General features: G+C 52.7%; 5 protein-coding genes and 1 non-coding gene across 72 annotated transcripts; 4 read left to right on the forward strand and 2 right to left on the reverse strand.

The window, feature by feature from the left end:
• Nucleotides 1-6,353: 6,353 nt before the first annotated feature.
• Nucleotides 6,354-18,937, forward strand: VWA5B2 (von Willebrand factor A domain containing 5B2). Of its 47 annotated transcripts, none has more exons than XR_014824465.1 (22): nt 6,354-6,482; nt 6,733-6,955; nt 7,029-7,137; nt 7,355-7,500; nt 7,586-7,756; nt 9,674-9,893; nt 10,074-10,231; nt 10,751-10,882; nt 11,119-11,243; nt 11,639-11,794; nt 12,211-12,321; nt 12,402-12,610; nt 12,698-12,809; nt 13,259-13,444; nt 14,247-14,418; nt 14,503-14,816; nt 15,742-15,931; nt 16,035-16,213; nt 17,390-17,527; nt 17,610-17,693; nt 17,797-18,017; nt 18,104-18,937. XR_014824465.1 is itself a non-coding variant. In XM_084990526.1 (22 exons), exons 7-22 carry the CDS (start codon nt 10,201-10,203, stop codon nt 18,650-18,652), a joined length of 3,099 nt encoding a protein of 1,032 aa, XP_084846652.1. In that variant the 5' UTR covers nt 6,354-6,482; nt 6,733-6,955; nt 7,029-7,137; nt 7,355-7,500; nt 7,586-7,756; nt 9,674-9,950; nt 10,074-10,200; the 3' UTR covers nt 18,653-18,937. The 47 variants fall into 47 exon arrangements, 37 of the variants coding, with proteins under 37 accessions (XP_084846652.1, XP_084846654.1, XP_084846660.1 ...); XM_084990526.1 differs by having other exon boundaries at nt 9,674-9,950; nt 14,247-14,430; nt 16,035-16,391; XM_084990528.1 differs by having other exon boundaries at nt 9,674-9,950; nt 16,035-16,391.
• Nucleotides 18,008-18,115, forward strand: MIR1224 (microRNA mir-1224). Its single transcript, NR_049179.1, has one exon. It is a non-coding gene; the product is annotated as a microRNA mir-1224 (primary transcript).
• A 72-nt stretch (nt 18,938-19,009) lies between the features above and the next one.
• Nucleotides 19,010-25,320, reverse strand: ALG3 (ALG3 alpha-1,3- mannosyltransferase). Of its 3 annotated transcripts, none has more exons than XM_084990538.1 (9): nt 25,003-25,320; nt 22,548-22,647; nt 22,302-22,449; nt 22,032-22,192; nt 21,445-21,565; nt 20,594-20,799; nt 20,361-20,438; nt 19,399-19,542; nt 19,010-19,258 (listed from the first exon to the last, which is right to left on the reverse strand). In XM_084990538.1, the coding sequence occupies exons 1-9, from the start codon at nt 25,241-25,243 to the stop codon at nt 19,096-19,098; spliced, it is 1,362 nt and encodes a 453-aa protein (XP_084846664.1). In that variant the 5' UTR covers nt 25,244-25,320; the 3' UTR covers nt 19,010-19,095. The 3 variants fall into 3 exon arrangements, 2 of the variants coding, with proteins under 2 accessions (XP_084846664.1, XP_084846665.1); XM_084990539.1 differs by having other exon boundaries at nt 24,966-25,175; XR_014824471.1 differs by lacking the exons at nt 19,010-19,258; nt 19,399-19,542 and having other exon boundaries at nt 20,402-20,438; nt 20,594-20,859; nt 24,966-25,175.
• Nucleotides 25,321-25,908: 588 nt separating this feature from the next.
• Nucleotides 25,909-33,448, forward strand: EEF1AKMT4 (EEF1A lysine methyltransferase 4). The gene is made up of 3 exons (XM_003358718.5): nt 25,909-26,143; nt 31,313-31,596; nt 32,115-33,448. The coding sequence occupies exons 1-3, from the start codon at nt 25,948-25,950 to the stop codon at nt 32,400-32,402; spliced, it is 768 nt and encodes a 255-aa protein (XP_003358766.1). The 5' UTR covers nt 25,909-25,947; the 3' UTR covers nt 32,403-33,448.
• Nucleotides 33,449-33,644: 196 nt separating this feature from the next.
• On the reverse strand, nt 33,645-35,349 carry CAMK2N2 (calcium/calmodulin dependent protein kinase II inhibitor 2). Its single transcript, XM_084990556.1, has 3 exons — nt 34,966-35,349; nt 34,006-34,078; nt 33,645-33,776 (listed from the first exon to the last, which is right to left on the reverse strand). Exons 1-2 carry the CDS (start codon nt 35,132-35,134, stop codon nt 34,008-34,010), a joined length of 240 nt encoding a protein of 79 aa, XP_084846682.1. The 5' UTR covers nt 35,135-35,349; the 3' UTR covers nt 33,645-33,776; nt 34,006-34,007.
• ECE2 (endothelin converting enzyme 2) lies at nt 34,966-56,468 on the forward strand. 19 transcript variants are annotated; one of them, XM_084990544.1, is made up of 19 exons: nt 35,495-35,546; nt 42,539-42,625; nt 42,973-43,108; nt 43,316-43,531; nt 43,973-44,097; nt 44,214-44,360; nt 44,509-44,574; nt 48,785-48,973; nt 49,675-49,817; nt 50,103-50,217; nt 51,561-51,671; nt 52,631-52,729; nt 52,827-52,904; nt 53,698-53,801; nt 53,977-54,087; nt 54,213-54,280; nt 54,462-54,652; nt 54,760-54,855; nt 55,502-56,468. In XM_084990544.1, the coding sequence occupies exons 2-19, from the start codon at nt 42,539-42,541 to the stop codon at nt 55,676-55,678; spliced, it is 2,259 nt and encodes a 752-aa protein (XP_084846670.1). In that variant the 5' UTR covers nt 35,495-35,546; the 3' UTR covers nt 55,679-56,468. The 19 variants fall into 19 exon arrangements, with proteins under 19 accessions (XP_084846679.1, XP_084846674.1, XP_084846670.1 ...); XM_084990541.1 differs by lacking the exon at nt 35,495-35,546 and adding an exon at nt 41,607-41,733 and having other exon boundaries at nt 42,539-42,763; XM_084990550.1 differs by lacking the exon at nt 35,495-35,546 and adding an exon at nt 41,607-41,733 and having other exon boundaries at nt 43,973-44,110.
• The last annotated feature ends 1,444 nt before the right edge of the window (nt 56,469-57,912 follow it).

Below are 57,912 nucleotides of genomic sequence, written 5' to 3' on the forward strand. Positions count from 1 at the left end.
GCCATATTTGTTGCATATTATATCCTCAATTATATCCCATCACACACACAGGGGTCTGATTCTCTACTGATCTACTTGTTCTTTTTTTTTTTTTTTTTTTCTTTTTGGGGCCACACTCACGGCATATGGAAATTCCCAGGCTAGGGGTCTAATTGGAGCTACAGCTGCCAGCCACAGACACAGCAATGCCAGATCCAAGCTGTGTTTATGACCTACACCATAGCTCAGAGCAATGCTGGATCCTCAACCCACTGAGCGAGGCCGGGAATCAAACCTGCATCCTCATGGATACTAGTTGGATTTGCTCTACCACAATAGGAACTCCTTGGCCTACTTGTTCTTGTAACACTACCATACTGTTTTGATTACTCTAGTCTTGTAGTGTATCTTTTTTCTTCTTTTTTTGCTTTTTAGGGCTGCATCTGTGGCATATGGAGTTTCCCAGGCTAACGGTCAAATTAGAGATACAGCTGCTGGCCACATCCACAGCCATAGCAAGGTGGGATCTGAGCCACATCTGTGACCTACACCACAGCTCATAGGAATACCAGATCCTTAACCCACTGAGCAGGGCCAGGGATCAAACCTGCATCCTCATGGATCTTAGTCGGGTTTGTTAACTGCTGAGCCACAAAGGGACATCTTGATGTAGTACATCTTGATGTCTGGTAGGGTAAGCCCCACTCTTTTTTCTTCTTTTTATTTTTATTTATTTTTTGGCCATGCCTGAGGCATGTGGAATTTCCTGAGCCAGGGATCAGACCTGCACCACAGCAGTGACTCGAGCCAGAGCAGTGACAACACTGGATCTTTAACCCACTGAGCTACAGAGGAACTCTGTTTTTATGCATTGACTTTGCTAATTTTGAAACTTTATTTCTCTGTATATGTACTGGAGTAAGTTTATTACAAAAATCCTCATGGATTTTAACTGGGATTTCATTGAAAGTATAGATTAACTGACTAACATTGTTAGTTTTTTAGCCATTTTACCCAAGACAGTGGAATGTCTTTCTAGTTATTTGCATCATCTTCTATGTCCTTTGACTTTCAAAGGTTTTTTTGGAGTTCCCTTTATTACTCAGTGGTAAAGAAAATAAACCTGACTAGTATCCATGAGGACTCGGGTTCTATCCCTGGCCTCACTCAGTGGGTTAAGGATCCAGCATTTAAGCCTCAGCATAGGTGGCAGATGTGGCTCAGATCTGGCTTTGCTGTGGCTGTGGCATAGGCCAGCAGCTACAGCTCTGATTTGACCTGATTCGACCCCTAGCCTGGGAACTTCCACATGCCATGGGGGCAGCCTAAAAAGACCAAAAAAAAAGGGGGGGGGGGAAGAAAAGGGTAGAACCTGTATAGGTAATTTACTTAACCAAAACTATATAAGACTTCTATGAAAAAAAAAATTTTTTTATATTTTGTCTTTTTAGCACCATACCCACAACATATGGAAGTAGGCTGGCAGCCACAGCTCCAATTGGAGCCCTAGCCTGGGAACTTCCATAGGCCACAGGTGCAGCCAAAAAAGAAGAAAAAAATTGTATTTTTCCCAACACCTACAGTCAATTAATCTTCAACAAGGAGGCAAGAATATAATAAAATGGGAAAAAGATAGTCTCTTCAGCAAATGCTGTTGGGAAAACTGGACCGCTGCATGTAAATCAATGAAACTAGAACACACCCTCACGCCATGCACAAAAATAAAATGGCTTAAAGACTTAAGTATAAGTCATGACAGCATAAAACTATAAGAGTACATAGGCAAAACATTCTCTGACATAAACCATACAAATGTTTTCTTAGGTCAGTCTCACAAGACAATAGAAATAAAAACAAAAATAAACCAATGGGGTCTAAGCAAACTTACAAGCTTTTGCACAGCAAGGGAAACCACTGGAAAAAAAAAAAACACACACACACATACAAAAAGACAACCTATGGAATGGGAGAAAATAGTGCAAATGATGCAACAGACAAGAGCTTAATCTCCAAAATATACAAACAACTCATCAACTCAATGACAGAAAAACAATCCAATTGAAAAATGGGCAGAAGACCTATATAGACATTTCTCCAAAGAAGACATACAGATGGCCAGTAGGCACATAAAAAGATGCTCAACATCACTAATTATTAGAGAAATGTAAATCAAAACTACAATGAAGTACCATTCACATCAGTAAGAATGGTGATCATTAATAAGCCTACAAACAGCAAATGCTGGAGAGGGTGTGGAGAAGAGGGACTCCTTCTACATTGTTGGTGGGAATGTAAATTGGTAAAACCACTATGGAAAACAGTATGGAAGTTCCTCAGAAAACTAAATATAGAACTACCATATGATCCAGCAGTTGCATTCCTAGGCATATATCTGGAAAAAAACTAGTATTCAAAAAGATACACGCACCCCATATTTATAGCCACACTACTCACAATAGCCAAGATATGGAAACAACCTAAATATCCATTGACAGATGAAGAGATTAAGAAGATATGGTACATATATACAATGCAATACTATTCAGTCATAAAAAGAACAAAATAATGTCATTTGCAGCAACATGGGTTCTCATACTAAGTGAAATAAGTCAGAAAGAGAAGGACAAATATCAGGATATCCCTTATATGTGGAATCTTTAGATGTGGCACAAATGAACCTATCTACAAAACAGAAACTGACTCGCAGACACAGAGAACAGATTTGTGGTTGCCAAGGGGGAGGGGGTAAGGAGTGGGATGGAAGGAGGGGTTTGGGGTTAGTAGATGCAAACTATTACATTTAGAATGGATAAGCACTGAGGTCCTACTGTACAGCCCAGGGAAATATATCCAATCTCCTGGAATACACTGATGGAAAATAATATTTTAAAAAAGAATATGTGTGTATGTGTGTGTGTGTGTGTGTGTGTGTGTGTGTATTTGACTGGGTCACTTTGCTGTACAGCACAAATAGGCACCACCTTGTAAATCAACTATACTTCATATAAAAAGTATAAAATAAAAAAGAACCAAAAACTCTTAAAAAAAGATAGATGATAGATAGATAGATAGAAAACTGACACAGAAATACAGACTTGTCAGTTGGGAGGAAAGAGCATGGAAGATTTCAGGTTTTAGGTTTCCACCAGGTACATGTCACTTTTGCTTCCTTACATTCTGTTGGCTAGAACAGTCACATGATCACAAACAACCACAAAGGTGGCTGAGAAATAGAGGTCCAGTTGTGTGACAAGGAGGAAGAGGCAGTTTGGTGATTAGTTAGCAATCTCTGCCATACAGGCAATCAATAGAAAGTGAATATGTATTTATGCAAAATTGTATGTATAACTTTTAGTTATTATATTTGCATGCAAATATGTGTCTATATATAGAAATGCCATAATTGAGTCATTTTTAAAATTTTGAATCATTTAAAATCAAACAAAATTAAAAAGAAAAAGAAAATCATATTGTCTATGATAGTAGTTTAAAAACAAAAATTCAAGGAGTTCCCATTGTGGCTCAGTGGGTTAAGAACCCCATATGGTGTCTGTGAGGATGAAGGTTCGATCCCTGGCCTTGCTCAGCGGGTTAAGGATCCAGTGTTGCCTCAAGCAGCGCGTGGGTCACAGATGTGGCTCAGATCTGTCATTGCTGTGGCCACAGTTGCAGCTCTGATTTGACCTCTGGCCCCAGGAACATCCATATGCCACAGGTAGGGCCATATAAAGGGAAAAAAAAAAAAAAAAAAAAGACAAAAATTCAAGTGTTCTGAGCCCTGACCATCTGAGTTCAACATCCTGGCTCTATCACTTTACTAGCTTACCATGAGCAAGTTACCTTGTCTGGGCTTTGGTTTTCTCACCTGTAAGATAATAATAGTGCTCATCTCTTGGGCTGTTTTAATCATTAAAGAAGGTGATCCATGTTTAGTGCAGTGCCTAGACTATAGTAAATGCTTGACAAATATTAGCGAAGAGAAAAAAAAAAAGCACCACACCTTCTTATCCTTTCCTTAGTCCCTCTGGCTCTTTCACTTTTTGACAAGCTAATCCCTCTGCTTGAAACTTCTCTTCACTGTTTAACTCCCATTTAGGACTCTGCTTAAATGGCATCCCACCACCACCACACCAGGTTGGGTGCCTCTCCTAAAAGCTCCAGGTTAACAGCTTTTATAATACCAATGATATCCCTGTAACACGGCCCTCATCTTTGTCTCCTGTACCTGTGTGTTTGCCTTCTTCACCAGAGTGTGAACCTTTCAAAACAGAGGCTAGGCCTTTCTAGCCCTGTATCCCGCACCCCCTCCCCTCTGCCTGGCATGCAGCAGAGCACCCAGGCTCTGGGCCATTCCTTAGCCCTGCCTAGGATCTCCTCTACTTCCTGGAACCTGGTTCTGGGATCCTTTGCGTCTGTGCTGCCCCTTCCTTCCTTCCCTCAGCTGCCTGCCATGCTGCAGCCCCAACACCAGAGCGCCACCCAGCTGGGCCTCAGAGCACCCCACCCCCACCCCCAGAGTTCCTCCTCCCCAGTGCCAGAGCCTGCACTGCTCTGCCCCATCCTGCAGGATGCTTTATACCTCTGGCCCCAGCTGCTGGCCTATCTCACTCTCCATTTGCTTCAGCTAAGACCAAAGCCTTCCCAGCAGGATCTCGGGGTTGGTCCAGCTTCCCAACCAAGCTTGGCTTTTACCAATGCATTGTCTAGTCTCTAACAGACACCATCCTCCTGGGACACTGTTTGAAAACCAAGCTCTCTTCAGGACCTAAGACAGGGACCTCTTTTTCCATATCCATGTGTAAGGCCCCTTAATGACTGCTCCCTGCTGCTTCGTGTTTGCTCTGAGGGCAATACATAGCTTTTGGTTCATTTGCAGGAGGGGCAGAGCACAAAACACCCCTGGGGAGGTGGTCACTTTCTGGACTTCCATGGAGCCCTGAGAGCCAGGGCTGGTCCTGTCTGGAGACCTGTGGCACCTGGAGGGCCCCTCTACCCATTCACCCTCTGTTTCTCCCCAAGTCTGTTAGGGGAATGTTTGCTCTGTATAAGACTTGGGGGAGGGTTCAGCAGAGAAGGGAGGAAAAGGGTGGATGGAACCATGGTTCAGATAGTGTGAAAAGAACAGGGCTGGGACCCAGCTGGAGCTCCCATGGGGTAGATCATTATAATGGTGTCTATGCCTCCTATAATCATCTTTGTGCATTTCTACCCATGAAGTTCTCCGGGAAAAGGCCAAGCTATTTCCACCATGCTAAGTGGTTTGAGCAAGGGAAAGTTTGCATTGGAGGATTCAGGTGCTCAAGGAGGCAGGGGATCCCTCCCTCTTTGCAGAATCTGAGTGTAGCCTCTGCAAAAAAGCTTACATGGTGACCCTCAATATGGCCATTTCCCCAGGGCTCCCAGACTACCCCTCAGGGATCCCGGGAGAAATTTTATGGATTTCCTAATCTTTTGTGGCATAACACTGTCAAGCGCATGAAATTCTGCCAATAACAAAGGAAACTGTTCACAAGCAGAAATGTTTTTCTTCTGCAGGTGCTGCAGTGATGCCATGGAGGGGAGCACTGCTATGATGGGGCAGTCTGGAGCCACCAGAAGGCTCTGCAGGCTGGAAGGTCTCACTTCCAAGGTGGTGCGCAACTGAAGATACCAGGAAGTTATAACATGAGGCGGTATCCTGCTACCCTCCCCACCCCCAGAAAAAGTGGGGAGAAGGCACTGCAGTGGTGGAAAGGCTGGCTATTTGAGGGGGGAAATCACTTCAGTGACAGGGATCCCTGGTAGGGGTGAATGGTCACTGAAGCGATCACACTAACTGAAGATATCTGCAGTGATGAAGGAGCACTTTGCAAAGGAAAGGGTCGGGCTTCTTGGAGGGAGGGAGGGCGGGAGGGGGTTTGTCCTACGGTGATGGGGCCCTGGGGTTCGCTGCAGCGATGAGGGAGGGTCATTGCAGTGACGAAAAGCTGAGCCATTGTGGGGGTGGGGGTGGGGTGGAGGGAGGAGGTGGGGTGGTGCCGGGATAGCTAGGGTTGCGGCAATGCTTGGGGGCGGTGGGCACGGCTGTAGACTGACCCCCTCTGCTACACTTGTAGGACGCCTCCCTTCCTGAAGGATGGAAAGGGTGGGGCTTCAAAGCCCTCGGCCCAGCTCTGATGGGGGGCTGTGCGGCCGCAGGGACGCAATCCCTGCACTGCGGTGCCCAGTCTGGCTCGAGCGGCCAGGGGTGGCGCGGAGGCGGTACCTCGCCCGAAGGGGGCGGGGAGCAGCAGCGGCGCCGCAGCACCAGGCGGGGCTGAGGCAAGCTGGAGGGGCGGCCCTTTGAGCGGGGGCGGGACCAGCACCCGCAGGGCCGACGCCCCGGCGCGGACTCAGAGCGACCGCAGCGGGAGTCAAGTGCAGGCGCCCTTCAAGTGCCTAGACTTCAGTGTGGCCCGGGGCGCAGAGGCGGCATCACCCTCTGGTGCCGTCGTGGCTCCCAGAACTCCGCAGAGGACAAGACGGTGAGGCTGGGGCTCCGGGTGGGGAGGAGGATGATCCCTAGACCCAGCCCACAGCATCCCCTTACAGTTCTGCTGTGGGGGGCGGCGGCGACCATTCCCAGACCAGTTCTGCCAGGATGAGGAGAGATGCCGTGGACCAATCCCACGGAATCCCCCTGCCCCAACACCTCTCTTCGTTTTGCCTCTGAAAGACTCCCTCCTATCTCTTCCCATTTCGTTCTTCCCAATGCAACCTCCTCCACTCCCCTAGACCCTCTATCAGCGTTCCTGTCAATTGAGGCGCCAGAGAGAAAAAGACTGCGGCCCTTCGACTCCCCATCCCACCCCGCCCCTGCTACCTTTTGCTGGGCTGGGGGCACCCAGAAGGATGCTGGCCCTTTAAACACTTGCTCCCCACCCAGAGCATCTTCCATCTCTCCACCCGCGCCACTTCCAACAGCTGGCAGCCGCGGGGAGCCCCGGGGGGCTGGCAGGTACGGGGGTGGCGGTGAGGCCCGGGAGGGGGTGATGGAACAGCTGTGACACCCCCCTCCCCTCCGCCCCTAGAGGAGCCGGCGGCAGGACTGCTGGGCGCTCGGAGCGCCAGTTAAACATTAACCCTCCGCTCCCCGGGTCCCCACGCTGCTTGGAGCCGCGCTCGGCCCTGGCTTCCCAGGTAACCAGGGAAGATGCCCATCTCATCACCACCCCCTGCCTCCCTCCCCTCGCCACCTGTTTGTCTGACCCAAGCCCTCGGCACGGCTCAGCCTCGCGCCCCCTGCAGGTCTGCGTCCCCGTGCCCGAGTTCTATTCTCCCCGTCGGCCTTCAGGAGAGTGGGGCGGGGCGCTCAGGACTCACTCTGCGCATCCCTCATTGAGCAACCCCTTTCCAGGGGCACCATGCCCGGCCTGTACTGCCCCTCCAGCTGGACGCCGCTGCCCCTCACGGACTCCTGGGTCCGGGCCTGCGCCAACGGACCCTGCCTCAGCCTGAGGGCCCGACTCACCTACCACAACCCGCAGCCGCAGCCGGTGGACGGTGAGGCCTGGGCGGGGTCGCGGGGTGGTGGGGTTGTGCTCGCCTGGAAAGATCTAACATCACCTGTGCTCCCATCCTGTCCCAGGTGTGTTCGTGTACCCGCTGGCCGAGGCTGAAGTGGTTTCCGGCTTCGAGGCGGAGGCGGCGGGACGGCGCGTCTCCTTCCAGTTGCAGAGCAGGCGCCGCACGCAGGCGGCCTGCTGCCGCGCGCTGGGTCCGGCGCTGGGGGCATTAACGCCCCGCCGCTGCGCGCAGGGTGAGTCCAGGGCGCCCCCCCGCCCTGTCTCTCTGAAAGCCAGCCGCACTCTAGTTCCTGCACTCGCTCTGCATCCCATCCCTCCCTGTCCCTGCTCCAGTCATTGTTTTTGTTTGTTTGTTTGTTTTCATTCATTGATTCATCCCTTTATTCAACAGTCCAGGACTGGGCCAATGATGCGCGCCAGGTGCTGGGGGAATGTGAGCCAGGTCTGATCCCAGGCTTGCGGTCAGGAAGACAGACACAGCAGGCGGGCCCCACATCCCTCTCCTCTCCTCTGGAGCTTTGGCTCTTGAGCCAGGGACAGGGTTTTGGTCATCTCTGAGTCTAGCATTTCCCACAGAACGGGTCACAAAGGGGCTCAGTGAGTGCTGGGTCAGGGGATGCAAGACTGCCTCTCTGCTAGGTTTCCTGGCTTGCACTTCATTCTTTCACTTATTTGTTTTATATATGTACTTGATTCCTGCACAGGAGATTTACCATCTAGGTAAGAAGAGGGACAGAATCCAGTGGTGTAGACAGTTGGCATAAGCCCAGCAGGTAGTGAGAGGCCAGAGGGAGCCAGAGCTCCCAGAGGCTGAAGCCCCAGGAATATTCCAGAAGGAAGTGGAGCCAACATTTGACTGAAAGGAAGGGTGGGACAGAACAACGTGGAGATGAGAGGAAAGACTCCCCAGGCAGGGGCAATGGTGTGGAAGCAAAGGTTTGGAAGTAAGTTATACTAGGTGATGGGTAATAAAATACCTCATGTTTATACTGATTCACAGTCGGCAAATCCCAGTCACTGGTGTCACCTCACTTGAATCCAGAGAGGTATGTAATGCAAATGTTGTTCTCCTTCCAGCTCTTAGAGGTGACGAAAATAACAGCAACAGCTTCTTATGTGTTGGATACTTTTCGTATATTATCTCATTCATTCCTCACCGATCTCAAAATATAGTTATGACCTGCACTTTCTGAACGAGGAAACTGAGGCACCTCTAAACAAGAGTTACCAAAGGACAGAATTAGAAGTTGTAGAACAGAGACTCAAAACCCGACTCAAAATCCCTGCCTGGGATGGAAGAGCTTGATGTGGGATCTCAGTTCCCAGACCAGGGATTGAACCCAGGCCACGGCAGTGAAAGTGCCAAGTCTTAACCACCAGACCACTAGGGAACTCCCCCCTTTATTCTTTCCTTTCTTCTTTGCTTCCATTTTTTTCTTCCCCTCATTTATTCAGAAAGTATTTTTCAAAAGAATGTGGGGCAGCGAGGTGAAGCAGGTAAAGGTAGGCGGGCCAGATCATGTAAGGCTTTGACCGCCACCATATACCCCTGGCCATTTTTCCTTTAGCAGCAGAGACACCCATGACTTCACCAGTCCTCAAACCAGCCTCCGATCTAAGTAAAATAGTGTACTGAGTATGCAAATGTCCTCTAACCAGCTTCCAAGTAGACTTCCTGAACTCCTCCTGGGTAGAAAATGCTGGAGCCACTCCTAGTGGGCAGTGAGCAGCCCTGACCATTCATGAGCAGGGGATTTGTCAGAAGGGTGGGTCCTAGGCTGTGGAAGGTGATGCCCACAGGTTGAACAGGCTGGAGCAGGTAAAGGAAGAGGGGCAGAAGGTGCGGTTCCCCCAGGACCTTGGGGGTGGCATGGACATGCCCCTTCTCCTCCTCAGCCCTCCCTTAGCAGTGATGTCACTGCTGTCCTTCCTGGTGACAGCCAAATCCTTCGACCATCACCTTGCCTCTCCTTCTCCTACCATTCATCTCACGTCTCCATCCTGCATCACAGTGCATTAGCCCAGCTTCCCTCCAGCCTCACAAAGTGTCCCCTGCCCAAGCTCCCCTGACTCAGTGCCTGCTCCCACCCCTACTGCCCTCATCTCCTCTGCTTCCAGCCCCCTCTGACCCCTTTCCTCACTCATAATAGGTCATCTTGTCTTGGATCTGGCCCAGGCCCGGTCCACGCTGGTGCTGCCCACAGGCCTCATCGCCGCGGCCGGCACCGTGACAGTGACCCTGCGCAGCAGCCGGGAGCTGCCCTCCAGGCCTGATGGGGTGCTGCATGTGGCTGTGCCCTCTGTGCTCACCCCTCTGGCCCCGCCAGGCCCGCCGGGGCCCCCCAGGCCTCCGGGGCTCTGTGACGACAGGTTGGGCCTATGGTGATTCTCTTCGTCCCTCCCTCGGCTTCTCTGGGTCTAGTGCGGGTGAGGGGGCTTTGGCAGGGTGCCCTGAGGGACGGGCAGGGTGGGTAAGGGCTGAGGCCAGACAGCCAGAGGGGCTAGGGACCTTGGTCGTGGCCCAGTGACTCTCCTCATGTTCCCTTTCAGCCCCACCAGCTGCTTCGGGGTGGGCAGCCCTGAGGGGGCAGGGCCAGCCTGGGAGGAGCCAGCTGCCCCACGGGATGTGTTCTCAGGCCCTGCCCGCTGCCCTGCCCCGTACACCTTCTCCTTCGAGATGCTGGTTACTGGGCCATGCCTGCTGGCAGGTGGGTGCCCCTCCCAGCAGAGCTGACTGGGAAATAACTCAAGGCTCAGGGATGAGACGCACACAAAAAGAAGATGGGGACCCAAGCCTTAGGAACCTTCAGTCTCACAGTGGGCGCACCCCCTGGCCACTTCTACAGAACACACACCCCCTAACTTTGACAGTATCATTTATTCATATCCCACTCCACCCACCCATGACAAGAGAGAGGCTTATAATGAGACCGGTCCAAGTGATGAAGTGGCATTTCCTTGCACAAGAGCTGGAGGAGGTTGTTAAATCAGTAGCTGGTTGACATAAAACTCTTTGGCCAACTGGGAATACGCACGGGAATTTACCTCCCAGTCCGTGAAAGCAGGCAGATCCCCCTTTGTCTACCTTGTAGGTGGGACTCTGAGAGCTGAGCTGAATCGGTCATGACTCTGGCCCCCACCACTTTGTCTGGGAAGTTGATATTTGTGTTCTTAGTCCTGGCTGGGAGGGGGCAATCATCCCCTCTCCCTGTCTCTCTGTCCCTCAGGCCTGGAGAGCCCCTCTCATGCTCTGCGGGCAGATGCCCCCCCTCACGCCAGCTCTGCAGCCACCATCTGTGTCACACTGGCGGAGGGCCACCGCTGTGACCGGGCCTTGGAGATCCTCCTGCACCCCAGTGGTGAGAGACTGGGGCACACAAGGGGCCAGCTCTGACCTGCTTCAGGATCATCTGGGTAGCATTTTTGGAGTATAGATTCTTGGGCCCCAAGCCAGATGGACTGAGTCGTTTGTGAGGGTGGGCCTGGGGGTGCAAGGAGGCCGGACCTACAAGGTTCCCCCAGGACAGTGGGACTGAGCCGTTGGGAATCTAGAGACAGGGGTGCCTCTGACAGAGCTATGTCCCCTCCCTCCCAGAGCCCCACCAGCCACACCTGATGCTGGAGGCCGGCAGCCTGAGCTCAGCAGAATATGAGGCCCAGGTGAGGGCCCGCCGGGATTTTCAGAGGCTGCAGCGAAGGGATAGTGATGGGGACCGACAGGTATGGCTGCCTGAGGGTCCCGGCCTGGCCTCTGGCCTCACTGCTGGCAGCATTAGTGCATGAGGAACAAGTGAGCAGGCTTATGTGGAGATGGGCAGGGGGCCTTTGCTCTCAGCAGGAGGAGCTGCTACCACCATGCCAGAGGGCTGATGAGTATTGTCACAGGAGGGCCCAGAAAATCTCCCTGGGATGTCTCAAAGGATGGGGGCTGGGACTGACATGGGCAGAGGACAGCCACTTGCCACCGCGCGCTTACCTTTATTCAGATGACTGCAGAAGGGTGGCCCCTCTAGGTGGATTGGATTGAAAAAGGCCTCAGGGCAAGGTCCTGCTGCCAGCCCAGGTCAGTGCTGTACTAAGCCTGGCCCAGGATAAGTCAGGGCTCCCGTGCTCAGGTGTGGTTCCTGCAGCGACGCTTCCACAAGGACATCCTGCTGAACCCCGTGCTGGTGCTGAGCTTCTGCCCGGACTTGAGCTCCAAGCCTGGACACCTGGGCACAGCTACGCGGGAGTTCCTCGTCCTGTTGGATGGCAGCAGTGTGGCACACAAGGCCTGTGGGGCATGGTGTGGGCAGGCCTGGGGTTGGGTGGGGCGGTAGGTCCGGGATGGGCTGGGGGCAGCCCCTCTCTCATTCTCATACTCACACATACGTGCGCTCCTCCCAGATTCCAAGAGCCTCTCTCATATATAGTTACGTTCAGCCACATCAAATCCCAAACCCAAGAATTCACATGCACTTCCAGGGTCACAAACATGAACGTCTCTCACACAAACTCAGAGTCTCCCTCACACTCCAGGGTCTCTCAGAGTCTTCATGCACAGTCCCACACACAGGGCCTCTCCCAGATGACCTCATCTGACTCCTCCTTTTACACGCGGCCTGGAGAAGGCGGGCAACCTGGTGTCTCCTGTTCTCTGCCTGTGCCCCTGGGCCCGCCTCACCCTGCCCTCACTGGCCCTCCCCAGGATGCCATCATTTTGGCTGTGAAGTCGCTCCCGCCCCAGACACTCATCAACCTGGCCATGTTTGGCACGTCGGTGCAGCCCCTCTTCCCAGAGAGCCGGCCTTGCAGTGATGTGAGTGTGGCCCTGGGATGTGGGGGCCTAGTAGAGGTGTTTCAGCCCAGCGTGGCCCACCCTGTGCCTTTTTCCTCCAGGACACCGTGCAGCTGATCTGTGAGAGCATTGAGATGCTGCAGTTTGCGGGTGGCCCGCCGGACGTGCGGGCTGCGCTGGACTGGGCCCTGGGGCAGCCCCAGCACAAGGCCCACCCTCGGCAGCTGTTCCTGCTCACTGCTGCCTCACCTGTGGCCACTGTTACCCACCAAACCCTGGAGCTCATGAGGTGGCACAGGGGGGCAGCCAGGTAGGATGGAGTGGGCAGAGCCAGGCTCCTGAGATAGCCCCCCAAAGAGGTTCCCGGAGGTCACAGCTGCTCCCCTTCTCTCATCAGGTGCTTTTCCTTTGGGCTCGGGCCTGCCTGCCGCCAGCTGATCCAGGGTCTGTCTGCCCTCAGCAGGGGCCAGGCCTACTTCCTGAGGCCTGGGGAAAGGCTGCAGCCCATGGTGAGCTGGAGCCCGGGCCCTGTCCCCTGTTCCTCAAAGTCCACCTCCCAAGTTGCACTGAGTCTGAAACAGAACCTGGTCTGGTCCTAGGGTCTCCAGGCACTCTGCTGTGGGGTGCCGCAGGAGGCCAAAGGTGTGGGGGTCACAGCCTCTGCCAATTCCCCAAATCTTGTTCTTGGTTTTGTCCTGGTACTGAGCCATAGCCTTGAAAAGTCTTGCCTCATCCACACGGCACGGCTCAGGCCAAGAAGCCCCACCAAGCCCTGAGGACCAAACCCTCAGTGCCCTTGCTTGTTCCCAGCCCCTGCCTTTCCCTGACCCTCGCCTGACCCCGCTCCCCTCAGCCCGGGGCTGGATGGATGGCATCTGTGGGAGAGCAGCCCTCCCACTATGTCGGCTGTGTGACCCCTCTTTCTCTCCCCTGGCCACCACCTGGCCACTCCTCCTAGCTGGTGCAGGCTCTGCGGAAGGCACTGGAGCCTGCGTTGAGCGACATCTCCGTGGACTGGTTTGTGCCCGATGCGGTGGAGGCACTGCTGACGCCCCGGGAGATCCCAGCGCTCTATCCTGGGGACCAGCTGCTTGGTTACTGCTCACTCTTCAGGGTGGACGGCTTCCGGTCCTGCCCCCCAGGGGTAGGCCTGGGCTGGGGTGCAGGAGCTGGGCCTGGGGTGACTGAAGCCCCTCATCTCCTCAAAACCGTTTCCTAGTCCCTGTGGCTTGCTCTGCTGAACTCTCCTCCTACCACCCCCAGACCTCCCCAGAGGCCGCGCTGGGCCCCCCTAAGGTGACCGCAGCCTGCCCCTCTCATGTGCTGCCCTTGGTCACTAAATGCACAGCCACAGAGAAGAGCGCCAGCATTTGCTGCCAGGTTTTTGTCAAAACTTGCTTATTACTTCACACAACACCCTACAAAAAGCACCATCCAGATAATTTCTTGTAACATTCAGGGGCAGACGGAGCATCATCTAGATGAAATCTCAGGTCCCCATTCTGCTGTGTACTAGCCATTTGAGGGCAAGTCACTTAACCTCTCTAAGCCCATCTCCTGGTACTGATTTTTTTCACAGGGTTGTAATTAGAGGTCATAACATGTGCACTCTTGGTAGGAGTTAGAGAAATGATTATAATTTTTATTATGAAAAGTTTTATCTCTAGAAGAACCAAACTCGCTTCCTCCTTTTTGATCAGGAGAGCTGTATAAGAGACTGCCTTTTTGCCTGGCTGCCAGGAAGCTCAAGGCCAAACCTGAGGCTCAGCCATAGTGGCTCTAGTAACCCCATTGTCAGCACGTATGCTTCCTCCTTCCTTTGTACTGGGCTTTCATTTCTGGTTTATTAACTTTATTGCCTCTTTCATGAGCCATCTTAAATCTTGTTTGGAAAGAGGTAGTGTATAACCACAATCAGTTTTTTTCCAATGTCTATGCCTCTCCAGGGCCAAGAGCCTGGCTGGCAGAGCCTGGGCGGCTCCGTGTTCCCATCTCCAGAGGAAGCACCATCTGCCACCAGCCCTGGCACTGAGCCCACCGGCACCTCGGAGCCACTGGGAACAGGCACTGTGTCGGCAGAGATGTCCAACCCATGGGCTGCTGGGGACTCAGAGCGGAGTGAGTGTCCAGGTGTGTGTGTTGGAGGAGGAGTGGGCAGTGGGAGAGGCCAGGGCTGGGATCTGTTCTCCTACCTCCCAATAGGTACTGATGCTCTGACAGACCCAGTCACGGACCCTGGACCTAACCCGTCCTCTGACACAGCCATATGGCGCCGCATCTTCCAGTCCTCATACATCCGGGAGCAATATGTGCTGACCCACTGCTCTGCCAGCCCAGAGCCAGGCCCAGGTTCCACAGGCAGCAGTGAGTCCCCCATCTCCCAGGGCCCTGGTTCGCCTGAAGGCAGTGCTCCCCTGGACCCCCCTTCTCAGCAGGGTTGCCGCAGCCTGGCCTGGGGAGAACCTGCAGGCTCCCGCTCCTGCCCCCTGCCTCCACCCCCACTGGCAACAGTCAAGGTGAGATTTAGTCCACATCCACCTACTATGTATCTAGCAAATGTTTATTGGCCACCTGCTACATGCCGTAAATTATGCAATGGTTACTAGTAAGTATAGTTTTAAAAAATATATGGAGAGTTCCCTGATTTCATAGTGGTTAGCATTTGGTGCTTTCACTGCTGTGGCCTGGGTTCGATTGCTGTCTGGGAACTGAGATCCCACATCAGGCTGCTGCACACTGTGGAAAGAAAGAAAGAAGGAAAGAAAAGAAAGGAAGGAAAGAAGAAAGAAGGAAAGAAAAGGAAGGAGGGAAGGAAGGGAGAAAGGAAGAAAGAAAAAGGAAGAAAAAGAAAAGAAAGGAAGAAAGGAGGGAGGGAAAGAGAGAAAGAAAGAGGAAGGAAGGAAGGAAAGGAGGGAGGGTGAGATGGGCAAATCTATAATCACGATACCATGCAACATACATTGATGGGCACAGGGACATGGTGTTATGGGAGTTCAGCGTTGAGGTGACTAACCCTGTCTGAGGGAGTAGGGAGAGCAAGAGCCATCTCTGGAAGAATAAAGACGTTTGCCTGGTAACATGGGAGAAGACATGATAAAAACAGAGATGAGTTCTCTTGTGGCTCAGCAGGTTGGGGATCTGGTGTTGTCATGGCAGCAGCTCAGGTTGCTGCTGTGGCACGGGTTCAGCCCCTGGCCTGGGAGCTTTCATGTGCCACAAGTGCGGCCAGGAAAAAAAAAAACAGATGAGTGAGAAATAGGGCATGGAGAGAGATGACACTGGGAAGGTGGCCAGGGGCCATAGGAGCCTGACCTCCTCTTAATGGTGGTGAGCAGTCATCCTGGGGCTCAGACAAAGGGGCATGTGGCCAGTTGTGTGTGTATGTCTGATGGCCAGGGGCTCTGCATTCCTTGGCCAGCGAACCCCACTTCTCGTGTGCAGACTGGGGCCTTGAGTGCTGAGGTGCTAGGCCGTCGACACAGAGTGGCTCTGGCTGGCCGAAGTCTCTCGTCTCCACCAGGCCGGGTGAATCCAGCCCCTGGCCACCCCCGCCACCCCTCTCTGGGTGTAGCACCAGATGGGCCAGGCCCTGAGCCAGGGCGGCAGCTGGGACAGGGCCTGGATGACTCAGGTAAGGGTTGGATGGGGAGCTGGCTTCTGATACTGAGGAGGCCTTGGGGAGGCGGAGCCCCAGGCGCCACACTGTCCCTGTCCCTACCATTGTCTCTCCCCAGGAAACCTGCTCTCCCCAGCCCCCATGGACTGGGACATGCTGATGGATCCACCCTTCTTATTCACGGCTGTTCCTCCCAATGGGGAGTTGGCCCCTCCGGCAATACCGCCGCCTCCCCAGGCTCCACGCTGCCATGTGGTGATCCGGGCCCTGTGTGGGGAGCAGCCTATGTGCTGGGAGGTGGGCATTGGGCTGGAGACATTATGGGGTCCTGGGGATATTGGCACACTGCCTCCGTCACCCCCTGAAAGAGAAAATGCTTGGGATCAAGCACTCCATCGACTGACAGCAGCTTCCGTGGTCCGGGACAATGAGCAGCTGGCTCTCCGGGGAGGGGGCGAGACCATGGCTGACCGGGGTGAGTTGCTGGTGGGCCCAGTCAGGGGTCAAGGGGCAGAGAGTGGCAGAGACACAGGTCTATGTGATCACTTTCTTTACCTCACCTTGCTCACAAAGGATGAGGCAGCTCACTCACATTGACAAGAAAAAAAAATTAAGCAGAGCGATGGGAAAAAAGGGGATAATCGAAGGAAGCAGAGAATGAGGTTATATCAAAGACATACACATGAGGTTATGTGCCCTTGCAAGCATGGGACCCCAAGTTGGCAAGCTTCCTAGTAGTCATCAGAGAGGGAACGTCATCTTGCAATGATTCACAGTGCCCATAACATAAAAACAAATCTGTCATTAAGATTATTAAAACGAGGAGTTCCCATTGGGGCTTAGTGGGTTAAGAACCTGACTAGTATCCATGAAGATATGGGTTTGATCTCTGGCCTTGTTCAGTGGGTTAAGAATCTGGCGTTGCCACAAGGTTGCAGATGCTGCTCTGATTTGACCCCTAGCCCAAGCACTTCCATATGCCACAGGTGCAGCCCTGAAAAAAAAAAAAAGCAAAGATTATTAAAATGAAATAAAGTTAAAATGTTAGTTCTTCAGTTGCACTAGTACACATCAGGTGCTTAAGTCACATGTGAGTAGTGGCTACCATATTGGATCGTGCAGATACAGAACACATCCATCATGGCATAAAGTTCTATTGGCCAGTGCTGAAATGAATGGATGGAAAAGGCACTGCAGTCAATGCTTTCTTCGTTTGCATACAGGATGTTGAATTCATGGGTGGCCAGGGGGCCTAGCCTTGTTACAAGGTAATTGAGGGTTCAGCCTAACATTTCTCATCAGAGCTGGGGAGGTGAGCTGGCCCCAGCAAGGAACTGCACTCTATTCAAAAGTGGACAGAGGGAGAAGCTAGGGGAGCAGTGATATTTTTTGCCGTAAAACCCTCTGTAGAGTAGAGGGTGGGTGGTGGGAATGCATGCCTCCTGTTCAGCATGCTGCTCCTTGGTTTCACAGGCCATGCCCGGAGGTCCTGGCTTCGAGCCCTTCAGACAAGCAAGGTCAGCTTTGCCCCCTCCTGCTTCACCTACCCTGTAGCTGTGGATGCTACCACTAGGGAGATCTTGCCATCAGCCCTGCAGGTGCGGAGCTCAGGTAAGGTCCATTCCAGGGGCTGGTTCTCACCTCATTGGCCACCCTTCCAGACACACCTGACCCCGTCTCTGTGCCCCTGCAGAGCCAGCAGAGCCCCCAGGCACCCCTCCTGCTTCTCAGGGCCATCCAAATGCTGCTCCTCTGCCCACAATCGTCCACTCTAAAGGTAATACTCAAATCCAGGGAAACGATAGGGAGCAACCTGGCTTAGGGACCACCCCTGGCACTGAATGGCTCTAGTGCCGAACTTCAGGGAGGCTCTCTGGCAGGCGGCTGGGACCTGGACCAAATAGGCAACTCCAATTCTGCTTTGGGGGGCCACGCAGCCCCCACCGGAGGGCCTCATCGCCTGAACCCCCAGCCTCCATCTCGACTCAGCCTGAGCCGTCGGAAGCCCCGAGGTCCAGACAGCCATAGACTCTGCAGCCCCAACGCGGGCCAGGCCGGTGACAGCAACAGTGAAGGCAGCGACCACGACTACCTACCCTTGGTGAGGACTCGGGAGGTGGAGGGTGGCGCTGCCAGGGCCAGGGCACTGTCTCAGCTCGCTTCTCCCCCCACCTCCTCTCTCCTCAGGTGCGGTTGCAGGAGGCACCTGGCTCCTTCCGCCTGGACGCGCCCTTCTGCGCGGCTGTGCGCATCTCGCAGGAGCGCCTATGCCGCGCCTCGCCCTTCGCTGCGCATCGCGCCAGCCTCAGCCCCACTTCGGCCTCCTCTCCCTGGGCACTTCTAGGGCACGGTGTTGGCCAGGGTGACAGTGCCACGGCCTCCTGCAGCCCGTCTCCCAGCTCAGGCTCCGAGGGTCCAGGCCAGGCGGACAGTGGGCGGGGCTCAGACACCGAGGCCTCAGAGGGGGCGGAAGGGCCTGGCGGTGCCGACCTGCGGGGTCGGACTTGGGCCACTGCCGTGGCGCTTGCGTGGCTGGAGCACCGCTGTGCGGCTGCCTTTGGGGAGTGGGAACTGGCGGCAGCAAAGGCTGACTGTTGGCTGCGAGCCCAGCACCTGCCAGAGGGCCTCGACCTGGCCAACCTCAAGGCTGCTGCCCGTGGTCTCTTCCTGCTGCTGCGCCACTGGGACCAGAACCTACAGCTGCACCTGCTGTGCTACAGCCCGGCAAACATGTGAGGGGTGCCCTTGCTCGGGCTGGCACCCCCCAACAAACTCAAGTCACTGCCACCCAGGGCTGGCTTCTCGGTGCTGTGAAGGGTAGGCTGGCGACAGCCTGCTCTCACTGCTTCTCATCCCCTTCACAGAATCCTCTTGCCCCCACAGAAAGTGCCTGCCTGTGCTCTCTCCTGCTCCTCCCTCCCCATGCCCCTTCCCCTCTGAGCTCTGTGCAGTGCAGTGGAAAGGGAGAGAGCCACAGTCCCCAAATCCTATGCAATAAAGTGCCTCTTAGGACTGCCCAAATGAGTTCTTTATCTGCCCCACACCTGCCCCTCTCAGCTTGGTCCAGGCACCTCCACGTAGGCTGCACAGAAGTGGACTTCGTAAGGTTTATTGGGAAGGGTACAGAGTCCATCCCCATCCAGGGTCCTGAGAATGGGCTGGAGAGGAAGAGGTGGATCTCAGTGGGCTTTCTTGCTGTGCTGGATGGTCTTGGGGAAAGGCTGGGGGCCCAGCCAGAGCTGCAGCAGGATGACAGCATGGCACACGTGCAGGGCAGCAGAGCTGCAGGACGTGGATGGGTATGTGTTCCAGGAGAGCTCAATGAGCCCCAGCACCAGCAACCTGGAGATGAGAAATAAGCTCCAGGTCGTGTCCAGTTTCTAGTGCAGCAGCCCTTCAGCTCACCCCCTGCCCCTTCAGGGTCAGTCATGGGGGGTGGAGCTCCCTAGCCCTTCCCACTCCCCAGATGTCCCAGCTGGTACCTGAGCAGATGTGTGAGCCAGCGTGCAGGCGTGGCCCACAGGAGGTAGGGCAGTGTGTGGAAATACCAGACGTAGAACTGGTAGTGAAGCGACCGGCTGAAGCAGATGCCAATGAAGTTGGAGGTGAAGAGGGTAGAAACAATCTGTATATGGTGGTCAAGGCCAAGAGCAGAAAGGGTAGGGAGGTTTCACAGCAGAGGGGCAAAAGTTTTGGGGTCAGCCCCTTGGCTCTGCTGTTCTGAGATGTATACTTTTGACAAGTTTCACACCTGTTCCTCAATCTGATGTGGAGGCAATAATACCTAGGACCGTAAGGCCTAATGAGTCTCACTTACTAGCTATGCGACCTTAGCAAATGACTTAACCTCTTAACGCCCTAATTTTACTGTGTGTAAAATAAGAATAAAAATAAAAATATCTCCCTATCTCAGGGTCTCTTGTGAACTTTAAATGTTAGGAATGCATGTAAATCTCCTAGAACAGCACCAGGCGCAGGGGGGCACTCATAATGCTAATTCAGTAACATTTAGAATTAAAGAATAAAGTAGGAGTTCCCGTCGTGGTGCAGCGGAAACAATCCGACTAGGAACCATGAGGTTTTGGGTTCAATCCCTGGCCTCAGCGGGTTGAGGATCCGGTGTTGCTGTGAGCTGTGGTGTAGGTCGCAGACGAGGCTCGGATCTGGCGTTGCTGTGGCTATGGTGGAGACCGGCAGCTACAGCTCCAATTAGACCCCTAGCCTGGGAACCTCCATGTGCCGCGGTACAGCCCTAAAGAGCTAAAAAAAAAAAAAAGAATAAAGTGCTCTGCAGTGTTTGATAGAGTAGGAGCTCTACACATGTGACCTGTAGCTATTACTGGTACCTTCTTTTCCCTTCCCCAGGTCACCAGCCTAGCTGACCAGGACCCCATCTGTACCTGGAGAGAGAGCAAGACTTACCTTCCCATTGACTTAAAGGATATGATTGGGAGTGAGGGGTTGGGGTGGAACCTTCCTTTTGGAGGGATCCTTCAGCAGCGACAGGATACTTTCCCCTGTCCTGGGGAGAAGCCATTGAGACATTAATCAAGCTCCCATCATGGGCCAGGTTCTAAACTCACCCCATGAGCTCAGCATCTCCTCAACATCTCCCAAAGGCCTAAGTCCTTCACGCCTTCCCCCACCTCTGCCCATGGCACTGCTCCCCCTTCTCACCTGTGCCACCTGCAGAGGGTAAAGAGCAACAGCAGGGTGAGGTGGGCAGTCAAAAGTGCCAGGTGGAAGGCACGATGCAGGAAAAGCGCTTCGGGGAGGAAACGCCAGTTCACGGTCCAGCGGAAGAGAAACTGGCGGCCAAGGTCAAACGAGCGGGACAGGTAGCCGATGGGGTTCTCCAGCAGGAAGGGTAGCCCCAGCACCACCTGAGGATGGTGTGATGTCAGCAGAGCTGCCCAGGCTCACCCTCAGCCTCATGTTAATCACTGAAGGAGTGGGAACAGGGTACAGGTCTCAGAGGTTTCCTAATTCCCATCAGGAATAGTAGGAAAGCCAGCCCACCCACAAAGCCAGAGCCTTGGGTCAAAGGAGTCAAGGAAGCAGGTAATGATAGTGCTTGAAGTTTGAATTCTCCAGGTTATAAATAGGCAGGGCTAGAAAGACCCTCACAGACCCTCTAGCTCAACACCCTTGTTTTACAGCTAATGAAACCAAAGCCCAGAGGTAGTGGCTGCCCAGCCCAGAATCAACCCTGTCTCTTGGCTTTGAGGAAAGCTCAAGGATGAAAGGAGGCCAGACAGAAGGGCCTCCCCTTCGTTAGAAAGGGGAAGAAGTGGAGTTCCCATCGTGGCACAGTGTAAATGAATCCGACTAGGAACCATGAGATTGTGGGTTCGATCTCCTGCCCTCGCTCAGTGGGTTAAGGATCTGGCGTTGCCATGAGCTGTGATGTAGGCTGGCAACTGTAGCTCCTATTAGACCCCTAGCCTGGGAACCTCCATATGTTGCTGGTGTGGCCCTAAAAAGACAAAAAGACAAAAAAAAGGGGGGGAGGGGTAAGGAGGGGATACCTGAAGGACAGCACAGATGCCCAGCTTGGGGAGGGCCCCACGGAGGCCGAATTGTGTGAGGAGAAGGAACAGTAACCCAGGGGCAAAGAGTAGCACGTTCATCTTCACAGACACCGCCAGGCTGGAGTGGATAAGGGAGAGGAAGAGTGGAGGTCAGCTCCAGGGCCATGTACCCTGCCCCAAAATGGACAACACCCCTATCACCATAGCACCTCCTCCCCTCCCCTGCTAGGAAGCTCCAGGGGAGCTCACACTCAGCACAGCCTGGCAGGAGGCTAGAGGGAGGGAGCCGATACCTTGTCTCGACACTCAGACGGAGTGAGCAAATATATGTGGAATATTTAGAATATGCAATGACCAACCCCAACAATAGATGCTGTCTGGAGGGAATGGAGGAAGGGAGGAATATGTGTGTGTTGGGGGCCTGGGGAGGGGGGTACTTTTTATAGATCCTGGACTCTCCTAGTGCGGCTCTAACTGACCCACACTGCGGGACCACTCCCTTAGGTCCTCTGCTGCAGAAATCTGGGGAGAAGGTGATGGAAACACAGAATGTGAGAGAGGGGCCAGAAGGGAGGGGTGTTGACCTGAAACAGCAGCAGCCCCAGCCCCAGCGCTGGGCCAGCAGGAGGTTGATACTGAGGAAGAGCAGTGCCATGGCCACTGGGTCGTTGAAGAGCCGCAGCACGAAGATGGAGTGGACACGGTAAGAGGCACAGCACATGAAGAAAAAGACGAAGGGAGGTACCTAAGAGGTAGGCACAGTGGGGAACAAGATCAGCTCACCAACCCTGAGCCAGTCCCATTCCCCCAGCCTTCCAGTTTGGGGTCCCCTGTTCCTGGTAGTGAGGACTCACCTTGCAGGTCTGGTGGTAAATCAAGAAGACAAGCAGCAAGGTGGCCAGGTAGAGCACAGCAAAGATGTGCTGGGCCGTGCGGATGTCAGTGCCCCGGCCCGTAGCATAGTATAGCCCCATAAAGATATACACAAAGCCGGCTGGGTACCTGGGAAGAGGAGAACGAACGTGAATCTGGGTGAAGCTAGCCAGCCCAGCATCCAATCAGCCCCTCACATCCTCGCTGAACCTCCTATCCCCACTCACACAAGAGGTCCAGTGTCGCCCTGCAGTTGAGTATAGTCATAGGTGCCATTGATGACGCCCTCCACCTCAGCCATGTAGGCCTTCCAGTCAATCTCTGTATCTGGAAAAGGACAGCATGGTGTGGTTACTTCAAGCTCAGAACTTGTCTGCCCCAGGCTATCAAAGCACCTGGTTCTGGCTCACTCTCAGGACTTCTATCACAACTCCTTCTCTTAACTGCCTATCTGACATTCTCTGGGTGAATGTCATTCACATTCTCAGGTCAAACTCTAACATGTCTGTAATGCAACTCGTAATCTTCCACTCCAAATCTGTTCCTTTTTCTGGGCTCAATGAATGGCACCATTAACCTCTCAGCTGCCCAGGTCACAAACCTGGGAAACGTCTTTGACACTTCCTTCTCTTTCATTTGCAACCCCCAGTCACCAAGTCCTGCCTATTCCTCATCCTAAATATTTCTACTATCACACACTCAAATTTGGGCCTAACATAATCTCTAGCCTCAGTGATGCAAAAGCTCCCTAATTAGGAGTTCCTGTTGTGGCGCAGTGGTTGATGAATCTGACTAGGAACCATGAGGTTGCGAGTTCGATCGATCCCTGGCCTTGCTCAGTGGGTTAACGATCCGGCATTGCCCTGAGCTGTGGTGTTGGTTGCAGACGCGGCTCGGATCCCGAGTTGCTGTGGCTCTGGCGTAGGCCGGCGGCTACAGCTCTGATTAGACCCCTAGCCTGGGAACCTCCATATGCCGTGGGAGCGGCCCAAGAAATGGCAAAAAGACAAAAAAAAAACAAAAAAAAAAACCTCCCTAATTAGGCTCCCAGCTTCCACTTTCACCCCACTGCAATACATTTTCCACCCCACAACCAGAGAGATCGTCCTATAATAGAAACCATATCATGTTTCCCTGCTTAAAACTCTTCAATGATTCCTTAAGATGAAGACCAAACCTTATTTTATTTTTCATTTTTGGCCGCCCCACGGCATATGGAGTTCCTGGGCCCAGAATCAGATCCAAGTGGCAGTCATGACCCAAGCCGAAGCTGCAGCAACCCTGGATCCTCAACCCACTGTGCAGGGCAGGATATCAAACCTTTGACTCAGCACTCCCAAGATGCCACCGATCCTGTTGCACCACAGCGGAAACCCCAAGACCAAATTTTATTATTCCCATTTTTAGAAGAGGAAATTATGAATTTATGAGGTTAAGTGACTAGCTCAAGATCAGTGAGCTAGGATGGGTAGACTTGAGACTGAAACTCATGGAGTCCTAAATTCTCAGCCATCTTGCTATCTATCTCCTTAACATGGGCTTACAGATTCCTACATGATCTGGCCTCAACTTTTGCAGTCTTATCTGTCTGTACTACTCTTACTTGATTTTACATTCCAGCTCTAAAAAAATTTTTTCAGTTCCTCAAACAAAGTAGACTTTCCCCCCCTTTCTGTTTTTTTTGGGCCGCACCCAAAACATATGGAAGTTCCCAGGCTAGCGGTTGAATTGGAGCTACAGGTACTGACCACAGCCACGGCAATGCCAGATAACAAGTCGAAACTTGGATCTACACCACAGCCCTCAGCGTTCCAGATCCTCAACCTACTGAGCAAGGCCAGGGATCAAACCCACATCCTCATGGATACTAGTCCAGTTCGTTGCTGCTGCGCCAGCACAGAACTCCAACTTTCTCTTTCAATTGAAGATTTTTGATACAGGATTCTCTCTTCCCCCCTCCTTTTCTCTTCTTCAACTAACTAGCTCTTATGTTTCAAGGAAGACTCTAGGAAGCCTTCTCTGACTCCTCAAGGCCTGGCTTAAGTGCCCTCTTGTGTCCTTTATAGCACTGTCTTACTATCATGATGAATATGACAGCATTGTAATTTTATACTAATACATCTCTGTCCAGGCCTACACAACCAAAAAATGTGTCTATCTTTTTCGAACTATACTCTTGGCACCTAGCATAGTGTTAGCCATATAATAAACACTCAACAAATATGTACTGAATTAACTATCTTAAGCAAGAAAGCTTTAAGTCCAATGTTTTCAGCCTGGAAAGCAGCCACCAATAATGCCAAATGACTCAAGCGATCACAAAACGCTATCGCTAAGAAGAGAGTTCGAGACCTCAGAACTGAACAGATGAGAAGCTTGAGACACAGCAAGAGAAGTGACGGGTCCAAATTCACAGAGACAAGCAGCAGCAGCAGTACATTAAATTGGACCCAAATTTTCTGGAAGGGATTAAGATCAGGTTTCGTTTTCAGTGGAGCAATCTTTAGTTTTTACTGGGGTAAAAAATAAAGGCCTGCATTGAAGATTGAGTGGATGAGGGGTCTAAGAGCTCTAAATCTAGGTCCCAGTTTGGGTCGGGGGTTCGGTCCCCTTCCCTACCCTCCCCTCCCCCTCGGCGCACTCACATGCCACCCTGTGAATGACCCAGAAGGTGATGCCCACCTCCGCCAAGCAGAGGCAGGCGGCCACCAGCAGCGTGTAGCGTGGCTCCAGCAGTAGTAGGCGCCGCTCTTGCCAGGCGCGCCGCAGCCATTGCCCGCACTGTCCCGCCGCCAGGGCTGCGGGACCTGCCCGGCCGCGTTTCCGCAGGCTCGCCGCCATCTTGATGGTGCACCGCTCCTGTGGGCCCGCTACCTCGGAAGCCCGATCCTTGGGTATTTGGGTTCCGCTTCCCGCGCTGCATGTCCCAACGGACTGAGCGTAGGCTGGAGTTGTCAGAGTCCTTATTTACTCCAAAATTCACTTCTTCTATATCTGTCTCCCCTATGGAGTGCACACTCTACAAGTAGAAATAATGTCACTCCTCAGTACATACTTAACCCTGGACCCACAGGGGCTAATGTGGATCGAAGTTTGCCCGGAAAGGAACATTCTTGTCTGTGCCCTGTCTCTCCCCTCCATCTCCCCGGCCCAGTATAACACTTAGCCTGTGTCGTTAATATCAGCGTACATGCCAGTCTTTCCTGGAGGATAAGACCTGTGCTACTCCCGCCATCCCTCAGAGTTCTCTGGGTGCTCAATACTGGGAAGAAATAAATTCCTCATTAATTTTCAGACTTCTTAATGGGAGGAGCCAATCAAACAAAGTATGAGAAGGGGAGTGACGAGCCCGAGTGAGTGCGACACCAGGACTGTGGCTCAGAAGTTAGCAATGCTGCCGGAGGACTCAGGGTCTGGACGATATGACTCCCCCATCCGGAGGATTCTTCCCAGCGCACTTAACAGAGAACGGAAGTTCCACGTGTTTATGTTGAGCAATTGCTGGTGCTGGGCGGAGACGTAAAGGCCACGCCTCCTACATGCCACCATTCCGATTGGTTACATAGGAGCGCCAAGCCCCGCCCAGATGTGAGAACCTGCAGCCCTGCGAACCCAGAAGCGGCAAGCATGGCCTCTCCAAGGGCCTCCACGCCCCTGCCGGAGTTACCAGAAAAGAACAGCGGGTACCGCGAAGTCCAGTACTGGGACCAGCGCTACCAAGGCGCTGCCGACTCTGCCCCCTACGAGTGGTTCGGGGACTTCTCCTCCTTCCGTGACCTCCTAGAGCCGGAGCTGCGGCCCGAGGACCGTATCCTTGTGTTAGGTGGGTAGTCTCGGGACTGCCCAGCCCAAGGGGACTGTTCCTGCTCCTCGCTTCTGCCTGCCCCTCTGAGAGGACGCCCTAGTCAGAAGTGAAGACCCAGAACCTTCAGAATCTCTGCAGTAGTTGCCAGGGCAAACAGGTGCCAAGAGATTCTTAGTCCGGGGACCGCCACCCCCTCCCCCGTAGAAAGTCTGAGTCTGAATGTAGTAAGTGGGTAGGTGACCCATAACTCGGTTCCGGCCCCTAGGGAGGCAGCCTCGAGCACTAAGAGAGCTCAGGGGACTTACTTCAATTCCCAGCGCTAGCTGACTGTAAGACAGGACGAATCGTGAACCTGTTCTGAGCCTTGGGTTCACTTCCAGAAATGGAACTGGGAATTCAAGTCGGGTAGGGCACGTGCAGGTACCTCGAGCGCAATGCCTAGCGCTTTTTATGTTTGCCCGGCTGGGCACCGGGAGCCATCGTCACTCAGAGACTGATCTTTTCACTCTAAACTCTAACAAACCTGGTCCTATGCATCCATATGCCCCATTCTCCGCCCCCCACTCCGCCCTGCGGTGTGCAGTGAGGACAGGGGCAGCACTCTCTGAGGGGAGATTGCTGCGGAGGATGGTGTGATTTTTTCCAAAGGAACAAATAATGGGTTGTAAGGTGGGGCTCTGAGAGGTCCACTTGCCCATACTGGGGTTCTCTTACTCTTCCAGCCTTGGGGACTCCAGTGAAATTTGATTAAGCAACAGATTTCCTTCTAATTATAGTTTTTATTTTGGTGTTTTTAAAAGCATGTATATGTTTAAGTGAAATATTTCCCATATATGAGACATTTATAATACATTATATATGTAAGGTATAAATAATAACTCGAATGTGTGTGTATAGCCTACTTGGTTTGAGAAATAGAACATTTCTAGGACTAGAAAGGAAGTATAATCTAGTGCTTAAGAACTTGGATGCTGGAGGCAGCTAATTATGTTGGGATCTTGGAACATGTAATCTTAGCTGCAGAATAATGGCAAAATCATAGAATCTTAAAAAGAGTTCCCATTGTGGCTCAGTGGGTTGAGAACCTGACTAATATCCATGAAGATGCAGGTTTTGGTTTTGTTTTTTTGTGTGTCTTTTTGCCTTTTCTAGGGCCTCTCCCGCGGCGTATGGAGATTCCCAGACTAGGGGTCTAATCAGAGCTGTAGCTACTGGCCTACGCAACAGCCACAGCAACTCGGGATCTGAGCCATGTCTGCAACCTACACCACAGCTCACGGCAACACCGGATCATTAACCCACTGAGCAAGGCCAGAGATTGAACCCACAACCTCATGGTTCCCACTCAGATTCGTTAACCACTGAGCCACGACGGGAACTCCAGAGGATGCCGGTTTGATCCCTCGTTCAGTGGGTTAAGGACAGTGTTGCCACAAGCTGTAGCATAAGTGCAGATGCTGATCAGATCTGGCTGTGCTGTAGGCCGGCAGCTGCAGCTCCAATTCAACCCCTAGCCTGGGAACTTCCATATGCTTCAGGCATGGCCCTAAAAAGAAATTAAAAAAAAAAAAAATCATAGACTCTTAGCTGTGGAATCCTTGACAAAGTAAATTTCTGTCTCAATTTTCTCAGCTTTTAGGAAAAAAAAGAGTATATACTTATTTATCAGGCTTTTTAGCTGATTGAATGAGTATGAAAGACTCCTACAAAAATTCCTGGCAAAATTAAATGCCTTGCATATTCAAGGTTTTTTCTGTGTAGTCCCTCAAGCCCTGTCACCCCAGAGGTAAAAACTCTTGAATTTTGTGGTTTTCAACCATAGCATTTATTCTTAGATTTACCATGGATCTCTGTTTTTCAAGTTTTAGTGTGCATCAGAATAACCTGGAAAAATGGACCCCACTGGACTTTCTAATTCCAAGAATGGTCTAAGGTATTACCCACGGGTCTGTATTTTGAACAAGCCTGTAGGCTGATTCTCATGCCAATAATTGGCAGGGTAACACTGCCTTAAAAATCTGTCTGGCTGGGAAGTATCCTTTTCTAGATAGAGGAGAGAAATGTCTAAAAATCAAAAAGGAAAACTTTCCAGGTGGGATTCCCAAGATCTAACAACAGGACCCACAGCTTGGGAGCATCTTATGTTGCATTACACCTGAACAAACTAATTAAACACCTGGTAGGTGCTAGGGAATGTGGTGGGCCCTTTCTAACTTACTTAATCCTCATGAAAACCCCCGACTAATCTTATCCACGTTAGTAATAAATATTATGAGACTTAGTCTAGGTTAGAGGTCAGTAATTTTTCTCTGAAAAAGGCTAAATAGTAAGTATTTTAGGCTTTGCAGGCTATACATTTTCTGTCACAACTAGAAAATGGCAATGGTTGTTATAATAGTATCTTCTGCATGAAACTACTTCAGAAGTAACTTGGAGTTCCCACTGGGGCACGGTGGGTTAAGAACCTGACTGCAGTGACTTGGGTCTCTGTGGAGGCATGGGTTCAGTCCCCAGCCCGTAACAGTGGGTTGTAGAATCCAGAGTTGCTACAGCTAGGGCATAGGTCACAGCTGTGGTTTGGATTCAACCCCTGGCCTGGGAACTTCCATATGCTGTGGTTTCGGCCATTTAAAATAAATAAATAAATAACCTGAGAGGAGTTCCTTAGTGGTTAAGGATCTGGCATTTTCACTGCTGTGGCCCAGGTCACTGCCATGGCACAGGTTCAATTCCTGGCCCAGAACTTCGGCATGCTGTGGGCACCGCCAAAAAAACCAAAAAACAAAACTTGAGACATCCTTATAAACTACTTAGCATAGGACCCAGTGTTCAACAACTGTTAGCTATCATTTTTATTATTGAAGATGGGAGTCAGAGAGGCACTTTCTTCAGGACTGCTCAGAGAAAGAGTGCCCTGCCTGAGGACCTGTGCGTCTGGTCCCTATGGGTAGATTCCTCCTGGTAGATAAATGCATGCGGCTGTTCCAGCTTTGTTGTCATAATTCTCTGGTTCTCTCTTCTTTCTTGACTCCATACTCTGTAGAACCTTGCAATTATAATTTGGTTTCAATATGTATTTCCTTTAGAGACAGAAGTGACTGACCAGAGGATTGGCTGTCCAGACCCCATGATGGCTATTTTTCCTGATATAAATTAGCGAATTGGTAGTCTAGCTTACACCTCAATCTCTTGGTGCTGAGATAGCATCCACCTAGCTCTGGACTCACATATGATGGGTTCTTGGATCTGGTTCAATTTTCCAGGGCCCTGCTTCCCTAAGAGTGGACCTAGGGAAGAAGTGACCTTTCCTAGGCTCATCTTAGTTGGTAGCCCCAAACCACTGAGGCAGCAGAGTCAGAAATCACTGCTTTGTAGACATAACTTGGCTCTGTGGTCAAGTCTGATTTTCTCTTTATCTTTAATAAAGTTGTCTTGGAAGATGCCATTCCTACCAAAGGAAACAAGGAAAGGAAATTGGGGTTGTCCACAATTAGGCAGAGCTCTGCAGACACATGAGGTTAGGTTGGGTGGTGAAGGAACTGTGGGTCCAGAAAACCCAGTGGGATTTCAGCCTGCACTAAGTTAGGGTTTCCTCTTCAGCCATCCTCACCTCTCATCCCAGAGCCTTTTGTGGTTCCACTGTTGGGAAGCACACATTGAATTCTCCCAGGCAAGATAGTACTCTTCCTGAGCTCCAGGTCCTGAGGAGGAACACAAGAAGGGGCAGCCTCTAGGTACCCTATCCAGGTGTCAAGCTCTGTTTGCTAGATTAGGGCTATCCCTACAGCTAAATCTGTGATCCTCTTAGGGAGGCAAATGGGGATTAAAGGCAATCTAAATCCCAAGAGCTGGGGATCCCCATGTGAGACCACCAGGAACTGTCCTCCAGAACTGTCCTCCGGCTGATGCTGACCTGGAAAAGGCCAACAGACCTTTGAAGGAAGCCATGCCCACTGGACAGTATGTCCATATCCACTCCTCTAATCTCCACTCCTTTGGGACTGCTTTCCAGGCACTTCCCACCAGAGTGTTAGGAGTCTTCAAGACTCTGGTGAGTTGTCAGTTCCCGTGAACCTGTTGGCTGAGCCACCTAAGGCGGGGACAGGGACTATCCTATGTGATCTTACAGCCTGCCCCTATTGAAACACTCATTGCCTTATGTGGCAGTTGCCTGATTACACATCTGTTCCTCTCACCAGAGCATGAGCTCCTTGAGGGCAGGGACTCTTTATTCATCAGCAGAACCCAGTATGTAGTGCTCAATTATACGTAAAGGAATAACAAGGAATCATCTCCACTGGGAGTCCCCAAATAATTTCCCCTTAACTTGTTAATTCTGCCTTGGAAACCAAAGTAAGGTAATAACACCTAATGCGAGGTCTTCCCCAGGCTGATATAGTCGAGGATCCCTAAGAAGTTAGGCATTGGGATAATACTAATATTATCCATTTGTTAATAATATTATGGCTCTAATGGTGCCAGTATTATCCCCATTTTGAGTTTGAGGAAACTGAGGCTGAGAGTTGAATAACTTTCCATGGCTGTATGACTAAGGCTATCAGAACCCAGATCTTTGTCTTTTTTTTTTTTTTTTCCAGCCTCATATGGAAGTTCCCAGGCTAGGGGTCAAATCAGAGCTACAGCTGCTGGCCTACATCACAGCCACAGCAACAGCAACACGGGATCTGAGCCGCGTCTGCAACCTACACCACAGCTCATGGCAACACCGGATCCTTAATTCACTGAGTGAGGCCAGGTATCGAACCCGCATCCTCATGAATCCTAGTCAGGTTCGTTAACTGCTGAGCCACGAAGGGAACTCCCAGATCCCAGATCTTTGAACTCCTAAGTGCAGAGCTCCTTCAGCTACTCTCCACCTGATTTAGTTTTTGGTTAGTGCATCATATCCTACATGTCAGCTAGGTATTGTTATCTTCATTTTTCTGACTAGGAAATCCAAATTCCTGGTATGTAACAACTTGCCTGAGTCCACACAGCTAGGAATGATGGAGCCAGGATGTGTGCCCAGGTCTGTATGACTCTAAGGCTCCTGCTCTTGTACCATGCTGTTCCTTCAGTACTGGAAGGTTTGGGCTGAGAGAAAATGGGCCAAGAGTGAATGCATAATTGGGGAGGTGAGAACCAAAGCTAACCTAGCCCTTTTGTCACCTACTCCTTCTCACCCAGGCTGTGGGAACAGTGCCCTGAGTTATGAGCTGTTCCTTGGGGGCTTCCCTGATGTGACCAGTGTGGACTACTCGTCAGTGGTGGTGGATGCCATGCGGGCTCGCTATGCCCATGTGCCCAAGCTGCGCTGGGAGACCATGGATGTTCGGGCACTGGGCTTTCCCAGTGAGTCCTTCAACGTGGTGCTTGAGAAGGGCACGCTGGATGCCCTGTTGACTGGAGAACAGGATCCCTGGATTGTGTCCTCTGAAGGTGTCCACACTGTGGACCAGGTGCTGAGTGAGGTGAGGAAGCAATGAGGGAAGAGGGCAGATCAAGAGGTGGGGAGGAGGGGTTGAGCTTTTGGGAAACTGGAAGAACTCAGAAGCCAGAAGGAGGCATGGTTTAGAGCAAGTAGTGGGTCACCTTTAGTACAGTGGTTACCTGGAAGAACGGAGGGGTTAGGCTGGGTCGAGATCATAGGGGGCTGGAGTGGCCAGGCTGATGTTTGACTACTGGGTTGCCACAGAGATGAGGTAGCAGACAGGTTCCAGCTAGAGAGGATGAGCAGTTGACAGGAAAGCAGTGCCCCCTGCCCCTGCACCTGACATCACTTCCATGCTCCTACCTGTCTAAAATATCCCTACCCCCACGGAACAACCAAGGGCAGAGAAGGAGCCTCACTCTTTTGCCATGGAAAGCCCTGAGCTACTGGATGTAGGGTAGTACCTGAGATTACACTGGGAAGGCATCTGGAGCAATACTGACCTTTGAGAACCTGGAGGTGGGCTTCTCACCAATGGCTTCTCTATCTGCTTTGCAGGTGAGCCGAGTGCTGGTCCCTGGGGGCCGGTTCATCTCAATGACCTCTGCTGCCCCTCACTTCCGGGCAAGACACTATGCCCAAACTCGTTATGGCTGGTCCTTGAGGCATGCAACCTATGGCAGTGGCTTCCATTTCCATTTCTACCTCATGCATAAGGGTGGAGAGCTCAGTGTGGCCCAGCTGGCTCTTGGAGCCCAGATCCTTTCACCCCCTAGACCTCCCACTCCACCCTGCTTCCTCTCAGACTCAGATCATGAGGAATTCCTTAGTGCCATTCAGCTGTGAGGCCAGTCCTTCCTGCCTTTATGCCTTGGACTCAACTATTCGGAATTCCTAACTCAGGGCTTAGGGTTGGGTCCAAGGTACTCACATCCCAGGGGCCTCATGCCTAAGATAGAGCTGACGGAAGTAACCTCACATGAAAAAAATTACAGGCCAGGCCACACTAGACCCAAATCCCAGATTTCTGACTTCCTTGGATCACTCATGGGTTCCCCAACTTTCTCCCCACCATACCAAATAACCAGTGTTCATCCTCAGGGGCAAGGCTCAGCACAACCCCTCTGCATGCCAGCCATGCTTGGAGACTTGCCTCCCTGGGGCCTTTTACTGAGTCCCATCCAACCTGGATTTATCCACAGGAGGCTGCAGATTTTGAATCTCGATTGCTTTATGCTTCTAAACCCCGCTGCAGCCTCAACTCTGGTGACTTATCCTGCTTGGGTTGTATTATTTACCCAAGGAGGCCGCCCTGTAATGATGTTCCTAGGCCAGGCTGGCCTGCTTTGTTTACTTGACAGCCTTTCTCTGCCAGTAACATGCACCTGAGATTCCCAAGCATCTGCTCCCCATCCCAGAAGGAATCAGAGCCATTTGGGCCTGGCTCCTGGCAAACCAAAGCAGCAGCTACACCACACACACACACACACACAGGGAGGTCTGTGTTTATTCACACACTCCTGGTACAGTGAGGATGGAGGAACATTTACAAAGGACACCCCTGGGTTGAGAACATCTCCAGGGCCACAGGTGTCATCCAAAGATGCAGAGCAGCCCCAGTTGGGTTCCCAGGGGCAGAATACAGGGGTCCAAGGTAAAATCAGACCTGGGCCCTTGGAAGGTGATACCTTGAGGGAAGGGGTCTGCCGGAGAGCCTCCTGGGGTCAGGCATGGGCAGACTGGCTCTGTGGTTGGTTACCATGTTGGGGGCTTGTCCCATCCCAGCCTCAACACCCATCCTATCTGCCAGGCGCAGAGGAGCGTGGCCGAGACTGTGGGGGGAGGGTACGAACCATGAGGGGAATCAGTAAACAAAGAGTCGGATATAAAAATACAAATGTGCTGAGGAAGTCCCTTAGAAAGAGGCTGAGGCTGGGGTCACGCCAGACAAGGGTGGGGGTGAGAAGCGGCCTGGAGGGCTGGGCTCAGGTGGATAGGAAGCTCATGCAAATACGCAGCCAAACGTTGGTGGCCGCGCGCGAGGTCCGACACCGGCTGGCAGCAGGTCTGCAGACCAGACCTGCTGGGATGGGGACGGGTCAGGGGAGCCGTGCGGGAGGGGGCGGACCGGGGGCTGAGGGCCGCGGGTCTTTGTGTCCGTTCCGGTGTGCGGGGAGGGGCTGCGGCCCGAGGTTCTAAAGTGCATGAAAGCGGCGGCGGGCTCCGGGCAGGTCCGCGCCGCCCCTACCGCCGCCGCCGTGGTGCTGAAGCGGACAGCTCCGGAGTGCCTGGCGGCGGCGGCAGCGACTGTGACCCGGAGACGGCGCGGCCCTGCAGCCCCCGCCCGCGGGCGCCTGGGCCGGGGCGGGGGGCGCCCGCAGCCGCATCGCCGGCCTGCGCTCCTGGCCGCTGCGGGGCTGGGCCCGGAGCCCGCCGCCTGAGCCGGCGCGTCTACACTCCGGACGGCGGCTTCTCCCCCATCCCCTTCAGCACGTCGTCTATCCGGTCATCCTCGATCACCACTGCGCAGGGAGAAAGCGCGTCAGCCGCGCGGCCTCGAGGGGCGGCGGCGAGAATGGGCCCCGGGTCCTCGCGCCCTGCTCAGCTACTGCTCCTGGCCCAGCGACGCCCCGCAGACCCCTCCGCTACAGTGCCTTCCCCATTCCAACTCTCCTGCCGACTCAACCCACTGCTGACCTCAGCTCCCAGAGACCCCCCCCCCTCTTCTTGTGGAGGAACGCCCCTCTTCCAAAGGGTCCCGCTGTTCATCTTCCCAGTCCAAACCCTCCCGCCGCCTGAGCTCTTCTCCATCCGAGCTAATCGGAAAGCTTTTGCTCATGGAATCCCTCTCTTCCACCCTCATTTCAACAGAACCTCCTCCTCAAACAGACTCTCCATCTACTCCAACCCTCTCCCCAACCTAACCCTCTTGCGGCTCGAACCCCTTTTCCGATCCTGGCACCAACAGAACCCATTCCGCATGCAAACAATCAGGATAATCGAACTCCCAGCCCCTCGCCCACTCTCCAATCGGACATCTCTCCCCACCCAAAGGTTCTTCCGTAGCATACACCGATTCAGCGTTTGATCCTGAAGAAGCAGCCCGTCGCCCCATGTTCCCACTTCGGGCAGCCCCGAATGCCCCGGCCGGCCCCTCCCCCTCGCCTGGGTGCCAAGGCTCTACTTCCAGAGGTGGCGAGCATCGAATCCGGGGCACTGCGTTCCCAAGAGAGGGGAAGAGCGGGACACAACACTGCAGCAGGGACCCTCCCCTTAAACCCCGGCCGGCGAGCGGCTGGCTGCGCTGGTCTGCGGCAAGAGCTGCGGGCGCCTGGCGGGGAACGGCAGCCGGGGGGCGCCCGGCGGAGGGTTTCTGGGTCAAGCGGCGATCCGGGCCCTGGCCGCGTACCTCTCTTGGCTCGGCCGATCTGGCCCAGCTTGGGGGGTCGCTTGGCTTGGTTGCCCGCGAAGAAGGAGTTGGTGTCCTGCAGGCGGCAACTGAAGGAGAGGTCAGAGCCCTCGGGGTCGGCACCGAAGCGGCCCATCTTGTCCTCACTGTAGGGCAGGATCTCGGACATGGCGGGCGCGGGGTGGGCGCGGGACTGCAGCGGGGCACGGGCGGCGGGCTAGCTGCCGGACCGGCCCTAGCTCAGCAGGGGAGCCGGCGGAAGGATGAAGTCATGCAGCATCCGGGGCTGCGGAGCCAAGCGGGGCCTCCTCCCCCGCACCTCCGCCTCCCCGGCCGCTGGGCAGGCGGCGGCGGCGGTGGCGGCGGCGGGGACCGGGCGGGGGTGGTGCGCTGGGGGCGGGGGTGGCGGCGGCGGCGAGAGCGGAATGACGATGAGCGCCCGACTGCGGCAGAGCGCGGCGGGCGGGGCGCAGTGGAGATGGGGCGGACACCGGCCAGGGGAGGGAGGGAGGCGGGGGGCGGGTGGTGCGGACAGGAGCGTGCCCAGTTCTCTGCGGAGGCAAAGGAGCGAAAATGAGAGGGTACTGCACAGTGGCGGGAGTGGTGGCTAGGCGAATAGTACTAGCCAACGGGTGCAGGATCTGGCAGGGAGAGGCGGGACTGAGGGAGGCGGGAGAGAATCCTGTTCCCGAGGGGCGGGTCGGGGACACCAAAGCTAGAGGAGGGCCAGCATTCGGGAAGGGGGTGGGGGACACCGGAAGCTCGGCAAGGGAAGGGTCGGGTACCGGGAGGAGTGTGTGGGAACCCGCAGGACGCGGGAATCGCTCAGGCCAATGGGTGGTGTCCCCGCTGTTGGCGCGCGCTTGTATGGGGTTGCTTTTCGGGTCTTAAACTGTTCATCTAGAGTCTGTGTTTCTGCGTGTCTATTTTATGTCAGGCTATCTCTGTGTGTCTGTATCTCCGTCTCGGTCGGTGCCCAATATTGCTTTGTGTCATGGTCTTTGTCTACGTCTGTCTCTTAAGTGTCTCTGCCCTTCTGTATCTGCCTCCATGCTTGGTTTCTGTGTTCCATGGTGGCACATAGGGACTTCAGAGGCTGGGAGAATTGTAGGGCGCGTCGGGCGCTTTGAGCCCGAATTTCGGCGCTAGCAACAGGGCTGGGGGTGGAGATCTGCCCTGGTGAGAGCGCGTCGGGCCAGTTACGCAGACCCTTCCTAGGAGAGACCGAGATTGACGCGGAAACTCGGGCTCAAAGCGCCCGCCGCGCGCTGCGGTTTCCCCAAGCCCCGAGGCCGGACCAGCGCCTGCGTTGTAGGAGGAATGAATGACTGCGTCGCGGGGGGCACCCTGGCTTCAGGTGACTAGGGGAAACCCGGAGCGCCTGAAGACGCGGCGCTCGCCAGTGTGTGTCCGGAGCAGGAGGGATAGAGGATGCCCCCGCCCTGGGTGCAAGGGATCACGTGAAAGTTCTTGCCACACCGACCGTAACATACTCTTGTCTTCCGCCCCCAGCCTCCAGCCCCTGCTGGCCGTCGGCGGCTTCGTCACCTGCTAGCTAGCGCGCAGGGGCTCTGGCGCAATCTCTGGCCTTGAGGGAAGGGGATGTCTCATATTCGACGCCAGTGATGACAGCAATGATAAGGGTAATCATCATCTGGATTTCAGTGGCCGGTTCTTAATCGTCCCCAAAGCAATCTTCCTCCTTCCTTCTAAATCACAGAGCTAGTGAGGTTCCTGGTGCTGGGTCTCCCTTCAACAACACTGCTCCAAGTGTTAGTCCCAGGGACACAAAGGCAAATGCAGTGGCACTGAAGGCCAGAATAAGGAGTGACAGAGGATGCCTCTGTACAACCCTCACTCAAGATCACAGAATAGGCCTATCCCTATCAAACCCTCCTGGGCTGTGCCCTAGTCTCTGGGATAAGCACAAAAGTTGGAGGTGGAGGGCCAGCTGGAGTGAGAGGAACCTCCAGACCTGGAAAGACAAGAGAAGGTGGAACTCAGGGTCACTAGGAGAGAGGCCAGAAAATTTCACCGCCATGGGAGGCTGTCTACCAATGGGTTCCAATCCGGGCTCTGCCATTTCCTGTGTGACCTTGAACTGATGGCCCCACAGTTATAGTTTAAAAAATTAGTTAATTTTTGAGTTCCCTTGTGGCTCAGCCGGTTAAGGATCTGCTGTTGTCACTGATGTGGCTTGTGTTGCCTGTCACATAGGTTCCATCCTTAGGCCCATAACTTCCGAGGGCACAGCCAAAAAATTATTTCATTTGTACTTAACATTTTAGGAAAATACAGAAAATCACATAAAATCATATATAAAATTCTTCTAGTCTTTTCTCATGGAACCTCTCTGAGCCTCCATATTCTAGTGTGAAGACTAGAGGTGACAGAGCCTATGTTAAAGACAACTTTGTAGATGAACATGTCCTAAGGTGAAGTGAGTTGTTTCAGGAGGTAATGAGCTGCCCCTGACCAAAAGTACTAAAGGGACCATCAGGCTTCTTGCCAAGATGAGAGCACTGGGTGGGTGATTGATACAGTTCTTTTTTCTCCTCCCAGATTGAGGGAGACTGGAGGGACAACAATTTAACCTGGAGTTCATTTGCTTAGCTCCTTCTTAAATAGATTTAAGATGCATGCTGGATCCATGATTAAAGCAAAAGACACAACTGCAAAATTGCAAAGATACAGTATAAGCTTCAACTATGTTGTGAAATTTTGAGGAAATTTTTTATTTTTTTTTTAATTTTTAATTTTTTCCATTTTTAGGGCTACACCTGTGGCATATGTAAATTCCCAGGCTAGGTAGGGGTTGAATCTGAGCTGCAGCTGAGGCCAGCACCACAGCCACAGCAACACTGGATCCAAGCCACATCTTCAACCTATGCCTCAGCTTGTGGTAACACCAGATTCTTAACCCACTGAGCGAGGCCAGGGATCAAATTCGAATACTCATGGATACTAGTTGGGTTCCTAACCCTCTCAGGCACGAGGGGAATTCCTTGGAGGAAGTTTTTTAGATTGTGATCCTCTATTTAAAAAAAATTTTTTTTTTCAATTTAGGGCCACACCCACGGCATATGGAGGTTTCCAGGCTAGAGGTCCAATCGGAGCTACAGCTGCCAGCCTACGCCACAGCCACAGCAATGCCAGATCCAAGCCTCGTCTGCAACCTACACCACAGCTGACGGCAATGCCGGATCCTTAACCCCCTGAGCAAGACCAGGGATGGAACCCATAACTTCATGGTTCCTAGTTGGATTCGTTTCTGCTGTGCCACAACAGGAACTCCAAAATTCTGAAGTTCTACATCCCTGCCCATGAAGTGAGAATTCATTTGGGTCACTTCAGAGGTGCGGGTTTGATCTCCAGCCCAGCACAGTGGGTTAAAGGATCTAGCATTGCTGAAGCTGGGACTTGGATTCAATCTCTGGTCTGGTAACTTCTATATGCTGCAGGTGTGGCCATTAAAAAATTCATACATACACATACATAAATTGACATACATATATATATGTACACGTACACACCTTTTGATTCATATTGCCAAAAAGACTATCAGTTTATAAGCCACCAGTAGTGTATGAAAGTGCCCACATTCCCTATCTTTGTCAACACTGGGCATTATTGTTTGTTTTTATCTTCATGACTATAGTGTTCTTGGAGATTAACATATAAGACATTTTTCCTTTCCCTCTCAATTCACAATCAATTTAGAGAAAAATAAAAGGAGATAAAAAATTACTCTAATAGAAAAAGAAGAGCAGAAAAAAGAGAGAAAATAATAGAATGAGAAACTAAAACAGAATCAAAGGTTATAAACACAAAGGAAAGAAAATAGAATTATGGAATAGAGCAACCTCCAAGCCTCTTATACATAGTGTAGTTAACCTCTAGTGAGGAATAGTTGTGAACCTAATAAATGAATTGGGTCATGAAAGAGGCATGGAAAGGAAATGTCCATTTAGGCCAATCCTAGTGAAGCTGGGGAACACTGTAATAGTAGGGACCAGCTTCTTTGTTACATGCTGCATTTCATCCTTCCAGCAAATCTCTGAGATAGGAATGATCATTCCAGTTTTACAGATGAAGAAAAGGGAAAGGTCAAAGCTTTCAAATTGCTTAATGATAAAGAACTGAGCCCAGATTTGAGTCCAGATCTGTCTTGCTTGAAAATTGAGTGCTTCGGAGTTCCTGTCATGGAGCAGCGGAAATAAATCTGACTGGGAACCATGAGGTTGCAGATTCTATCCCTGGCCTCACTCAGTGGGTTAAGGATTCGGCTTTGCAATGAGCTGTGGTGTAGGTCGCAGACGGGGCTCAGATCTGGCATTGTTGTGGCTGCGGTTTATGCAGGCAGCTGCAGCTCCAATTTGACCCCTAGCCTGGGAACCTCCATATGCCATGGGTGCAGCCTTAAACAGCGGGGGAGGGGGGGAAGAGAAAAGAAAACTATGTGCTTTCTCTTCCCTAGAAGATGTGGCAGAAGACTAGCAATTAATGTTGGGAGGTAGTGTATTTTCCTTTTGATTCATATTGCCAGACCGATCTCCAGAAAGGAGTCAGATTGTCTGGATTTGAATCCCAGCTCTACTGCTTACTAGCTGTGTGCCTCTCTATGCCTCACTTTCCTCATCTGTAAAATGGCTTCATAAGTGCCTTAAGGATAAATGAGTACATCGATGTAAAGCACCTGGAACAGTGGCTGGCATATGGTAAAGTACTATACAAGCTTGCTACTTCCAGCATGGCATTGCAGTAGCAATGAGATGGGATTCTTTCTTTCTTTTTTTGAGCGTGCCCACGGCCTATGGAAGTTCCCAAGCCAGGGGCTGAATCTGTGCCACAGCAGTAACCCAAGCCACTTCAATAACACCAGATCCTTAACCCACTGTACCACGAGAGAACTCCAACAGGACTACTTCTGATGAGCCTGTGGCCAGGAAGTCCTTATAAAGTAGCGTTGCTTATACTAACGTGGAATTTCCCACATGGCAGAACTGACCCTGCTGCCATGTTTCCCTTTATCCAGGCTTGCGGGGAGAGGGGAAAGAAGTGAGTGATGCGATGGCACATCATCAGAGTGAACATGAACAACTCCAGAGACTTGTTCTCTCTGGTTACCCCAAGGCCATGCCACTGCAGACTACAGTGCAGCTGGATGTGACAGTTCTTTGCTCAGGGAATCCTTGAAACCATGTGCCTGCTCTACCCTCTGGGAAACAGAACAGGCTTCCTCCAGCCACATAATTCTCACTTCTACCTGTAGGATTTTTTTTTTTTTTTTTTGTCTTTTGTTGTTGTTGCTGCTGTTGTTGCTATTTCTTGGGCCGCTCCCGCGGCATATGTTCCCAGGCTAGGGGTCTAATCGGAGCTGTAGCCACTGGCCTACGCCAGAGCCACAGCAACGCGGGATCCGAGCCGCGTCTGCAACCTACACCACAGCTCACGGCAACGCCGGATTGTTAACCCACTGAGCAAGGGCAGGGACCAAACCCGCAACCTCATGGTTCCTAGTCAGATTCGTTAACCACTGCGCCACGACGGGAACTCCTACCTGTAGGATTTTAATAATAACAGCAACAATAATAATAGCAGCTGGAGTACCTATTATGCATCAGACATTGTTCTAAGCATTTTACAAGTATTGTTTCATGTAATTCTCACAGCCATCCTTTGAAATAGGTACTGCTCTCATTTCCATTTTACAAGTGAGGAAATTGGGTCTGAATCCAGAATCTTTCATCCTAACCATGACACTGTCTCCTCTTTGAGAACATGCAATTTTGGGGTGGAAGATGCCAAAAGAAAGCAATCCAGCATTTCTCAGGCTGATCCATTCATCATCTACCCTTTCTCAGCCACAAGAGCATTCCATGTTAGAACCACCTGCAGCAAGATGTTTCAGAACTGAGGAGAGAGTCAAGAAATAGGGGATGGATTTGTTAACACTCCAAGTCTTCTCAGGTCAAAGCCATATACTCTTGCAAAAGAGAGGAGGGAGGAGGATGAGGCACTTTTAAAAAAAAATCATGGGGGGAAAAAAAAAACCACTAGGCACTCTTTAGTAAAGCAGACTGCAAAGCCACCAGGCCTGATTAAGGAATGACAATATGGAAGGCAGATGGCAGATGCATAGATGCCACACTACTGCCTTTCAGTTAAATATTGCTTGGCTTTTTTTTTTTTTTTTTTTTTTTTTGTAAACCACCCAAATAAAGTGCTTTGCTTTCCTCAAGTTAGAAGTGTTAGCATGTCTTTTCTTTAAATATCTGTGCATAGCTGTTTTTTTCCCTGCCGATTTGTCACCATCTGTAACCCTCCCTTTGTGAGATGATCTGATGACAACAATTATCTTGGAGAGTAAAAGTGAAGTGTTGAAGCAACATGTAAGGGTGGAGTCAGAGTGTCAACTGTGTGTGCATGCTGTCCGAGCACTGTGTGTGTGTCACGTGTTTATTGTATATGTGTGTACATATGTTGGCTCTGGGTGCCTAGGGCTGTATACACTGTGCGTGAGCAAGCAGTGTGTGCATTCTGTGAGTGTGTGTGTGTGTGTGCGCGCGTGCGCACGCGTGTGTGGACCGTGTGTGGGGCTGAGTGCCTGCCTGTGTACTTTGGGTCTACAATCTCCCTGTGTAGATACCGTGCCAGCACCCTGAATGTGAGTCACCTCCTGCGAGCTGCTCTGTATATGCTGGCTGAAAAGGGGCTGTGCGGACAGCTGGGGCATGATGTTCCCCAAGAGAGCATAATTTCTCAAAGGTGTTTAAGGGGGATGGGGAGGGCCTGCAATTTAGGGAATTGGGCCAAGAAATAGCAGGGTTTGGGCCTGGGTCAAAGAAATGTAAATTACGATGGCTTGCGGGAGGGTGTTGCTGGATGGGGTGCCGACCCTGAAGCGGAAAGGGAGTCTCCCGCGTTTCTGGAGGTCGGCTCGCTAAGGCTGGGGCAGCAGGCTGGGCGCAGCTCTGCGGGGCAGGCCTCGGGCACCAGAGCGAGGTCTGGGCGCCGCCGGGCGGATGGCCGGGCGCGGCAGGAGCGCTCCTCCCCCTCCCCACGTCCCCCCACCCCAGGCGCGGCGCCGCGGGGGGAGGGGGGGCGCAGGAGGGCGGGGGCGGCGGAGCCGAGCCAGGGGCTCCAGTGCAGCTGCGATGGCTGGCGGCGGCGGCGGCGGCGGTGGCGGCGGCCGGGCCGGGCCGGGGGCTGAGGCCGCGGCCTGGGCGAGGGCCAGCCGTTGGGAGCCCTAAGGTGCCGCGGGCCCTGACTCCACCATGAGCCTTGCGCTGCAGGAGCTGGGCGGCGGCAACGTGAGTGGGGGCCCCGGGCTCCCGGGGAGAAGACCGGTGAGGGGGAGGCAGAGGGGCAGGCGGCGTCGGGCAAGGGCTCCGGCTCGCGGAGAAGAGGCGACGAACTTGACGGGCAGAGGGTCGGAGGGACCCAGGCCAGAGAGCCCGGCCGGCCAGAGGGAAGGGGCCCGCACTGCAGCGAGGCGAGGGGCGCTGGGGCAGGGCCGGGGGCACGCAGCCCTCTCTGCCTGACCTGGGTTGGCGCCCCGACTGTCTGGCAGATGGTGGAGTACAAACGCGCCACGCTGCGGGATGAAGACGCACTCGAGACCCCCGTAGAGGGCGGGGCCTCCCCGGACGCCGTGGAGGTGGGCAAGGGGGTCCTCCCTTTCTCAGCAGGCCCCCGCCCTGGCATGATGCCTGGCACACCCTGGAGCTCTGGGTTGCCCCGGAGGGTCACCTGCCCCCACCTCCGCTCCATCTCTGGCCTCTGCGCTGGGACCATGGTGAGGCGATTCTAAGCCATGACGTTGCACAAAACAGGCTAAGGGCTCAACTCAGCCTGCCTCATTGCCCCTGTGCCCCAAGTGAACCCCATTAGCGTTTTTGCTTCATGGCTCTGGAAACTGCCTGCGCCTTCACCCTCTGGGAGGACTTCCATGATTGGATCACCCACCTGCAGTTTGCTAGCTCTAGGTCCTCCTGTGTTTCCCAGGTGGGATTCCGGAAAAGGACAAGACACCTCCTGGGCTCACACACCCAGCTGGAGCTGGTCTTGGCTGGTGTCTCTCTACTGCTGGCTGCACTGCTTCTGGGCTGCTTCGTGGCCCTGGGAGTCCAGTACCACCGAGGTAGGTGGGCCCAGCCCTGTCACCAGGTGAGAGGGGCAGTGGGGGCTCTGGAGGCTGAAGGGGCTGCTAAGATTCTCTCTGGTTGAGGCCAGCCTCCCCCCAGTTGTCCTCTCTCCTCCCAACCTTCCTGTTGCCATGGCCCTCCCAAAGCCTTTGCCTCTCCCAGACTGACTGACACCCCCCCATACCCCATGTCCCCTGCCACAGACCCATCTCACAGCACTTGCCTCACAGAGGCCTGCATTCGAGTGGCTGGAAAAATCCTGGAGTCCCTAGACCGTGGGGTGAGCCCCTGTGAGGACTTTTACCAGTTCTCCTGTGGAGGCTGGATTCAGAGAAATCCTCTGCCTGATGGGCGTTCTCGCTGGAACACCTTCAACAGTCTCTGGGACCAGAACCAGGCCATTCTGAAGCACCTGCTTGGTGAGTGGGCCTGCTGGGGAGGTGTGGCGCCAAGTACATGCCTAGTGCCCAGCACAGGCCTTTGGCACTTAGGAAGTGCTCAATAAATATGCATGAATGAAGGAATAAATGGATGACTGCTGACACTCCTGGGGTAGGGGATGCAGAGAGCATCCTGAGGGTAGATGGGTTGAGGGAGCAGACCTCTGAGGATAGCGAAGGGACTCCTGTCTGGGCTCTGGAGCACTGCTGAGGTGTGGTAGGCACCACGGAGTCTGTTGTGCTTGGAGATCTTTGAGGGTCTCCCTGGACAGGGGAGGGGAAACTCTGCTTTGCTGTCACAGATGAAGACTGGATCTACGTTAGGACCGCCCCTTGAGAAGGCAAGGAGGTGGTCCAAAGGTCTGGCCCCCTCTCAATAGTTAGCATAGTTGCCGCTCAGACCTGTGTTCTACCCCACAGAAAACACCACCTTCAACTCCAGCAGTGAAGCTGAGCGGAAGACACAGCGCTTCTACCTCTCCTGCCTACAGGTGGAGCGCATTGAGGAGCTGGGAGCCCAGCCGCTGCGTGACCTCATTGACAAAGTAGGGTCCCCAGGTGGGCTGTGAGCAGGGGAGAGGGTCAGACCCTGGGAGAGGATGGGGTCCCAGAAGGCACTGGAGGCCCTTGTGCCAGAGATGCCACTGTCGTCTCTACTCAGATCAGCGGTTGGAACATTACGGGGCCCTGGGACCAGGACAACTTCATGGAGGTGCTGAAGGCAGTAGCAGGAACCTACAGGGCCACCCCCTTCTTCACTGTCTACATCAGTGCTGACTCTAAGAGTTCCAACAGCAATGTTATCCAGGTACCAGTCTGGGGAAGGGTGTAGAGGGACTTATGGACTGTTTGCTGAGACCAGACTCCCCTCCCCTGGGATGGGCTGGATGGGGTAGTCCTTCCTGCACGAGTCCAAGTTTTGGGGGAAGGGCTCACTCCTTACCTTGCTATTGCAGGTGGACCAGTCTGGGCTCTTTCTACCCTCTCGAGATTACTACCTAAACAGGACTGCCAATGAGAAAGTAAGGAGCATCCTCAGAATATCCACCCAACCTCCCTGTTGAGCTGGGCTGGTCCCTGATTACTTTCCTCTTTGCCTAGGGTCAGAGAGGGGAAGGTGAGCCTGTCCCTTCACCTAGTGAGCCAACTACCCTGCCTTCTGACTATCCTTCCTTTTTCTTTCTCTCTTCATTCTCCCCTCCCTGAATTCTTCCCTTCCCTTCCCTTTCCTTCCTCCCTTCCTCTTCTCTTCTTTCCTTCCTTGTTCTCTCTTATTCTTCTAAGAAAACATTTTATAGGGACCTACTGTGAGATATATCTTTCAGAGCCACTGTCTTAGGAAGCCTTCAGTGTAGATGGGTTCATGGACCTACATAACTGAGAACAAGCTTCAGAAGAGGGCCTCTAGGACTTAGGAGAGACCCAGGCCACCAGAGAAGTTTTCCTAAGGAGGTAGGAAAATTTGAGCCAGGCCCTGTAGAATATCTAGGACTGGGTGAGGGCATGCTCAGTTTAAACAAGAATGTTGAAGAAGGAAAAGCTGAGGAATGTTTGGACCATAGGAAGGGGTCCAGTTTGGCAAAATGTAGAGCTCAAAGCAGATGAGAGGGTGGAAAGGTGGGTAGGGACTAGTAATGGAGGGGACCCGCAATGCCGCACTGCATGTATTGTGTAGGTCTCAGAGAGCCATTGCATTGCAGAGCAGGGAGGGAGTGCCCCAGTGAGCAGTGCTTTGGGAAGCCCATTTGGCTGTGCGTGAAAAAAAGATGCAACAGAGGGAGCCTGGAGGTCAGTTAAGAGGGTCTGTGGTACTCTAGTCTCTGAGTCTGTAAGGACCCAAATGGGGAAAGTGGCGGGGGCGGGGGGGAGGTCAGGAGGAGGAGGATGCAAGAGACATAATCAAGTCCGAATCAGGAACTGTCAACAACTGGATATTCAAAGAGAGGAGCAGAGGGAGGTAGAAGTAAAGAGAGTTGAGGTGGTGCCCCTGAATGATGGTGCAATGGAGGGGGCCTCAGGGAATCCAGGGTGCCTGTGGGGAGAACCAGCCTAGAGAACATTGGGGAAGAAGAGGCAATGTGATATCACAGGACAAAGGCAGACTTTATTTTTATTTTATTTTTTTGTCTTTTTAGGGCTGCACCCACGGCATATGGAGGCTCCCAGGCCAGGGGTTGAATTGGAGCTGTGTACTGGCCACAGCCACAGCCATAGCCACGCCGGATCCGAGTTGCGTCTGTGACCTACACAACAGCTCACGGCAATACTGGATGCTTAACGCACTGAGCAAGGCCAGGGATCGAACCTGTGTCCTCATGGATGCTAGTCAGATTCATTTCCGCTGAGCCACCATGGGAACTCCCGACAAAGGCAGACTTTAGAGTCAGACCTTGATTTTAGTCCCAGCTCTGTGGCTTACTGCAAGGTGATTAAGCTCTCTGAGGCTGTTTCTTCATCTGCAAAGTGGAGATCATAGCGTCTACCTGCTACAGTGCTTGGGGGCAGGGGGAGGATCCAAGTTCATGCTTCTACACGTGACAGACACTCAGGGAGTGGGAGCCGCTCATTTCAGACATGCGAGTGTGAGGGACCCGGGCGCCACATCTGTGGAGAGGTCAGCGGGCAGTTGTGAAAGCTGGGAGGAGTCTTGGAGAGAGCCCGGGCCTGGAGGGAGCTGAAGTCTCGAGGGGCATCCCCTTAAAAGCCTAGATTGAGGCTTAGGAGAAGTGAGAGAAAGGGCAAGACTAGAAAAGAGAGAGAGGGGAGTTCCCGTCGTGGCACAGTGGTTAATGAATCCGACTAGGAACCATGAGGTTGCGGGTTCGGTCCCTGCCCTTGCTCAGTGGTGTAGGTTGCAGACGCGGCTCAGATCCCGCGTTGCTGTGGCTCTGGCGTAGGCCGGTGGCTGCAGCTCCGATTCGACCCCTAGCCTGGGAACCTCCATATGCCACGGGAGCGGCCCAAGAAATAGCAACAAAGACAAAAAAAAAAAAAAAAAAGAAAAGAAAAGAGAGAGAGGGAGATCTTTGTGTTTCAAAAGCAGAGGGAAGAAGAGAGACTTCTATGAAGCAGAATAACCACACCAGAAGGGGGGTTTGTCCTTCTCCCTTTCGCCTCTGGACACTTAGAGAGCATCCCTCAGCCATCCTCTAGGATGTGGTGACAAGACACTGCCACTCAGTGGGGAGAAGGCATGAAATGGCCCAGTGCACAGCTATCCTGTGTACAGTTGCTGGGACTGTCATGGAGGAGAAGCGTGGCCTTCCAAGAGTGTGGCCACAGGAAGCCAGCCTGGCTCTAGGGTGCGGGTAGGCTGCGGGGAAGGGAGAGGGTCCTGGGCAAAGGGAACAGCTTCTGCAAAGGCTTTGAGGTGGGACAGGGTGTGACTTACTGATGGATGAGAGAGGGGAGTGGGAAGGGAGAGTGGGCCAGGTCCTTCTGAACATGTAGAAACTCAAAAGTGGGGAGTGGAGTGAGCAGAATGTGGGGTTTTAAGATCCCCTGAGTCAGGAGGGGTGGAGAAAATTTTGAGAATTCAGGAGAGAACCAATGCTCTGTCCTTTGGAAAGGGCAGGAGAAACCTCAGTTCGGCTCTCATGTGTCGCTGGTTGTCTTGGGCAGGAAGTCTCCTGTGTCGGCATCTAGGGGAAGCTGCAGTGCAAAAGGTTCAGGTGGGGTAAAAGCCTGAGGAGTAAAGCAGGGTTCAGGAAAGTCTCAAAAGTAAGTCTTAAGCTGACGGTAAGGAGATAGGGAAAAAGGCATAAGTGAGTTGGGAGTGGGGCAAGGTCCCTGGTTGAACCAGCCACCCCCTTAAAAGCTGGGATGACTTGAACTGGTACTCATACCTCCTTCCTGTGACATCAGAAGCAAGGAAGAGGGGAGGTGGAAAAAAGGAGAAAATTTGAAGTGCAGAGAGTGGATATTAAGGAATCTAAAACTTCTCAGTAGAATGGAAGGAGCCCAGAGTTGGGTTTCAGGGTGAAAGTGAGAGTGGTCCCCGGAAGGAGAACCACAGGAAGCTGGTACCAAGCAGAACTGAGGGTCTGTTCACAGGTTTTCTTCCATCGGTCAATAGATATTTATTGAGGTCCTGATATGTGCCAAGTGCTGTGCCAGAGTCTGAGACCACGATGGAGGACCGAACAAACAGCTCCTGCCCCCATGCAGCTCAAGTGCATGAGTTTGTTCTGGGCCCAGGTAGTGCTGGGGCCGTGGCTCTGGAGTTAGCAGGCCTGGGCCGCATTTTGGCTCTGCCATCTGCTTGACTCTGTGGTATGAGTCAAGTCCTGTAAGGTTGCCAAGCTTGTCTCCTCATCTGTAAAATGGAACTGACATCTGCTTTATGGAGTTGTGGTGAGGAGGGGAAAGCACATTTTATGTAAAGCCCCAGCAGAGAATTTGATACATGTGTATACATGTGGTTACCAAATATTTCTTTTCTGCGTTTTTTCTCCCCCTTTGGGAGGTGGGGGCAGGGCAGCAAGTTTGAGGCCTGGCTGGATGAGAGAGAGAAGGAAATCGAAGCCACTGTGGACCAAACTCCCCATGGGGTCCACTCAGCTATTCTGTGAAGGCACATGGTCACTGATGGGCTGGGAAAAGCAGTAGGGATTTCGGAAAGGAGAAGACAGAGTGGTATAGAAAGCAGTTCCATCCACTGAATGAACATTTACAGGGCTCCTATTCTTTTTTTTTTTTTTTTTTTTTTTACCATTTCTTGGGCCGCTACCATGGCACATGGAGGTTCCCAGGCTAGGGGTCGAATCGGAGCTATAGCCACCAGCCTACACCAGAGCCACAGCAACGCGGGATCCAAGCCATGTCTACAACCTATACCACAGCCACGGCAACGCTGCATCCTTAACCCACTGAGCAAGAGCAGGGATTGAACCCGCAACCTCATGGTTCCTAGTTGGATTCGTTAACCACTGAGCCACAACAGGAACTCCAGGTCTCCTATTCTGTGCTAGGCTTGGGACACAGTGGTGAATAAGCCACTGTAACTTGTGCTCTCCAGAACGTACCTTCTCCTTAGGGAAACAGATGATGAACAAATACACAAATAAAAAAACAAGATCCTAGCAGATGGTGATAAGCAGTATGACAGAAATGAGGCTTCTATGAGGAGGGTCCGCAGAAGAGATGGTGAGCAGAGGTAGCGACCAGAACAGTCCTCTCAACCTTGGGCAGGACTTGTTGCTGGGCGCTGAGGATGACTCGGGGTCGTGACAGGTGCTTACCGCCTACCTTGACTACATGGAGGAGCTGGGGATGCTGCTGGGCGGACAGCCAGCCTCCACACGGGAACAGATGCAGCAGGTTCTGGAGCTGGAGATACAGCTGGCCAACATCACAGTGCCCCAGGACCAGCGGCGGGACGAGGAGAAGATCTATCACAAGATGAGCATCGCGGAGCTGCAGGTGGGGCAGGCGGGACTAGAGACAGCTGGGAGGGGCCGACCCCCACCCCCAGCTGGCACAGGCCACCCAGCTTCCCTTCATGCCCTCTACCTGAGGCGGCCAGTCCTCTCCTCATTTCCTTGCTTTTTCTGAGCTTCTTAGCTTCACAGTTGCTATCCTGGAAGGAAAAGCAGTGTCCATTTTAGAGCACCTTCCATGGGGCCATCCCTTGGTCCCTTTCATGTGGCCTAGGGATGCATAGAGGGATTATGTTAAAAACCTATGACAACTTATACCAGCTGTCTGCAAAACAATCAGAAGAGAAATGGAAGCATCTCCTGGAGGGCCCTTACTGTGCCAGGCATCAACCTCTTAGTCGTTGGATTATGGAGAAGTTGGGTAAGGGGGGTTCTGAAGGAGAGGCCAGGTATGTAGGGACCCTGGGTGGTGTCTGGGGAATTTATCAACTGTTTGGGAAATATGTGAATATCTGCACCCTAGCTACCACACATGGTGGTTTTCCTTGTGTAATAAGTGATTGGGTTCCCAGATTAAGGAGCATTTAGGCCTGAAAACGGGTTTATTGTAGGAAGGGGCTACCAGCCAGCTAGTGGCTGTTGCCATGGCAATGGAAAGGGCTCCCAGCTCCAGCTTATCAATGGGGGAGGGGTCTGTTGGAAGCCAAGCAAGCAGGGAGGCTTGAGATTTTTTTTTGTTCGCAGGCCCTGGCGCCCTCCATAGACTGGCTGGAGTTCCTGTCCTTCTTGCTGTCACCCCTGGAGCTGGGTGATTCGGAGCCCGTGGTGGTGTATGGGACGGATTATCTTCAGCAGGTGTCAGAGCTCATCAACCGCACAGAGTCAAGGTAGGGGGAGCCCAAGGTGTCGGAGGTGGGGCTCAGGGCTCTGTGCAGGCTATTCCCCCAGGCTGGGGCTTCAGGGGGCTCACTTGTTGTCTCTGTTTCTACACCTTGCTCCAACCTGACTTCTGCAGACAGGTGTGTGGTCCTAGGGTGAGCGAAAGGCACTCTGGGACAGCTCCCACACATGCCTCTCAGCACTCCCCTGCTGTCTACATTGGTGGAGCTGGTTTGGGATGGAAATGGTTCCTCACTTGCCTTTTCCTTGTATTCTGGCCACCTGCATGCCAGTGTCCTGAACAATTACCTGATCTGGAACCTAGTACAGAAGACAACTTCAAGCCTGGACCACCGCTTTGAATCTGCACAAGAGAAGCTGCTAGAGACCCTCTATGGCACCAAGAAGGTGGGCTTTCTGATTCTGCTCCCACCTTCCAATCCAGTCAGGCCGAAGTTTCACACCCACTGTGTGTCAGGCTCCATTTTCCTTGGGGTGTAGTATAGAGGCACAGGATAAGGAATAAAGCTGACTTGGGTTCTAGTCTCATCTCCTCCATTTCTTGACCTTTGGGACCTTGAGCATATCCTCTGGCCTCTCTGACTCTCCATGTGCTGGCATGTAAAACAGGAATTTCTTGTGGGGTTGTTTTGGGGACTGAAGTGAAGCCACCTACCCAGTGCATGATATGTGTGGGCTGGCAGCTTTGATAATGAGAGTGAAGAAGAAAATCCGGAAGTGCAGTTCTTAGTTTCAAGATGTCTTGTTAAGTGGGGGAAGGGGACATGTAAACAAACATTATATTTAGGAGTAATAAGTGCTCACACTGAGTGAAAGACTTTCTTTGTGCTGTAGGACAGAGGTGGGGACAGCACATTTTACCTGGGGTATGGGGAGCACTAGGAAAGACTTCTCCGAAGAGGTGACCTTTGAAGAATGAGTTCATCAAGAAAGCCAGGGAGAAGGGCATTCCAGAGCAAAGGAACAGGGTGTGCAGATTCCCAGTGGCCAGCATGGTGGTTTTGCAAGTGTTCTGGCAGGAGTCTGAGGACAGGGCACCCAAGAGGATGATGAGGTGGGCCTGGGGCAATCCATAGAGGGACCTGAATGCCACACCTAAAAATTCCTTCAGGGATGGAGAACCTGGGATGATGTTAAGCAGAGAAGTAACCTGGTTAGATCTGTGTATTAGATCATCTTTCTGTATCTAAATGGAAGATGGATGCAGGGGAGTGACCGGGGGGTGGGGGATGAGAATGGAGTCTGAGTGTCTAGTTAGGAGGCCCCTGCAGTCTCCAGGCAAGAGATGATAGTGTTATAGGGCAGGGAGGTGGCAATGGGGTGGGCGGAGGAGATGATGAAGAAGCAAAGTTAGTAGAATCCTGTGATAGACTGAATGTGAGGGTAGGGAGAAGGAAGAAGCTGGTGATTCCCAGGTTTCTGGCACAAGGGACTGACTGGATGTAAGTCTGAGATGTGGAACTGAGAAAAGACACATCTGGACCCCAGTGGGCCTCAGAAAAACATCAGAGGAGGAGCATGCTGAGAATAGAGGGGCAGCACACATGTTCCTCCTGAGGTTTGGCTGCTGGGGTCAGCACTCTTTGCCATGTTGCCCTTCATTTTCCCTGGAGTCCTAGGGAGAGTGGCACCCCAAACCCAGGCCTCCTCTGTGCAGAGCTGAGGGGGGATGGCCCTTGGCCTGGAGGGCAGAGCCATCTCTGGGAGGCCTGGCTCTTTACCCCTTCCAGTCCTGCACACCAAGGTGGCAGACCTGCATCTCCAATACGGATGACGCCCTTGGCTTCGCTCTGGGCTCCCTATTTGTGAAGGCCACGTTCGACCGGCAGAGCAAGGAAATTGTAAGTCTTCAAGGTCCTTCTAACACTACCTCTCATTTTAGTTAAAATTCATCATTCAGGAGTTCTTGTCATGGCCCAGTGGTTAACAAACCTAACTAGTAATCATGAGGACGAGAGTTCGATCCCTGGCCTTGCTCAGTGGGTTAAGGATCCCACATCGCTGTGGCTGTGGTGTAGGCTGGCAGCTATAGCTCAGATTTGCTTCTAGCTTGGGAACCTCCATATGCCAAGAGTGCAGCCCTAAAAAAATAAAAAATTTAAAAAAGACCAAAAAAATTTTTTTGATCATAGGAGGTCCCATTGTGCTCAGCGCTAGTGAACCCAGCAAATATCCATGAGGATGCGGGTTCGATCCCTGGGTTAAAGGATCTGGCATGCCTGTGAGCTCTGGTGTAGGTCAAAGACACAGCTTAGCTCCTGCCTTGCTGTGGCTATGGTGTAGGCCAGCAGCTATAGCTCTGATTCAACCCTGAGCCTGGGAACTTCCTTATGCCATGGGTGTGGCCCTAAAAAGTTATCTCTGAGGGATAGGATTTTTTTTGGCCATGTGGAGCAGAGACAACACCAGATCCTTAGCACACTGTGTCACCAGGGGAACTCCTGAAGAGGATTTTAAGTGGTCTGTTTTCTTCTACAACTCTCCTCAATTTTCCAAATTTTCTGCTATTAATGCTTTCCTTTCATAAGCAGAAAAAAAAAATCAATGTACTATATTAAATTATGTTAATTCAGTTAAATTACTGTCAGTTTTTTGATTAATTAGAAAAAAGCCACCCCAGTCCCAGTACCTTCACAAATCATCTTTCCTTTTCGTCCTCCCCAGATGCTCAGCCTTCTTTCAGGAGTCTGGGTACTCCCACATGCTCCCCACGAAGGACAGGGATGGGCAACTAGGGTGGATGGGGAGAAGGGATGCATTAATGCAAGTGGGAGGCCGACTTGTGCCCCTTTCTTCCCAGGCAGAGGGGATGATCAGCACAATCCGGACTGCCTTTGAGGAGGCCTTGGGGCAGTTGGTTTGGATGGATGAGAAGACCCGCCAGGCAGCCAAGGAGAAAGTGAGCAGTGGTCAGGGTTGGGGCGCCATCTAGAGGTGATGATGGAGAATACAATTGGGGGGCCTGGGGAGGGAAGCCCTTAACCCGGTCTCTCTAGGCAGACGCCATCTATGATATGATTGGTTTCCCCGACTTCATCCTGGAACCCAAAGAGCTGGATGATGTTTATGATGGGGTGAGTACCTTGCTCATCAGTACCGAACTTCAGCCTCGGGGATGGGTGGGTTGGGGGCACAGCCCTTGGTAGTGGGAAGGAAGGAGGAGCTCCTTTCAGAGGCAAGTGCATGCATCTGGCATCACTCAGGTGCTGGCTCTGTGCCAGGCTGCAAGCCCCACAGCAGGAGAATTCAGTGTTCAAAAACAGGGATTTGCAGTCAAACCTGATTCAAATTCTGTTTCTACCCAACTGTAACTTTTGCCAAGTTATATAACCTCTCTGGGCTTCAGCCTCTTCATCTGTAAAATAGGGTCCTGTTAGCACCTACTTAATGTTTGTTGTGAGAATAAAAGGAGGTAATATATTTTTTAAAAAGCAGCTACATGGAGTTTCCATCGTGGCACAGAGGAAACAAATCCGACTAGGAAAGAGGGTTGGGGGTTCGATCCCTGGCCTCGCTCAGTGGGTTAAGGATCCGGCGTTGCCATGAGCTGTGGTGTAGGTCGCAGACATGGCTTGGACCTGGTATTGTTGTGGCTCTGATGCAGGCCAGCAGCTACAGCTCTGATTAGACCCCCTAGCCTGGGAACCTCCATATTGCCATGGGTACGACCCTAAAAATGATAATAATAAAATGAATAAATAAATAAAAAGCAGCTGTAACATAATTTTGGCAATTATTATTTATTAGATATTTCACTCCCATTTTACAGCTGAAGAAACTAAGGCTCAGAAAGTTGCTAATTAGTAGCCAAACTGGGACTATTAACGTGTTCTTTCACTTGTTTTCTACTTCCCACCATTCCCATAGTATGAAGTCTCCGAAGATTCCTTCTTCCAGAACATGTTGAATTTGTACAACTTCTCTGCTAAGGTGATGGCTGACCAGCTTCGCAAGCCTCCCAGCCGGGACCAGTAAGAATGGGACCCGAAGATGCTTGGGGCAGCAGGAGAGGTGGGGGAGGTTTCCAGTGGGGGAAGGGGAGGGCAAGACTGATCCCAGATGAGGCCCCAGGTTCTTGTAGGATGTAGGTCAGGGCTGCTGGGAATCAGGAGCGTCAGGCTCCACCTCAGCCTTTCCCTCCCCCAGGTGGAGCATGACCCCCCAGACAGTCAATGCCTACTACCTTCCAACCAAGAATGAAATCGTCTTCCCTGCTGGCATCCTGCAGGCCCCCTTCTACGCCCGCAACCACCCCAAGTATGTCTGAGGCAGGAGGGGCTGGGTACTGGGGCCTGGGCCTGTGGGTGAGCTGGGAGCAGGGCTGGAAATGGGATCTAGAAGTCCCCCCACCGTGTCCTCACTCAGCCTTCCTCACCTACCAGGGCCCTGAACTTTGGTGGCATCGGCGTGGTGATGGGCCATGAGTTGACACATGCCTTTGATGACCAAGGTAGAGGTCCATGCCATTGTCTTCTCCAGCCTAGAATTCCCAGTAGCTCCTGCAAAGCCTTGGGATGTTGGGAGCAGACCCCAGGGTTCTTGGGGTCTGTGGACTAGGGCTCATGGGGGCACAAGTGCCCCCAAAGGTTGAGTTCTGGTCTCGGTGGGGTGCAAAGGTTAGTTCTCCTCAGGGCGCGAGTATGACAAGGAAGGGAACTTGCGGCCATGGTGGCAGAATGAGTCACTGGCAGCCTTCCGGAATCACACGGCCTGCATGGAAGAGCAGTACAGCCAGTACCAGGTCAACGGGGAGAAGCTCAACGGCCGCCAGACGCTGGGGGAGAACATTGCTGACAACGGGGGACTTAAAGCTGCCTACAATGTGAGTGCCCCTCCAGTGGCTGAGGCTTGCCTGCCCTGGGGGCAGGTCACTGGGTGGAGGTGGCAGGCAGGGACCAAAGGTCTTGCCACTCCTGTCCCTAACCCCAGGCTTACAAAGCGTGGCTGAAAAAGCATGGGGAGGAGCAGCAGCTGCCAGCCGTGGGGCTCACCAACCACCAGCTCTTCTTTGTGGGATTTGCCCAGGTATTGCCCTCCTGGGAGGCCAGGGGTCTGCCCTTCTTCTGCTCCCTCCCGGGCGTATCATTAGCGATCTGGGCCATGCAAGAAATGGGGCTGAAGCTGGAGTGTGGAAAGTGGTCTGGGAAGGCCTTGTGGTCAGCCCCTCAGGGGTGTCCACAAAAGCATGAGAGGAGGCCTGAGGAGGGAGAATGCTTTTGCAGACCTTGAAGGGCAGGGCAGCCCTGCCTGAGGGTAGGGAGGGGGATTGATCCTCACGATGCTCCTGCAAGGTGGCTGTGGAGGAGGAAGCTCTGGAACAAAGTGGCTTGTCCAGGGCTACTGAGAAATAAAGTAAGTGGCAGACTCAGCAGGGCCTCCCTCAGGTACCTTGCACTACAGCAGGCAGCTTCTTCCCCTCCGACACATCCATCCTGGGCAATGCAGGGCCCAGGACAGCTTTGAAAGGCCTTCAAGGAATCTGAGAGAAAGGGCACGTTCTCTTCCCTAGGTGCGGATAGCAGGGGGTTGGGGCTGAGATGCTAAGTTCCCTCCTGTGGCCTCCTGAGCCAAGGGGCCAGGCGGGTGCTGTGTGTCTCTGGGATGGCTCTGCTGTAGCTGGGTTGGTGGCCATGCCCGCACCATATGTCCCTGTGTCTGTCCTGGCCTGTAGGTGTGGTGCTCGGTCCGCACACCTGAGAGCTCTCACGAGGGGCTGGTGACAGATCCCCACAGCCCTGCCCGCTTCCGCGTGCTGGGCACTCTCTCCAACTCCCGTGACTTCCTGCGGCACTTCGGCTGCCCCGTCGGCTCCCCCATGAACTCAGGGCAGCTGTGTGAGGTGTGGTAGACCCAGGTCAGGGGAGAAATGGCTGGCTGTTGCCAGGGCCTGGGGCAGCTCGCCCAGCCTTCTGTCTTCTGCTCTGGGTTTGGAGAAGGCAAATGCCAGCTGTGCTGGGCCCAGCCCTTCTACACCACAGATGACATCAGTCCTAATCCCTCCTCGACCACCACATTGTGCCTCTGCTTTGGGGGTGTCCCTGCCTCCAGCAGAGCCCCCACCATTCACTGTGACATTCTTCTGTGTCACCCTGCCTGGAGGAGGCCTGGGCGGGGGAGGGGAGATACCAGCTCCCACAGGAAGGAGTCCGCCTCTTCTGGTCCCAAGCTCCCTGGGCTTGGTAGCCATGGGGCCTGCTGTACCTGTCACACTCTGACCATGAGGGCCCGGCTGGTGTGCCTCCCACACTTCTCCCAGAGGCTCCTTCAGGAGCTCGTTTCAACCACACCCTCGGGGGCAGCCCCCACACCCTGTTCCTCCTGCTGCTGCTCCTACCACTGCTTCCAGCCCTCCCTGACAGACCAGCTGTGCTCAGCTCTTAGTGGAAGCCCAAGGACCTTTACAAACCTTCCTACCCTCTCCTGGGTTCCCTGGGCTCAGACAGGAAGTGTGTATGCATTTGGAGGGCTAGTTCCTATGTCTCGGGGTATAAGTCTTAGAGGGTGATGATTATCCCTGGACCAAGCAGGAGAGCAGGGAGAGGGGAAGGACAGAGTTTATTTTTACAGGGAAAAGGGTGGGGAGGGCGTGGTCTTGGCCCTGTAGGACCCTGTGCCAATAAATAGACACACATCAGTCAGCCTGTCTCTTCCTTCAGTCCTGTTTTCATTTACTCATTCCACCTGTATGTATTGAGTACCTACTGTATGCCAGGTACTTTTTTCGTTTGTTTGTTTTACTTTTTAGGGCCGCACCCGCGGCATATGGAGGTTCCCAGGCTAGGGGTCAAATCTGAGCTGCAGCTGCGGGCCTATGCCACAGCCACAACAAAGACAGATCCGAGCTGCATCTGTGACCTACACCACAGCTCATGGCAATGCCAGATTCTTAACCCACTGAGTGAGGCCAGGGATTGAACCTGCAACCTCATGGTTCCTAGTCAGATTTGTTTCTGCTACACCACAATGGGAACTCCAAGGTTCTCTTCTAGATAATCATTTACTCACTCACCAGACAAAGGGAACTGAAATTTGAAGCACTAAGAAGATAGAGAAAGAGAGGCAGGATGGAGGGATGATATGACATTGAGTCTGGCTGGGTGGAGTACCTCCTCCACTGACAGTGGCCAGGTCCCCATCGCTAGCTGTTCTACAGCTGGGAGGCTTGCTCACAGCCTTCCACTGGTGCATGCCACTGGGACTGACACTGAATCTGGGTAACTATCTGGCCATGGTCAGCTTGGAAGATGGGTGGCCCTTACCTTGCAGTGGAGGGCAGCCCTGGCTAAGGTAGCACCTCACTCCCTGGAGCTCAGAGTACCAGCCCCTGCTTGTGGCTGAGAAGACATGCAGTTCTCCATGTCGTCAAGGTCTTAGCACGTCTGAGAGCCACTCATCCCACCTACGCACACTCACTAAGGTCTACCAAGTGCCAGGCACAGAGACTGCAGGTGCAGCTGCTACCCTCCAGAAGGGAGGGAAAAGGAGTGTTTATTGAAAACTCTTGTGTTCCAGGTACCTCTGCTAGGTGGCCCATTTCTTGATTTATTCATTTATATACTCATAGATTTAAAAAAAAATTTTTTTTGGATGTGCCCATGCATGAAGAAATTCCCAGGTCAAGGATCGAACCCACACCACAGCAGTAACCAGAGCTACAGCAGTGACAATGCTGGTTGGATCTTTAACCCACTGAGCCACCAGGGAACTCCGATTTATTTTTCTTTAAGTGTATTGATAATATGCCAGGCACTGGTAATACAAAAATGAATAAGGTGGTTTTCTCCCTCAGGTGACTCTTCTTTTGTTGGCACTTCTGCCTTCATGGGCTCGTCTAATCCCCACAGAAGCATATTTTATAAGTGCTCCAGTTTCCAGTGTACAGCTCTAAACCTAATCACTTCGCTGCAGTCAGGGACCTGGAATGAAATTGAAGCTCTGATAGCTGTGTGATTTTGAGCCTATTCCCTAACCTTGATGAGCCTGTTTCTTTATCTGTAAAATGAGAACCAGAGCAAAACAATGGAAAGAGTCCAGTCCCGATTCCCTTTAAAACACAGTGTTCCCCAAGGTATAAGTAGGGGT

Source organism: Sus scrofa, chromosome 13 (genome assembly GCF_054392235.1).
Source record: "Sus scrofa isolate SSC_HxYL_T2T_F1_AM1 chromosome 13, Sscrofa_HxYL_maternal_Yorkshire_Landrace_v2.0, whole genome shotgun sequence".
Classification (NCBI taxonomy): Eukaryota; Metazoa; Chordata; class Mammalia; order Artiodactyla; family Suidae; genus Sus; species Sus scrofa.

Bases quoted from the DNA above. Each gene is read 5' to 3' on its own strand.
- VWA5B2 (XM_084990497.1), top strand. From the start codon at position 7,362: ATGCCCGGCCTGTACTGCCCCTCCAGCTGGACGCCGCTGCCCCTCACG. The intron at 17,528-17,609 runs GTAAGGTCCATT...GTGCCCCTGCAG, and splicing joins CCTGCAGGTGCGGAGCTCAG to AGCCAGCAGAGCCCCCAGGC. The intron at 17,694-17,796 runs GTAATACTCAAA...GCTCTCTGGCAG, and splicing joins CACAATCGTCCACTCTAAAG to GCGGCTGGGACCTGGACCAA.
- ALG3 (XM_084990538.1), bottom strand. From the start codon at position 25,243: ATGCAGCGCGGGAAGCGGAACCCAAATACCCAAGGATCGGGCTTCCGA. The intron at 22,450-22,547 runs GTGAGTGGGGAT...TCCTCTTCCCAG, and splicing joins GGCGACACTGGACCTCTTGT to GTACCCAGCCGGCTTTGTGT. The intron at 20,439-20,593 runs GTGAGAAGGGGG...GCTTCTCCCCAG, and splicing joins ACCCTCTGCAGGTGGCACAG to GACAGGGGAAAGTATCCTGT.
- EEF1AKMT4 (XM_003358718.5), top strand. From the start codon at position 25,948: ATGGCCTCTCCAAGGGCCTCCACGCCCCTGCCGGAGTTACCAGAAAAG. The intron at 26,144-31,312 runs GTGGGTAGTCTC...CTTCTCACCCAG, and splicing joins GGACCGTATCCTTGTGTTAG to GCTGTGGGAACAGTGCCCTG. The intron at 31,597-32,114 runs GTGAGGAAGCAA...TCTGCTTTGCAG, and splicing joins TGGACCAGGTGCTGAGTGAG to GTGAGCCGAGTGCTGGTCCC.
- CAMK2N2 (XM_084990556.1), bottom strand. From the start codon at position 35,134: ATGTCCGAGATCCTGCCCTACAGTGAGGACAAGATGGGCCGCTTCGGT. The intron at 34,079-34,965 runs GTACGCGGCCAG...CTCCCTGCGCAG, and splicing joins GATCGGCCGAGCCAAGAGAG to TGGTGATCGAGGATGACCGG.
- ECE2 (XM_084990540.1), top strand. From the start codon at position 42,243: ATGAGCCTTGCGCTGCAGGAGCTGGGCGGCGGCAAC. The intron at 43,109-43,315 runs GTAGGTGGGCCC...CCCCTGCCACAG, and splicing joins GGGAGTCCAGTACCACCGAG to ACCCATCTCACAGCACTTGC. The intron at 44,575-48,784 runs GTAAGGAGCATC...GGGTCGTGACAG, and splicing joins ACAGGACTGCCAATGAGAAA to GTGCTTACCGCCTACCTTGA.